The 72089-nt window shown below is 43.7% G+C and overlaps 1 protein-coding gene and 1 pseudogene across 10 annotated transcripts; both read right to left on the reverse strand.

Moving 5' to 3' along the window:
* Positions 1-18896: 18896 nt before the first annotated feature.
* Positions 18897-49509, reverse strand: TRIM26 (tripartite motif containing 26). 10 transcript variants are annotated; one of them, XM_026448875.1, is made up of 11 exons: positions 48210-49509; positions 43129-43290; positions 36875-36964; positions 35388-35491; positions 33011-33498; positions 32774-32869; positions 30858-31088; positions 24119-24141; positions 23525-23640; positions 23274-23306; positions 18897-21001 (listed from the first exon to the last, which is right to left on the reverse strand). In XM_026448875.1, the coding sequence occupies exons 5-11, from the start codon at positions 33446-33448 to the stop codon at positions 20319-20321; spliced, it is 1620 nt and encodes a 539-aa protein (XP_026304660.1). In that variant the 5' UTR covers positions 33449-33498; positions 35388-35491; positions 36875-36964; positions 43129-43290; positions 48210-49509; the 3' UTR covers positions 18897-20318. The 10 variants fall into 10 exon arrangements, with proteins under 10 accessions (XP_026304660.1, XP_026304658.1, XP_026304662.1 ...); XM_026448873.1 differs by having other exon boundaries at positions 36847-36964; XM_026448877.1 differs by lacking the exon at positions 43129-43290.
* On the reverse strand, positions 21078-23254 carry LOC111527840 (annotated as a pseudogene).
* Positions 49510-72089: the final 22580 nt, after the last annotated feature.

Genomic DNA, 72089 nt, shown 5'->3' on the forward strand with positions numbered 1-72089 from the left:
TTTTGACTTTTTAGTAATAGCCATTTTGACTGGTGTGAGATACTATCTCATTGTGGTTTTCATTTGATTTTCCCCTATAACCATCTGACACTTGACAAACTTGATGAAAACAAGCAATGGGGAAAGAATTCCCCAAGCACTAAACAAAACCTAGTTGGGAGCAGAACAATTCTCTCTTAGCTATTCTTTTTCTTATGTGTGATCAAGAAGTCTGTGGTCAAAGTCTGAAATTTGGCACAAGTATAGCCCAGCAGTCTGAGACAAAGACAACCAAGGTAGCAGAGCTCATACTCAGAATAACACACAAAGGAAGGAGTGGGGCCAAGGATGGACTCTGGTCAAGGCCAACTTTCCCTGCATCTCTAGGGCTAGGTGTCCCTAGAATACAAAGAGAAGTGCAGCTTCATTGTCCGGGGACCAGAGTAGGGAATTAAAAAAAAGAAAGGTGTATTCAAATTCACAGAGAAACAAAAAACACTAATGAAAATTGCAGGGCAGATTGCCTTTAATTTAGGATTGTGGGGCTATCACCAGTGAATATTATTTGTAAATGTCCTGCTCCCCACTACACTCTTGTGTCTAGAAGACAGGAGCTAATTATTCTTATTATGACAATAAAGCCATTGCCACCAGAATCATCTCCTCACAGAAGCCTCTTTGTGGAGGAGTTCTGAGACTGGGGGAGTGCCCCTAAGAACCATGCAGAATTAACAGTAAATGCAAACAAGTCAAGATGCCCAGCTGTGTGAATGTGAAAGCCTCTTGTAGTCTTGACTCTGCCAATGACTTTGACCTTGAGAAAATTATCTCACTTCCTCAGGGCCTAAACAGCACTGAGGATCCCTTCTAACTCTGAGATCTTGTGACTTAAACCCTAACCTCAAGGAGCTGTTCATCTAAGGGAGGGAGGGTGCTGCTTATACCCTCTAGGTATCACCTTGTTACTCATATGACTGGGGGCCAATTTTATATATTTTCTTACAGTTATCATAGGAAAGAAACGACCTCCTACCTCTTTGCCCAGTAGTGAAAGCATGGACTCTAGAAACAGGAAGTCCCTGTTTCAAATCCCAACATGTCTTAGTTGTGTGACCTTAGGGAGGTTTACTTAACTCTCTGAGCTTCCAGATTCTTGGTCTGAAAAGTGGGAACAAGTGCCTACCTGAGGACTGTTATAAGGACTAAAAGAGATAATGCATGTAAAAGCACTTGGTGCATTGCCTGGCTTGCACCAGTTAGTGAAGTTAGTGAAGATGATGTGCTGGAAAGAACCTCAAAGTTGATAAGATTCAGACTTTTGCCTTTAGGCAAACATCTAATGGTGTCCATTTTACAGAGAGGGCAATTAAAACATAGAAAGTTTAAATAATGAGGAAAATGAATTATTTCCTCCAATAAATGAGAGCGGGGAGAAAAGGCAATCTCTTTTTTTTTAAGATTATTGCAAAACTAGCAATTAAGAGTTCCCAGGTGCTAGGTGTTCCTCCAAGGCCTCCTTCTCTCATCCTAGGGCATGTCCCAGGATCACATGATCTTCCTTGTTATGAAATCCTCTGGGGCAGGTTCACAGAGCCACTGCAGAGTTGCTGCAGGGGTTTCGAGGGTTTGTATATTGAATTAAATTTACAGTTGATGAGCGTAACTCATCACAAGCTTCACCACATTGTAAGCTCACCACCATGTTGACAACTCGTTTCTGCCAGTGGTACTATGAGTTAAGTGGTTGGTTAAAATTTGTTTGCAGTTTTGCAAAAAAATATAGGTAAGTACTGGTGACATGCTCAAGGAATTAAAAATTTTTTTTTTTTTTTTAACTATACAAAAATTCTGAGTGGCTGTGAGAGTTGAGGCTGCAGTGAGCAAGTGTGATTTTTCTCTTACTCCAGACTCCATGCCTCAGGAATTAGGCTAACCGTCCTTGAACGGTCAGTGCATGAAGCCTTGGACCAATAACAGGCGTGGAGTTACAACTGAGGTTGGCATAAATTCAGGACCTTGTGAGGACTGCACAGTCAGAGAAAGGATAGGTTAGGGGAGACCACTCAGTGACAGAGAGACAGGAAGGAAAGTTTCCCTGAGAATCCTTTTGAGAAACAGGATTCCTTGCCTAGGGCATGCACAGAATTTTGGTATGTGGTGTAGAAACTCCCCAACCCCTGCCCAAGCCAAACAATAAACATAAAATTGTATTGAACTGGTAGTATTGCACCTGGGTTTGCTGGCAGGAGCACCGCATGGAATGTCCTCAGAAAGCCCTGCTGAAGGTGAGCTCAAAATAAATTATTAAAAACACATGAAGAAATGACCCCCTCTCCATCAGAAGACATAAATTTGGAGGAGTATGACCCCTAAAATCCCAACTATAGAATAGCGTAAAAGAGACTAACATTTTTTAATGATTAAATAACTGAGATGTAAAAAAAAAGAACATGAAAATCTGGTGTAAAGAATCAATAAGAACTTCTACACATAAAAACATGGCGAATGAAACAAAATCTTATTGACTTGGCTAAAGAACAAATTAAAGCAGCTGCAGAGAGAGTTTTTTGAACTCTGAAGAAATGAACCAAAATGCAGCACAGAGAAACAGGGAGAAGGAAAATAGAAGAAAAGTTAGGAGATTTGGAGAAATGGAATGTGAAGCTCCAAAATATGACTTACATGAGTTATGGGAGAAAAAAAGAAAGGAAATTGGGTGGAACAATAATTTAAGTGATTTTGCTATGGTCTGAATATTTGTGTCCCCCAAAAATTTATGTGTTGAACTAATCCTCAATGTGATGGTATTGTCAGAGGCATTTGAACCAAAGTGACTCCATCTTGAATGAGGGCTAGGAAAATGAGGCTGGGACTTGCTGTGCTGCATTTCCAGAAAGTTAGGTGTTCCTAGTCTCTAGATGTTTATGGTTAAGGGAACAGATTGATAATGTTTACTAAACAGACCCAGACTTGGGAGTGTCCTAATATCCCAATATCTTGAAAAGACAGGCATTCCTAATTTTTCTTTAGAGATAATAATATTCATTATTGCAAAACTAGCGATTAAGAAATTAATCCTTTATCACAAACCCTTGTAGCAGAGCACATCTCCCCATTCTCTTTTTTATCCTGTATATACAAGCATTGTACCTAGGGTGGACGCGTTTCTCATTTTACTTTCAGGAACACCCTACTCTGCCTGTGGAGTAGGTATTCTTTCTCCACTTTATTTGCTAAATCAGCTTGCTTATACTTTGCACTGAGGACTCACTCTGAATTCTTTCTTGTGCGAGATCCAAGCACCCTCTCTTGGGATCTGGACTCAGACCCCTTTCCTGTAACAGTATTAGGAGATGAGGCCTTTAGGAGGTGACAAGGTCCTGAGAGCAGAGCCTTCATGAATAGCATTGCTGCCCTTATAAAACAGACTGGAGGGAGCTTGTTTGCCCTTTCCACCATGTGTGGACACAGCAAGAAGGTATCGTCTATGAGGAATTGGCCCTTATCAGATATGGAATCTGCTAGTGTCTGGATCTTGGACTTCCCAGCCTCCAGAACTGTGAGAAATAAAGTTCTGTTGTTTATAAGCTATCCAGCTTGTATTGTGCTGTAGTAGCCTGAATGAACTAAGACAGTGATACTGACTGAATTTTCCAGAACTGATAAGAGATACCATCTATAGATTCAAGAAACACAAGTCCTGAATAGGATAAATAATGACAAATCTACATGCCTCCCTGACATCCCCTCACACACACAGAACTGAAGAAAACAAAGACTAAGATAAAAATCTGAAAAGCAGTCTGAGGGAGAAAATGGATTACTCCCAAGGAGCAATTAAACTTTCTTAGGCAGACTTTTGGACAGCAACAAAAGAGGTCAGGAAATAGTCTCTTCAAACTTATAAAAAACACTAATAATAATAACCATTTAACTAAACATCCATTCTTGGCAAAACTATAGCTCCAGACAGAATGGGAATGAAATGAAATTACAGAGACAAAAAGGTAGCTGACTACAAACACTTGCTGAGAGACGTGCTAACGTTTACCACTCAAGAAGAGGGAAGTAAAATTCAGGACAGGAGGGGATGCAAGAAGCAGTAATAAGCAAATAAATTGGTAATTGCGTGAGTAAAAATAAAGAAGCTTAGCTCCATAGAAGAGTAAAAACCATAGTGACAATTAGAGGTATATTAAAACAAGGTGCTGGACGCAGTGGCTCACACCTGTAATACCAGCACTTTGGGAAGCCGAGGTGGGCAGATCACCTGAGGTCAGGAGTTTGAGACTAGCCTAGTCAACATGGTGAAACCCCGTCTCTACTAAAAATACAAAAATTAGCCGGGCTTGGTGGCAGGTGACTGTAATCCCAGCTACTCGGGATGCTGAAGCAGGAGAATCTCTTGAATCGCCTCCATGGGAGGCAGAGGTTGCAGCGAGCTGAGATGGCGCCATTGCACTCCAGCCTGGGCGATAAGAGCGAACCTCCATCTCAAAAAATAATAAAAATAAAAATAAGACAAAGTGTGCTCGAGGTCATTTTAAAATAGGTTAGATATCAAAATTGGAAGGAAAAACTTTAAAACTTTTAAAAGACAATATAAGAGCTAAGAAAGGATTTCTTAAGTAAAATTTAAAAGATTACCACCAAGATATAGATGAATATCAAGTCTTACCACAAAGATATAAATGAATAAAGTCTCCAGCATTAAGGTTAAGAACTTCTGGTTATCAAGGCACCAAAGAGTGAGTGAAAAGACAAGTCACACACTCTAAGAAAAGATGTTGGCAATATATATGTAACTGACAAAAGATTCAAATCCAGAGCGTAACAAGAACTACAGATCAACATGCAAAAGACAACCTGAGAGAAAAATGAATGAAAGACTTGTGCAGGCACACCGAGAGAGAAACACAGAAACAACCCTATATAAAGATGTCCAAATCCTCCTTAGCAACCAGGGAAATGCAAATTATAACCACAGTGAGATTTTCCTACACATCAGACTGGCAGCCGTTTACAAGATGGACATTACCAACAATGAAGGGCAATAAGAAAGTTCACGCACTTCTGGTGGGATTGTGATTTGGTACAACCACTTTCAAGAACAGTTTGGCATCATCTGGTAAAGTTGAAAACATACTACCCTTTGCCCCACAATTTCATTCCTGTGTGTATTCTCCAAGAATACAAGAGAAACTCTTGTATATGCACACTTGGAGGAATGAAGAAATATTCCTAGCAGGAACAAAGATAACTGGAAACAATTCAAATGTGGAACAAAGCTGTGAATAATGTCACATCAGATGAAGAGACATTCCAAGTTAAAGCATTCTAGGGTCTTATACTGTCTGGGAAGAGGGAGATGCACTGATAAACTTTACATTTTGTTAATTCAAGAATGCATATACAATTTTTTAGGTAAACAGAGAATATATAACTTCCAAACCAGGAGAGGAGAAACAATGGAATAAAGAAAGCTCAACCAATCTCACAAGCATAAGAAAAATGGGAGTAAAAAGAAGCATAGAAAAACAATAATAAGTAGAAATCACAAAATCTGTTGGCTAAACGGAATCAGAAGCCACAGGGCAAGAGAGCCTCTACATTCCGTAGAGCTCATCTTTGTAGGCACAGAGGGGGAGAGAATCTTGTGTGGCAAACAATATCCAACACATCCCACAGCCCTCCCCATGACCTGCCACCTATTGTCCCAATCAATTAGCACTCCTTTTCATCTAAACTCTTTGAATGAGTTGTAATTGCTCTTTCTCCACTTCACCTTTCATCCTTTCCATATTGCCAGATCCATCAGTCACTTCTGCTCTTATGCCCATGATCTCTCCGCAGTATTTGGCACAGTTGACCACTTCCTCCTTTAAACGTCGCCTCTGGGGATCATCCCCTACTTTACTGGGCTTCTTCTATCTAACTGGTTGCTGCTTGTTGTCTTTTTCGGCTCCTCCTCTGCCTGGCCTGTAGATGGAGTGTCCAGGGATCAGTACGGGCCCCAGTCTAGTTTTGATCTTCACACTCACCCCATGGCTCTAAGTGGTACCTATACATTTTGTTACACCTACTTATTTTTTACTTCTGCCCTCTTACAGCCAATTATCTGCCAAACTTCTCCGCTTAGATGTCCAGTAGATATGTCAAGTTTAATGTGAGCAAAATGGAACTTTACTCTTACCACCTCTACTTTCAAACCTATTCTTCAGTCATTCTAAACTTTCATATTTTTCTCCCTGATCAAACCCCAAATCTAGCAGGTATCCATTTTTTTTCTTCTGACCATCTCCAATCTATTCATTCTAACTTGCACACTCTGTTGATTCTACCCTCAAAACCTATTCCAAATATGCTCACCTCTCTCCATCTCTCCTCCTATCACTGTAGTCAAAACCAGCATCATCTCACTTGGTTGACCACAAAAGCCTTGCCACTAAACACCTCTGAGTCCTCTCTTCCTCTGCAATAATTTCTCCAAACAAATAGATCTTTTTAAGATTTGGATTATACACTTTTATGGGGTATATGTGAAATTTTGTTACATGTATATAATACATAGTGATCAAGTTAGGGTATTTACAGATTCCACATGCATTTTTGTTTTATAGTAACTCTAATCTGCAATCGCTGAATTTATGCCTCGTATCTAACTGTATGCTTGTATCCTTTAACCTGTTTCTCTTCATCCACCCGCTCCCTCTGCCCTGCTTACCCTTCTCAGTTTCTGATTCTCTATCTTTTCACTCTGCCTCCATGTGATCAAATTTTTAAATTCCCACATATAAGTGAGAACATGTGATGTTTGTCTTTTTGTGCCTGGCTTGTTTAATTTAAGATAATGACCTTCAGTTCCATCCATGTTGCTGCAAATGACATTCTTTTCATTTTCATTTTCAATTTTTCAAAAAAAAGAAAAATTTTTCTTTTTTTTTTTTTTGAGACAGAGTCTCACTCTGTCACCCAGGCTGGAGTACAATGGTGCGATCTTGGCTCACTGCAACCTCTCCCTCCCGGGTTCAAGTGATTCTCATGCCTCAGCCTCCCAAGTAGCTGGGATTACAGGCACATGCCACCACACCCAGCTAATTTTTGTATTTTTAGTAGAAATAGGGTTTCACCACGTTGGCCAGGATGGTCTCCATCTCCTGACCTTGTGATCCACCCGCCTTGGCCTCCCAAAGCACTGGGATTACAGGCGTGAGCCACTGCACCTGGCCAATTTTATTCTTTTCAATGGCCAAATATTATTCTACTGTGTATATATAGCATATTTTCTTTATCCATTCATCCACTGATGAACACTTAGGTTAATTCCTTATCTTTGCTATTGTGAGTAGTACTGCAATAAACATGTGAGTGTAGGTATTTCTTTGATATTTTGATTTCATTTCCTTTGCATAGATACCCAGTAGTGGGGTTGCTGGATTGAACGGTAGTTCTATTTTCAGTTTTTTGAGAAATCCCCATACTATTTTCCATAGAGGCTTTACTAGTTTACATTACCACCAACAGTGTATATGAGCTCTCTTTTCTCTGTCTCCTTGCCAACATCTGTGATTTTTTGTCTTTTTTAGTAATAGCCATTCTGACTGGAGTAAGATATTATCTTGTTGTGGTTTTGATTTGTATTTATCTGGTGACTAGTCATGGTGAACATTTCTTCATACACTTCTTGGCTGTTTGTATGTCTTCTTTTGAGAAATGTCTATTCATGTCTTTTGCACACTTTTTAATGGGATAATGTGTTGTTTACCTGTTGAGTTGTTTGATTATCTTGTATATTCTGGATATTAGTCCTCTGTCACATGAATAGTTTGCAAATACTTTCTCCAGTTTTGCAGGTTGTCTGTTCACTCTGTTGATAGTTTCTTTTGCTGTGCAGAAGGTTTTAGTTTAATTAAGCACCATGTGTCTATTTTTGTTGCCTGTGCTTTTTAGGTCTTAGTCATAAATTCTTTGCCTAGCCCAACATCCAGGAGAGTTTTCTCTAGGTTTTCTTCTAGGATTTTTGTAGTTTCAGGTCTCACAGTTAAGTCTTTAATCCATTTTAACTTAATTTTGTACAAAATGTTTCTCATCATTTTGTATCTTGAGAGATAAGGGTTCAGATTCATTCTTCTGCATCTGGCTATCCAAATTTCCTAGCACCATTTATTAAAGAGGCCATCGTTTCCCCAATTTAAGTCCTTGTCAACTTTGTCAGAGATCAGTTGGCTGTAAATATGTGGCTTTATTGCTGGCATCTGTTTTCTGTTCCGTTGAGCTATGTGTTTATTTTTATACCAATATCATGATGTTTGGGTTACTACAGCCTTGTAATTTTTTTTTTGTTTGTTTTTGAGACAGGGTCTTGTTCTGTCACCCAGGCTGGAGTGCAGTGGCATGATCGCAGCTCACTGCAGTCTCCACCTCCTGGCCTCAGACTGATCTGATCCTCTGCCCTCAGCCTCCCAAGTAGCTGGGACCACAGGTGTATGCCACCATGGCTGGCTAATTTTTTGATTTGTTATAGAAATGAAGTCTTACTATGTAGCCCAGGCTGGTCTCAACTCCTGGGCTCCAGTGATCCTCCCACCTCAGCCTACCAAAACACTTACAGGCATGAGCCATGGCACCGGGCTGTAATATATTTTGAAGTCATTTAACGTAATGCTTTGTTCTTGGTGCTCAGGATTTCTTTGGCTATTTGGGCTTTTTTGGGGAACGGGGGTTGGTCCATATGAATTTTAGGATTTTTTTTCAAATTCTGTGAAGAATGATGTTGGTATTTTGTTAGGGATTGCATTGAATCTACAGATTACTTTGAACAATATGGTCATTTTAGTGATGTTGATATTCCTTCCAATCCATGAGCATAGGGTGTTTTTCCATTTGTGTCGTTTTGAATTTCTTTCAACAGTATTTTGTAGTTTTCCTTGTAAAGATCTTTCACCTCCTTGGTTAAATTTAATCCTAAATTGTTTTTGGTAGCAAAAATCTCTAAATGAGATTGCCTTCTTGATTTATTTGTTGACTAGATCATTATTGATATAAAGAAATGCTACTGATTTTTGCATATTAATTTTGTAGCCGGAAACTGTACTGAATTCATTTACAAAATCTAAGAGTTTTTTGGTGAAATCATACCTTGTGTTTCTTTCTTTTGCCTGGTTCTTATAGCTAGGATTTTTAGTACTATGTTGAATAAGAGTGTTGACAGTAGACATCCTTGCCTTGTTCCAGTGCTTAGAGGAAAAGCTTTCCGCTTTTCCTCATTCAGCATGTTAGCTATGGGTTTGTCATATATGGCTCATATGATTTTTTGAGGTATGTTCCATCTACGCCGGATGCTAAATTTTATCAAATGCTTTTTCTGCATCTATTAAGATGATCATATGGTTTTTGCTCTACATTCTATTGATAATATGTATCATGCTTATTTATTTATATTGAACCATCTTTGCATCTCTACTATAAATCCCACTTGATTGTGATGTAGTATTTTTCTATATGCTGTTGGATTTGGTTTGCTAGTATTTTGTTGAGGATTTTTGTATCTATGTTCATTACGGATATTGACCTATAATTTTCTTTGTGTTGGTGTCGTGGTGTATCTGTCTGGTTTTGGTATCAGGGTGATGCTGACCTCATATAATTAGTTAGGGAAAATTCCTTCCTCTTTGACTTGTTTGAACAGTTTCAGGAGGATCAGTATTAGTTCTTCTTTGCATGTTTAGTAGAATTCAGCTGTTAATCCCTCCAGTCGCGGGCTTTTCTTCTTTGAGAGACTTTTAATTACTGATTCAATCTTGCTATTAATTATTGGTCTGCTCAGGTTTTCTATTTCTTTCTGATTCAGTCTTGGTAGGTTGTATGTTTCCAGGAATTTATCCACTTCCTCTAGGTTTTCCAATTTTATCTAGTTATTTATAACAGTCTCTGATGATCTTTAATATATGTTGTAATACCACCTTTTTCAATTCTGATTTTGTTCATATGGGTCTTCTGTCTTCTTGGTTAGTCTAGCTAGTAGCTTATCAATTCTGTATATCTTTTCAAAGAACCAATTTTTCATCTCATTGATCCTTTGTATTTCTTTAAGTCCCTTATTTTCTGCTCTGATCTTTATTATTTCTTTTCTTCTGCTAATTTGGGGTTTGGTTTGTTCTTGCTTTTCTAGTTCCTTCAGGTCCATTGTTGGATTGTTAATTTGTAATCTTTCTACTTTTTTAACATAGGCATTTATTGCTGTAAACTTTCCTCTTAGCACTGCCTTTGCTGAATCCCACAGGTTTTTTTTGTGTTTCCATTTTCATTTGTTTTTAGATTTTTTAAAATTTCCATCTTAATTTCTTTTTTTCTTTTCTTTTCTTTTTCTTTTTCTTTTTTTTTCTTTTTTTAGATGGAGTTTTGCTTTTGTTGCCCAGGCTGGAGTGCAATGGTGTAAACTCAGCTCACTGCAACCTCCACCTCCCGGGTTTAAGTGGTTCTCCTGCCTCAGCCTCCCAAGTAGCTGGGATTACAGGCTCTCGCCAGCATGCCCAGCTAATTTTTTTGTATTTGTTTTGTTTTGTTTTGTTTTGACGGAGTCTGGCTCTGTCGCCCAGGCTGGAGTGCAGGGGCTCGATCTCAGCTCACTGCAAGCTCCGCCTCTCGGGTTCACGCCATTCTCCTGCCTCAGCCTCCTGAGTAGCTGGGACTGCCGGTACCAGCCAACACGCCCGGCTAATTTCTTTTTTCTTTTTCTTTTTTAGTAGAGACAGGTTTTCACCGTATTAGCCAGGATGGTCTCTATCTCCTGACCTCGTGATCCGTCTGCCTCAGCCTACCAAGATGCTGTGTTTACAGGCATGAGCCACTGCGCCCGGCCTATTTTTTTGTATTTTTCATAGAGATGGGGTTTCCCCATGCTGTCCAGGCTGGTCTCGAACTTCTGACCTCCGGTGATCCACCCGCCTCGGCCACCCAAAGTGCTGGGATTACAGGTGTGAGCCACGATGCCTGGCCTTCCATCTTAATTTCTTCATTGACGCAGTGGTCATTCAGGACCATGTGGTTTAACGTCTATGTATTTGTATAGTTTCCAAAGTTTTTCTTGGTATTGATTTCTCATTTTATTCTATTGCGGTCTGAGAAAATACTTGATATGATTTCAATTTTTAAAAATTTGTTGAGACTTGTTTTGTCATCTAATATATGGTCTATGTTGGAGAAGGTTCCATGTTCTGATGAAAAGAATATATATTCTGCAGTTGTTGAATAGAATGTTCCATAAACATTAGGTTCATTTGGTCGAAAGTCCAGTTTAAATCCAATGTTTCTCTGCTGATTTGCTGTCTAGATAATCTGTCTGACGCTGAGCATGAGGTGCTACAGTCCCCCACTATTATTGTATTCCAATCTGTCTCTCTCTTTAGAGCTAGTAATATTTGCTTTATGAATCTTGGTGCTCTGGTGTTTGGTGTATATATATTTAGAACTGTTGTATCTTCTTGCTGGACTGATCCCTTTATCATTATATAATGACATTTTTGGGTTTTTTTTTTTTTTCACAATTCTTGACTTAAAGTCTGTTATATCTGATATAAGTATAGCTACTCCTTCTCACTTTTTGTCTCCATTAGTATGGAATATCTTTTTCCAACCCTTTACTTTGTATTTGTCTTTACTGGTAAGAAACTTTACTGAGTTTCTTGAAGCAGCTTACAGGTGGATTATCTTTTTAAATAAATCCAGCCATTCTACATCTTTCAAGTGAAGAATTTAGTCCATTTACATTGAAGATTATTATTGATATATGAGATTTTGTTCCTGTCATATTGTTTTCTGGTTGTTTTATATATTCTTTGTTCCTTTCTTCTTCTTGTTATTGTGGTTTGGTGGATTTCTGTAGAGGCACCATTTGAGTCCTTTCTCTTCTTCCCTTATGCAATTGCTTTACTAGAGAGTTTTATACTTTTGCGTGTTTTTATGATGGTAAATGTCATCCTATCACTTCCAGGTTTAGGACTCCCTTGAGCATTTCTTGTAGGACTGATCTAGTGATTAACGAATTCCCTCAGTATTTGCCTGCCTGGGAAATACTTTATTTCTCTTTCCTTTATAGTTTAATTTGACTGGATCTAATATTCTTGGCTGGCAGTTATTTTCTTTCATCATTTTAAATATACCATCCCATTATCTTTTGGCCTGTAGGGTTTCTGCAGAGAAATTCACTGTTAATCTGATGAGTTTGGCTGGGCGTGGTGGCTCAAGCCTGTAATCCCAGCACTTTGGGAGGCCGAGACGGGCGGATCACGAGGTCAGGAGATCGAGACCATCCTGGCTAACATGATGAAACCCCGTCTCTACTAAAAAATACAAAAAACTAGCCGGGCGTGGTGGCGGGCGCCTGTAGTCCCAGCTACTCGGGAGGCTGAGGCAGGAGAATGGCGTGAACCTGGGAGGCGGAGCTTGCAGTGAGCTGAGATCCGGCCACTGCATTCCAGCCTGGGTGACAGCGAGACTCCATCTCAAAAAAACAAAAAAAAAAATCTGATGAGTTTTCCTTTTAGGTGACTAGGCACTATTCTGTTGCTGTTTTTAGAATTTGCTCTTTATTTTTGACTTTAGACAGTCTAATTATAATGTGCTATGGAGAAGACCCTTTGCATTGCATCTGCCTGGGAAACATTGAGCCTCCTATACCTGCATGTCCAAATCCCTTGCTAGGCTTTGAAAGTTTTCATCTATTATTTCATTAAACAGATTTTCTAATCCTTTCATTTCTTCTTTATCCTCAGAGATACTAACAATTCATATATTCAGTTGCTTTATGCTGTCCCAAGTATCATGAAGTCTTTGCTAATTTTTTTATCTAGGTAAAGTAAATGGAATTTTTTAAAAATTATTTTTTATTTTTGTCTGACTAGGTTATTTCAAAAGAGCTGCCTTCAAGCTCCAAGATTCTTTCTTTTCCCCAATCTAGTTCTATTGTTGAAGCTTTCAAATGTATTTTGTATTTCCTTTAATAAATTCTTCATATCCAGAATTTTTATTTGGTTCTTTTAAAAAACAATCTACTGCTTCAGTAAATTCCTCATTCATATCCTACATTATTATTTTTGTTTATTTCTATTGTTTTTCAGAATTTTATTAAATATCACTGAGTTTCTTTAAAATCAGTATTTTGAATTCTTTATCTAGAATTTCATGAATTTCTTTCTGACTGATAACTGTAGCTGGAGAGATATTGTGTTCCTTTGTTGGTGTCATATTTCTTTGTTCTTTTGTTTCCTGTGTCCTTATGTTGATATCTGCACTTCTTAGTGCAACAGTCACTTCTTCCATTTTTGAAATTGCTTTCATAGGGGAGGATTTTTTCCTGAAGATTTGACATGTTATTTGTTGAGTAGGGTGCTTTGGCTTTGCTTCTGAGTGCCTGTAGTAGTGTGATCTCTGTATGGTTTATTTGGCAGTATACAACATCAGTGGTATCTATGACTTCCTCATTGACTTAAGGTGCACTTACTAGTGAAGGCTGTAGTGAAGTTTGGCTGGGAACTAAGATGCTAGGTGGGCCAGTCTTCAGGCCCTAGTCATGGCAGCAGTGGGTTGAATGAGCCTGTGCTTGGGCCACAGAGTGGCTTAAACTGACACCAGTGTTAGTGGGTCTTGGACAGCCAATTCTTGGGCCTTCAGGTGACTTGCTTAGATGTTAGCAGTGGCAGCAGTGGGCCAGGCTTGTGGGCAACTTCTCAGGCTCCTGGGCAGCTGGTGTGAAATGGGTAATGGCAGTAGCAGTGGTGGAACAACCCACTAGGACCCAAGCAGTCTGTGCTGCTGGTGGTGGTGGCTGTGACAAGTTGGGCAGGCTAGTACCCTGACCCACTGATAGCATGTGTGTAAGCTGTGGTATTGGTAGGTTGAGTTGGGCTGACCTCAGACCCTGGCAGGAATGATTCAGATGCCAGTGGTAGTAGATTGGGCTGGGCAATTTCCAGGCCCCTGGCTGATGTGCTTCTGTACTGGAGGGATGGGATCAGGTCAGCAGACCTGTCCTCAGGCCCCCCTGCAATGCATTCAGGTGCTAGCTATGATAGGCAGAGATGGGGAGGTCCCCAGACCATGGCAGAATGCTCAGGTGTGGGCTGGCTGTAGTGGTTGCACCGTAGTCCTGCAACCAGGAAAGGCCACTCTCAGCGGGAGCATCATGAGCAAGTAGCTGTGGGGAGTGTAGTCTGCTCACACCTTTGTCCACAGCAGCCCATAGCAGTAGTGGTGGGATTTGTCCTAGGAATGTGTGGAAGTCCCTGGTCTCTACTCTCCCTCCTCAACTTAGACTTGGCTTGGTGACAGCAGCCCCAGCAAGGCCCAAGGGCAGAATGCAGACCCAGGTAGTTAAGCTCTCAGAATAATGACTATAGGTTTGCCACCAGGAGGGCAGGACCCCTCTCAGGTGGAACAGCATGGACAAGTAGCCACAGGGAGTGCTGTCTTCTCATGCCCTGGTCTCACTGCAGCCTGTAGCAGTGGCGATGGGATTTTTCCGGGGGATGTGTGGGAGTGCTCAGTCTCCCTTCTCTTTTTTGCCTGGTGGAACCAGTAGCAGCAGAAACAGCAGTGCCACATCAGTCTGGCCTCAGGGCAAGACATAGACCCCAGGCAGCGAGGTTCTCAGAATGGCACCATACTGAAACTGCTGTGGGCTCAGATGCCTGTGGGACTCTGCGTGACTTCCTTCTCTGGAGCAATGTTTCTGTTGATTTCTAGGAAGCTCCCTGTGTTAGGCTAGAAGCCCACAAGGATTGAGAAATTCTCTCATTGCTAAGACTGTAAAAGCCTGTGGTGGGAGTATGGATCCTGGAGGTTTCTCTGTTACCCTTTCTCCACATCCAGGAGCTTCTCCCAGCTCCCCGGCAATCCTGGCTGAGCAAACTGCCTTGCCTTGCTCTCCTTGCTTTCAGTGTTTCCTGTAACTTCTCTATTGAATCCTAGTGTTCTCTTAGATGACTGATGCTGTGCGAATATCTACTTGTTATTTTGGTTCCTCTCCATGGAGGAGGCACATACTAGTGTCATCTATTCAGCCATCTTGACTACTTCCTCCAAATAGGTATTTTTTAAGTAATTATATTTTTTCTTTGTCTGTTGCACTTATTTTCTAACACTTATTAATTATTTTATTAAGTGTTATTTATTGTTATTGTTATTTCTAACACTTCTGTACTTATTTTTGTCTATCTCTCCCTTCTAGAATGTAAACTCCTTGAAGAAAGGAACTTTTTAAAAACTGATGCATGCCAAGTACCCAGAACAGTGCCTAGCACATGTGTTCAATATTTGCTTACTAAATTGCATCATTACTCCTCTGTTTATAACACTTCAGTAGCTTCCCATTGCACTTAGAAAAAAAAAATCCAAACTCTTTAGCACGGTCCACAAGGCCCCCACATGATTCATCCCTGCTTACTTCTCCACTCTAATATCTATGGCTGGCCAGACACGGTGGCTCATGCCTGTAATCCCAGCACTTTGGGAGGCCAAGGCGGGTGGATCACCTGAGGTCAGGAGTTCGAGAACAGCCTGGTCAACATAGCAAAACCCCGTCTCTTCTAAAAATACAAAAAAATCAGCCAGATGTGGTGGCATGCGCCTGTAGTCCCAGCTACTCGGGAGGCTGAGGCAAGAGAATCACTTGAACCCAGGTGGTGGAGGTTACCAGTAAGCCAAGATTGCACCACTGCACTCCAGCCTGGGCAACAGAGCAAGATTCCGTCTCTATTTAAAAACAAACAAACAAACAAACAAACAAAAACAAACAAACAAAAAAACCTATGGCTCTTTCTGTTCTCCCATACCCATACTCTAAATGCAGTCTTTTTGTACCGTTTGTCCCTGCCGTAGGACTTTGCTGTTCCCTCTAGCTGATGTGATCTTAGACCTTCCCTCTCACTATTCAGATTTCAGCTCTCATGCCATCTTCTCAGGGAACTCCTCTCTGATCACACATTATAAAATAGATAATAGGTCACCATCTATCACAGACTTCTTTCAGTTTCCTGCATAGTACTAATTAATTTTTTTTTCAATTTTAATGTATTGCCTGTCACCATCTGCTGGAATATAAACTCCATGAGTGCAGAAACATTGTTAAACTTAGCACTGTTGTTACCTAGAAACATCCTGGCACATCATGGGCACTTAATAAATGAATTCAGGAGACATATGAAGCCTGGAGGGAACAGATTTGAAAGAACAGAGAAAACAGGGGGAAAAGTCGACAAGAAATAATTCAGGCTAGGCGCAGTGGCTCACGCCTGTAATCCCAGCACTTTGGGAGGCCGAGGTGGGAGGATCACTTGAGCCCGGGAGTTCAAGGCCACAGTAAGCTACGAGTGCACCACAACTAGAGTCTAGGTGACAGAGCAAGATCGTATCTCTAAAATAATAAAAATTTAGCCAGTTGTGGCTCACGCTTGTAATCCCAGCTAGTCAGGAGGCTGAGGCAGGAGGACCACTTGAGCCCAGGAGTTTCTAGGCGGCAGTGAGCTCTGACCCCAACACTGCACTCTAGCCTGGACAAAAGAGCAAGACTACATCTCGAAAAATAATAATGATAATTCAATAAAATTTCCCAGAAATTTTATTCTGAAAAGCTAAACGTTTCTAGAATGAAACTGAAAAGCTGTACGTTTCCAGAATGAAAGAGCCCACTGATTTAACCAGCACAATGGAGGGAAAAACTCATACAAAGTAACATCAAGAAATCTAAGAGTAAGGGCATGGAGTTGCATGCGTCTAATCCCAATGCACTGGGAGGCTGAGCATCACTTGAGACCAGCCTGGACAATATAGGAAGACCCCGTCTCCACAAAAAATAAACAAATTAGCCAGGTGTGGTGGCATGCTCCTGTAGCTACTCGGGAGGTTCAAGTGGGAGGAATACTGGAGCCCAGGACTTTGAGGCCACAGTGAGCTATGATTGCACCACTGCCCTCAAGCCTGGATGACAGAGTGAAACCCTCTCTCTAAAAGACGAAAGGAGGGGGACCACAGAGAGAGAAAAAGGGATGAAAGGGAGGAGGAGGAGAACAGTAAGAACAGACAAGACCCGAAGTTTCCGGTAAAAAACAAAAACAAAGAACAGACCATATACAAAGGATCAGAACTCAGGGTGTCATAAGAATTCTCAAACAAAGGATGCCAGAGGGCAGTGGAACAACGCTTTTGAAATTCTGAAGGAAAATTATTTTCAACCATGAATCCTAAACTTAACGAACCTAATTAAGTATAAAAGTGGGATAAAGATATTTCCAGATATTCAAGATTTTAAAAATTCAACTTCCATGCACCATTTCTCAGAAAGCTCCTAGAAAATGTTCCTCCAAAATGAAGTAAATTAAGAGAGAAAACATAGGATAAAGAAATAGAAGCAATCTAGGACCCCCAGTATGATGGTGAAGGAATATCCAGGAAGCCATGTACAGGTGAGGAAGCAGCTATTCCGGATGCAAGGCCAGGAGGCTTAAGAGATGCATCAAGACAAAACTGGTAAGAGCACCTGGTGAATGAGGACCTGGAGATTTTGACAACCGTGAGGAGTTTGGAGTACAGTAAGTAATAAAGACATAGGAAATGATGCAAAAAGGGAAAAGGAACTCCAGGAAGACAAAAAGTTCTGCAGGAAGGAGAAATTATCGTGGCCACACGCACAGCCCAGGTGTGAATAGCTTTTACACAGATGTAATAACAAGCACACCGAATACTTGTTTAACCAGTTAGTACCACACTGAAAGGATGGTGATGGATGGAAGAATGTCTGTGTGTGATAAATGACAGACAGCAGACGGCTACATCTTCCTGCTCCACAGTGGGAAACGAGAGGAGAAGAACCCAAACACGCGTTATTTAGAAAAAACCAAGGTCAACACAAAACGGTTTGCTAAAAGGTATGAACTGGGTCTTTGGAGGGAGGAATGGGGCAGGGAAATGTGCCTATTTGTAAGAAGCACTGTAGAAATAGTTTACCATATATGCAAGTATAGTTATAAAAAACTAAAAGCTATGAATACAAAAAATAAAAAGGGAAAACTTACGAGTCCACAAATGAGAGAACAGAGAATAAATACGCTCTTTGCCACTAGTGTAATTTTACAGGTAGTTTTGTATAATCCTCCCTTTTCCATTTTTAAGATGGCAATTTAAAAAATCACAAAGGACTGTCGGGCGTGGTGACTCACGCCTGTAATCCCAGCACTTTGGGAGGCTGAGGCGGGGGGATCACGAGGTCAGGAGATCGAGAGCATCCTGGCTAACAGGGTGAAACCCTGTCTCTACTAAAAATACAAAAAAAATTAGCTGGGCACAGTGGGGGGCGCCTGTAGTTTCAGCTACTCGGGAGACTGAGGCAGAATGCCATGAACCCAGGAGGCGGAGCTTGCAGTGAGCCAACATCGCGCCACTGCACTCCAGCCTGGGTGACAGAGCAAGACTCCATCTCAAAAAACAACAAACAAACAAACAAAAAAATCATAAACGACAAGAAAAACAGTTGACCGTGTTAGGAGGCAAGGCTGCACATTCTATTTCCTCTGGGGCAGTGCTTATTTTCCAAAGAAGAATTTTGGGTGTGCTATACTGGATGTCTCCCTTCTCAGGGAGAGTCATCACTTGCTCCAAAAGGCTGGACCTCACCTCAAGGGCACCACATAACAAGGTGGAGCCACGCAACAAATGGTCTGTGTCCCGCAGTAGGCTCTTTCTGAGGGACTTTCAGAAATGACAGCACGTATGCAAACAGAACAGAAAGCAGAAAGTTACACAGTTACAGGAGGCACAGAAGGAAAACCTTCGGCTACTGCTATCAATGGAATTTCTCTAGCCAGACTGAGGTCTGGTGGCATTTGAGATACAATATAGATCCTACAGATATACATCTCCAGGCGGTTCATTCAACATGTCTTTATTGAGCACCTACTCTGTGCCCAGCACTGCACTAGGTGCCATCAGAATACAAGAGTAGTATAAGATGTTATCCGCCCTCCAGGAGCTTACAAAACTAGAGGCAGAAATAAGATGTACATGTGACTCAGGCAGCATGTGGCACACACAAAGTGGGCAGCTCTGAGACAATGGTGGTCAAGAGACCACTGAGACCCGGAACAGTCTCTTAGAACAGGGTGGAGGACTTAAAACTTGGATGAACAGAGACTGGCAGAGCATTTGGAATGGGTAAGGTCAAGACTGGGAGATCAATTTGGCTGGAGCAGGGGAGCTTGTGTTAAACTGTGGCCATGAGGGGCGCCTGGACAGAGGCTGGGTCTGTGGGCAATGAGGAGACACATTACTCCCTCTCTTGACGTGAAGACCTGGTGGACTTGTGGCCTCCTGCTGCCTTCCTTTCCCTGTCTTCCCACCTCCACTCTCTCCTAGGAAAGTGGAACCTGGATGCTGAGTAGGGCCAGGGACAGAAGATTAACACCCTGCTGGGGAACGTGGTCAGAACTCCCCAGGCAGGGGAGGTTCTGTCCCACTGGATATTTGTCTTGGTGTTTTTGGATGTGCTAATCAAGAGCAAGATGTTCTGGATTCTTAAAACTCCCCCCACAAGGACCAATCCAGAGATAATTTATTGATCAGTGATCACAGCTGGTACCCCAAAGCCGTGTATGTCTGGATCCTTCTCTAAGACCACAGATAGCTCCAGGGAGTCCCACATCCTTGGCTATGGAAATATGCTCAGCCCTGGTTTCAGAGAAGCCTGGACTCCACTCTGGACCCCATGAGATGATATGCGCTGGTACTCCAGGCCTTAAATGGCTTGGGAAGCCTCAGTGCATTTTCATTGCTTATTTTCAGCATTGCCATATATGCTTAACTCTGAGTTGGGGTGGGGTAGGTCTGTTTAAAACGCCAGGGAAGGCGGGCAGCAGAGTGGATTTGTGCAAGAAGGAACCTGTGGGGTTTAAGGACAGCAAAATGATCTTAGGCGTAATCAACTGGTTTTTCCAAGGTCTTGCCACGGTGGGCAAGAAAATGCTGTGTCAGACCCTTACTCCACGGAGAGTGCAGAGCTGGGGCCAAGGTAGTGGTCAAAAAGGAAAGGAGCCTTCATGGACTCCAGGGTCAGAAGTTCCCTTGGGAAACCAGCTAGAGGTGGGAGAAGAGCCCCATTAGGGCAGCAGATGGAGCAACAGCACTGAGTGAGATCTCAGGGGGCCAGAGCGACGGGGAGGTGGCTGCCAGTGGATATGGGGTCCCCTGCTCCAGGTGCTCAGGCCGGGCATCCCTTCCCCGCCATTGAGAGTCCTGGAATTCCAAAGAAGTGAAGCATCTTAGGGTGTGGGGCCAGGGGCAGATGTCAGGGTTCAGGGTCTCAGCAGGAGGCGTGTTCCTGGCCACTTAAGCCACAGGAAGGGGACCAGGCGCCGGGTGAAGGTGGCAGTGAAGGTGTAGATGAGTTCCTGTGACTCTGCATTGGTGAAAGTCACAGTGCCCCCTTCATAATCCAGGGCGATGCCCACTCTCCGGGGCCGCAGTGCTGGGAAAAGCTCAGCCTCGGGGCTGGTGTTGGCCCAGATGCCAGAAGAAGAGAGGCGCAGTGCCCACACGCCATCCTCTGGCCGCAGGGAGAGGTCTCCCTTCCTCTTCATAGAGTCTCTGGCTACCCCCACCATGCAGCTTTCCAGAACTTCCTCCCCTTCCTCCTCCTCTTCTTCCTCTTCATCACCCAATGATTCCTCATCTTCATCGGTTTCCCAGTCGTCATATCCATCCCCATAGCCGGCCTCCTCTTCTTCTTCCTCCTCTTCTCCTTCTTCCTCCTCATCCCCCTCTTCTTCATCCTCAGACCAGCCCTCCCTCTCCACTTCCACTTCCCAGTAGACCTTGCCCCAGGTGAAGCCCTTGCTGCCCAGCACCCCAGGCTCACAGTCAAACTGCTGGGGGTGCAGGTAGGCACTCTTGTACAAGCTGGTGTAGGTCACGCACTTCCAGTCCTCTGACAGCTGCAGGTACCCACTGGCCGACTGTGGGTCCAGGGTGACACTCACTGTGGGGACAAGGGGAAAAAAAAAAACAAACAACATCACGTTTTGTTTTGTTTTTTAAGTTAGAGGGAATAAAATTTATTTTGGCAGACAGTGTTAAACAAAATTAAAGTTGCATATATTAGTAACATAACTTAACATCCTTAATTTGGTGTAAGTGTGACACATTTTCTGGCTTTGTATTCTGCTAAATCACCATAACTAAACTGCTTTATAAACATGATATACTGAAATTTAACTTTACTGTTTTCGCTTACGCTCTGATTCCAAACAAAACTTCGTAAGCTTCCTCTATCTCTGGATCTCTGGGTCCAACTCATCATCAATATCATCCAAGTGTGGATCACCAGCCCCTGATAAATCTGTTCTACTTTCTTCATAATCTAGAAAAAAAGTCCTCTTTTTCAAGTAACTCTTGATATGCCTCTTGGGAATCTGGATCAGCTGCAGTGAAATGAACACTATGAGATGTATAAAATGCTGGTTCATTCACATAGCAATTGGGATCTTTTTTGGGTGTTGCATTTCTGTATGATGAAGTTGCATGGACTCTACCCCAGTTACTGCACTGGAGCTCTACAAGCTTCAAGAGCATCTGCTTCATGTCTCTGCCACAGTTTGCATCTATTAACAACATTTTCAGTTTCCTAAATAATTTCTTCCATATCAGTCCCTTCTTTTTCCTCCCAAGCATCTTCCAAAACTGACCCTGTCAACTTCAGCAATTTTATTCCACAAATAAAGCTGTCATCCATGGGATTAGAAAAGAGGGCATTCAGGCATTCAGCAACTCCCAAAGACCAACCTGAAGAATATCTGCCCTTGTAACCTGTCCATTTTTTCCTCTGATCTCCAGGTTACGATAAAGCTCTCCCAAAAAAGGTACAAATGCATGAAATAGTTTTGGAGTAACTTCATCTCCTTTTGCAGCTTGATCTATAATGTCATATTCAGTCCAACATCCTTAAGTAGAAATTTGCAGAAGGTGCTACTCTATGTGCTGTCAGATGATGGGCCAGGTGAGTACACAGGCGAACTCCCATGTAAGAGAAATTTGGGGCCGTGCACAGTGGCTCACGCCTATAATCCTAGCACTTTGGGAGGCCAAGGCAGGTGGATCACAAGGTCAGGAGATCGAGACCATCCTGGCTAACACGGTGAAACCCCATCTCTACTAAAAATACAAAAATTAGCCAAGCATGGTGGCGGGCGCCTGTAGTCCCAGCTACTTGGGAGGCTGAGGCAGGAGAATGGTGTGAACCTGGGAGGCAGAGCTTGCAGTGAGTCGAGATCACGCCACTGCACTCCAGCCTGGGTGACAGAGCAAGACTCCATCTCAAAAAAAAAAAGAAAAAAAAGAAATTTGGGACAGATGTGTCCTCTGAGTTCCACAAGTTCTTGCAAAGCATCATCTGTTGTAACACAAGCATTCAGGGTCTCTGCAAACTGTTCAGTTTCAGTTTCAAAACCACCAGGCTGCTCTGTAAGATGGTTCACGAAACCCTGAACATGTACTGACAGAGTGGGATGATCCTCACCATCATCCTCATAGGATTCTCTATAATTAGAATGACCTGATGGGTAGAATTTGACGGTATTCACAGACAGCTTAGACATTAATAAAGAAGCTACAACCACCCAAGGTTTAACCACTGCTAACTCAGTTCTGCTGTGGGATTTTATCCTGTGAACTAGATGGAGCTCTCAGGGCCTCGTTTGCTCCCAGAGAGTTCGACATCCTCAGTGGTTCTCAGGAAAGCAAGTGTGAAAGTGGGCCAGGAGGAGACCACCAGTCTTCACAATCCAAGGGGCACCACTCACATCTTGGTCTATGCGGATGGTGCTCCTTGGTGGTTGGTATGCAGTGTACAAACTAACTGCAGGGCTGAGAGGAAGCACAGTAGTGGGGCCTCTGGTGGATATGGCCTCTGCCCTTAGGTTGCCCCTGCTGTTTGCTCTGAACATAGGAGCTATGCAGACAGGAAGATGAGAGAAAGCTCGGCCACAGGAAAAGGACTGGTGGTGGGACCTGTGAGGATAGGGAAAGGAAAAGCAAACACAGGGCAGAGACGGGTCAGACTAGCAAGCAGAGGCCTCACTAAAGAGTAGGCTGATTAGAAAGTGCAAGGAGGGAGGGGGGCTTCTACCCTGCAGCTGGGAAATTCTTCCTGTTGCAAAAGGGGCTACCTGGGGAAAAAGGGGGCACTCAGAATCTCTGCAGGCAGAGTTTTCTATATTTGATGTACATCTGGGAACCACCCTCTCGACACTCACCTGTCTTATATTCCAAGTCTCTCAGCAGCTTCCCTGGGGAGAAAAGAGGACAGCAATGACTCGAGTCCCGCAAATGCATGAGCCCATTTCTTGCTTGGGCGGTATCAATTTCCTGATAGGGATCCATTTCTAAGGCAGGAGGCCCTCAGAAGAGTGAGACTTGACAAGGTGATGGAAAGGAGCTGGCTGCCCTCTTTCTACGAGGTAGCCCTGCTCTGACTCCCACCTTTTGTGCGCTCCCCAACCCTTACCCTGGAATTCCCTCAGGCCTCGCTGCAGAGAGAGGAGTTTATCTGAGAATTCTCCGGTCTTTTTTTTAACCACTCGAGCGATGGGTTTCCCAACCCAGAACTTCTTCCGTGGATACCTGAGAAGATGAGAGACGTAACAACCTGTTACTCAGCTCTTCTTACTTTCCTTCATATTTATCTCTCAATCCTCATGGCAATTACGAAGCGGAGAGGAAAGGTATGATTGTCCCCATACAAGTGACAGAAAAACAGTGGCCCAAAGACACCAGCTGAGCCAGGGCTTCAGACCATCAGTAGACTCCACATCCAGGGCGCTCTGTCTCCTAAGCCATGTTTCTAACCTCTCTTCTCTGTCCCACCTCAAATAAGGCCAGTGAGCCAAGGAGCTGGGGTTACACAGGGAACTCATAAGGAGGAGAGCAAGTCTCCAGTTCTCAAGGATGTGTCCTGCTCCTCAGAAGGGCATCAGGATGAACCATGGGATGTGAGTACCTCTGGCACCACACCATTCCCCATGATTCAAATGGACCTGGTCAGAAGGGGAGGGAACATCAACAAGGGGGATGAGGTATGCTGTGGAGAGGAGACTCTTACCTGTTTAGGAAGTCTCTCGTGTCCTAGAAGGGGAAAAAAAAAGCACAAATATCAATATGAATCAAACAAGACTTCAATGCATGTGCACCCAACACTGTAGCAGAGGTGGGACATATCAGTGAACAAAACAAATGTGGTCCCTTTTTTATGGAGATGACATTCCAGTGGGGTCACTGGATAAAACAACAAGAAAACAAACAAAATCAGCACAATGACAGAAGCCACCATGGCTGGGGGATGACAGGGGCAACCTCTCTGGGAGATACCTGCGCAGAGAACTGAGGGATGAGAAGTATTGGCCAGATGGAGAGAGGTAAGGTAAAACAGGAAAGGGCTTGGTGAAAGCGGCAGGGGCCAGATTGCGCAGGGCTGGATATGCATGGTAAGGAGTTTGAATTTTTCTCCATGTACAGTGAAAAGCCACCAAGGGTATCAAGTAGGGGCATGATATGTGTGATCCGCTCTACATGTGGCTGAGACTGCTGTGTAACCTCCAGAGTCCACTCTCTCCTTCCTCCTTTTAACAACAGAACCCCTGGAGTTACTGCTGGTCAGATGGCCACCTGGGAAGACTACATTTTCCAGATCCCCTATGACAAGGTCTGGTCATGAGACTAAGTTCCAGCCAATGGAATGTGACAGAAAGCAATGACCATAATTCCGGGCACTGTCCTTTAAAAAAAGAAAATTGCTTTCTACTTCCTCTTTCCCCCAACTGAATTTTGGACATGGTGGTGGTGAGCCCAACTTTGACCACACAGCAGAGGACAACATCCCGAGAAGCTGGTAGAAGAACCACATGGAAGTAACCTAGTCCCCTGGATGAGCTTATGTACAGCTACTGTGATAGCTCTAGACCCTGCACCTCTGACCTGTTACTGAGGCAGAAATAAACTTCTCTTCTGTTTGCGTCACTGTACAGCAGCGAGCCAAAACCCTAAGTGACCACTCACTTGGCTGTCCCACAGAGAAGGGACTGAGGAGGCAACAGGAACACGGGGAGGTTGGTCCAGAGGCTTTTGCTGTGGACCAGGGGAGAGCTAAAGATGGCCTGAACTAAAGTGGTGGCAGTAGGGAGAAAAAGAGAGAAGCAATATATTCCAAGTATTTTAGACAGATTCAACTGGACATAATGGTAAAGGATAATCAAGAATAGAGCATGGTTTGTACAGGAGGGAGAACGGTGGTGCTATCTCTGTGACAGACAGGTGGTAGGACAGGGTGAGTGGGAAGAGGGTTATTCTGAGATATTCAGATTCCCTTTTGAGTGTCAAAAGCCTCCATAATACTCTGTATTGATTTTTGCCTTCCTTTCACTCATTCCACAAATATTTATTAAGTCCTTCCTAGGTACCAGGCACTGATCTAGAAGCCTCAGAACAGTTTAAAAAAAAAAAAAAGAGAGAGAGAGAGAGACAAATCCCCACTTCTGTAGAGCTGACATTCTAGCAGGGGGAAGCAGACAATAATCAATGTAGCAAATACATCACACTGTGTGAGTGATACGCACCACGGGAAAAGAGAGCAGAGTGAAGAGGGATGGGAGCAGGGGCCGGTGGGGTGCAGGCTGGCTTCCTGGAGAGAGTGAGATTCGGGAAACAAATGGAATTAACAAATTGTGGCTGCTGATGACTGCTTCAGAAAGTTTGGGAAGAGTTGTGAGTTTTACTCCAGAGGAGCAAGACAAGAAGTCAGAGGCACATCCTGACCCCCCACTATGAAGCAACTAAATGCCCACAGACTGGTAGCAAATTTCTGGCCAAGTCCTCTAACACGCCCCTCAACACAGGTAAGTCCAAGGCAGCTTACAAAGCTGCAACAAAACAGGACAGGCAACAAAACAGACAGCGTGCCCTGACAGCTCTGCTGACAAAGGTGGCATAAAAGAGCAAATGAATGGAGCAATAGCTAGAGTGGGGGCCAGGGGCCCAACTGGGCGTATTTCCTAACATGAAAGTTCCTACAACAGTAGAAAGGGAGAGAATCACACAGGAGAAAGAAGAGTCCTCTAAAGGTTAAAGGTTGTGAGCAGCCCAGAGAGGGTGGGGTCCCAAGAGCCAGGGCAGGGCTGGCCCTGCCAAGAAGAGGCTGAAAGACTGAGAGGCCCCCATCCACAGCCACATATGGGGCCTCTGGAGGGAAGTGATCAGCCCACGTCTCCTGGAGGACTCTTCTCACCCAAGACATCTGAGGCTGTCATGAAACAGGCAGAGCCGAGCAGTGAGGCCACGGCAATGAGTCATGGCAAGCTCCTGGAGGGGATGTGCCCAGTACTAACAGAGAGTATCAAGAAAGTTCTTCACGGGGGTGTACAGCAGGAGAAGCAGGGTGCAAGCGTGCCACCGGATCCTGCAGGGCCCGCCTGGGTTAACCAGGGCAGGATGCAGTGTCCCTCTAGGCCTCTTCTATCACCCCAATCCCTTTAATGTCTTCTTGATGCTCCCAGTCCATAGGTTTGTCTTTCCTTTACTATCACGTCTATCAAAAGTTCTATTTTACACATTTTGTCCTGCTGCTTCTCCCTCTCACCTGTATTTCTATTTTTTTTTTAAATTTTTTTGAGACAGGATCTTACTATGTTGCCCAGGCTGGTCTCAAACTCCTGGGTTTAAGCAATCTGTCTGCCTCAGCCTCCCAAAGTGCTGGAATTATAGGTGTGAGCCACCACACCAGCCTCACCTGTATTTCTCTATCAGACTTCTGGACCCTATTTTAGGTCTTTTGCTTACTATACTTTGACAGCCAAATAATCTCTGGGAAAATATTAATGCTAATTAAGGAGTTAGCTGTCCAGTTCCCACGCAGTACAATCAACTCAAATAAGCAAACAGACAAAATCTACCAATACCATTTTTCTGCATATGGTTGGTTACCCAGTTTTTCCAGCACCATTTATTAAAGAGACTGTCCCTTCCCCTACTGTATGTTCTTGGTGCTTTTGTTGAAAATCAGTTGGCTGTAAATATGTGAATTTATTTCTGAGTTCTCTATTCTGTTCTACTGGTCTATGTGTCGGCTTTTATATCAATACATGCTGTTTTGGTTACTACAGCTTTGTAGTGTGTGTGTGTGTACACACACACACACACACACACACACATATATATATATACATATATATATTTTTAATGGAGTCTCTATTGCCCAGGCTGGAGTGCAGTGGCACAATCTCGGCTCACTGCAACCTCTGCCTCCCAGATTCAAGCAATTCTCCTGCCTCAGCCTCCCGAGTAGCTGGGATTACAGGTGTGCACCACCACGTCTGGCTAATTTTTGTATTTTTAGTAGGGATGGGGGGTTTCACCATGTTGGTCAGGCTGGTCTCAAACTCCTGACCTCGTGATCCACCTGCCTCGGCCTCACAAAGTGCTGAGATTACAGGTGTGAGCCACCACACCTGGCTGTAGTATATTTTGAAGTAAGATAGTGTGAGGCCTCCAGTTTTGTTCTCTTTGCTTAGGATTGCTTTGGCCATTTGGGGTCTTTTGTGACTCCATATGAATTTTAGTTTTTTTCCTATTTTTGTGAAGAATATCACTGGTATTTTGATAACAGGGATTGTATTAAATCTGTAGATTGTTTTGGGTAGGATAGTCATTTTAACAATATTAATTCTAATCCAGGAGCATGGAATATTTTTCCATTTGTTTGTGTCCTCTTTAATTTCTTTCATCAGTGTTTTGTAGTTTTCATTATAGCGGTCCCTCACCTCCTTGGTTAACTTAATTCCCAGGTATTTTATTTTACTTTTTTTTTTTTTTTTTTTTTGAGACGGAGTCTTGCTCTGTCACCCAGGCTGGAGTGCAGTGGCTGGATCTCAGCTCACTGCAAGCTCCGCCTCCCGGGTTCACGCCATTCTCCTGCCTCAGCCTCCCGAGTAGCTGGGACTACAGGCGCCCGCCACCACGCCCGGCTAGTTTTTTTTATTTTTTAGTAGAGACGGGGTTTCACCGTGTTAGCCAGGATGGTCTCGATCTCCTGACCTCATGATTCGCCCGTCTCGGCCTCCCAAAGTGCTGGGATTACAGGCTTGAGCCACCACGCCCGGCCTTTATTTTACTTTTGTAGCTACTGTAAATGGGGTTGCTTTATTGATGTCTTTTTTAGCTAGTTTGTTATTGGTGTATTAAAAATGCAGTAGACTTTTTATGTTGATTTTGTATTCTGCAACTTTACTGAATTTGTTTATTAGTTCTAAGAGTTTTTTGGTGGGGCCTTTAGGTTTTTCTACATATAAGTATAGCCGTTATGGAAAACAGTATGAGAGTTTCTCAAAAAACTAAAAATAGAACTACCATATGATCCAGGATTCTCATTACTAGGTATTTGTCCAAATAAAAGAAAATCAGTATATCAAAGGGATACCTGCACACTGATGTTTATCGTGGCACTGTTCACAATAGCTGAGATGTGGACTCAATCTAAGCATCCATCAACATATAAAGAAAGAAAATGTAGTGTATATATATACAATGGAGTACTATTAATCCATAATAAATTTGAGTTCATGGAAGTAGAGAGTAGAATAATAAGGATTAGAGGCTGGGAAGGGGGCTGTGGAGAGGAGGGTAGGGAGAAACTGGTTAACGGATACAAATTATAGCTATATGGGAAGAATAAATTCTAGTGTTGTGCAGCATTATAGGGAGAATACCATTAACTATAATTTACTACACATATTCAAAAAGCTAGAAGAGAGGATTTTGAATGTTCCAACACAAAGATATGGTGTTTGAGGTGATAGGTATACTAATTACTCTGAGTTGATTATTATATATTATATACATGTATCAAAATAACACTCTAGGCCAGGCACGGTGGCTCATGCCTGTAATCCCAGCACTTTGGGAGGCTGAGATCAGGAGTTCAAGACCAGCCTGGCCAACATGATGAAACCCTGACTCTACCAAAAATACAAAAATTAGCCAGGTGTGGTGACACACACCTGTAATCCCAGTTACTTGGGAGGCTGAGGCAGGAGAATCGCTTGAACCCAGGAGGCAGAGGTTGCAGAGGCAGAAGAATTGCTTCAATCCAGGAGGTGGAGGTTGCAGTGAGCTAAGATTACACCACTGCACTCCAGCCTGGGAGACAGAGCGAGACTCTGTCTCAAAAACAAACAAACAAAAACCTCTATATCCCATAAACATATACATTACATAGCACTAAAAATAAAAGAGAAAACACAAAACAAAAAAAGAAACCAGTACCAATAACATTTCCTATACTAGTTTCAAGCAGACACCATTTTCTCTCTCTTCCCTTAACCTTACCCCACCCCAGGGAGAGCTGCAATCGGAGTGCTCTGAGTCACTGAGGGCCAGGCCTCTGCTCAGAGGGCCACTTCTCTGGTGCATTAGGAACAGGCACCCCTCTGGGCAGACACAATGGACTTCAGCCCCACCATATCCTCAGCTGTGTGCCTCTGTTCCACACACAACAGGCATCCACACATAGCAGGGCTGTGGGGAGAGGAAGAACAGGGGCAAAAGGAGACGCAGAAAATGACCCAGTCAGAGTATGACGAGAGAAATCTGAGGGAACAGAATGACATCTGGAGGAAAAGAGGGGGCCAGAGAGACATTCTGGACAAAATAAGAACAAGAGCTCAGAGCCCAGGGGTCAGGACATCTGGGCTCGAGCTGTGACCTGCCACCTGCCACATGGCCTGGGACAAACTCCTTCCACTCTCTGGACCTCAGTGACTTCATCAGTAGGGGCTGGACTGGTAGGTCTAAACTCCCTGCCCGTCCTCATTCTGTGCATCTGAATTCACAACGAGGAGCAGGCGGCCGCTTCCTTCTGCACTCTGTCCTGGTGCACACACTGGGGACTCTGCCTTGCTGTCTCTCCCTCCTGGCTGTTGGTTTGCCCTGCCATTGGCCTGGGACCCCACCTTCCTAAAATCCTGGGTGGCTCTGCTGCTGACAGACAGACCCAGCCACCCTAAACAGTGCAAGTGGGGGAATACCATCAGAGAGCCCCTCTCCTCCCAGCCTGTGAGGGCAGGAAGGTTGAGCCCTCTACCCCTCCAAAGGCTGCTGGGCCCTCTTCAGGGTAGTGTGATCCCCAGAGGCTCCCGGGGGAGGAGATGTGGTACCATTTCAGCTTCACAGCCAGTGTTTCAGCCCCAAAGCCTCCCTTTCTCACTATCAAAGCCCCTCCTCTAGGAGGCACCCCGAGGCCCCCTTGTCTGCTTTTCATCTTGTTCTCTGTGTGGTAATCCCATGGGCCCAGAGAAAACCTGGCCCTCTCTGTCTCCCTTCCCCAGTTTCCCTATCTCTTCCAGATCCTCCGGGTCTTTGAGAGGAGCTGCTGGTCAGCCCTCCCTCAGCCACCCCCAACCACAACACCATAAAAAGCTTCCACCAGCTAGGTGAGCTAAGTGTCTGCCAGTGACTTGTTAGAAGGGCTGGTGATGGCAGTGGTGAGGACGGAGGATGGTAAATGATAATAATTAATGATATTAATAATCTTTCCTTCTTCCATTTTATACTACATCATTTAGTTTTTTGAACAGTTTTGTATAGAAAGTTTATTTTTTGAAGTGACACCATGCCAGTTATTTCATTTTATGCTCATGCAATCTACAGAATAATTGGCAGGGGGAAGGATTATCATCCCCATGTTTCAGATGACAAAACTGAGCCCCCAAGTCTCCTAAGGTCCTGCAAGTGAATGGCAGGGCTGGGACTCACCGTCCTGGCCCCTGGCTCCCCGCCCAGGGATGGCCTCTCACCTGCATGAGCTCTGCAGCTGGCTGCTGTGCCTTGCCCTCCAGTTCGGAGATGACCAGGGCCAGCCGGGCGAGCTCCCCGACGCCCCGGCTCTTGAACTTCTCCCTGCCCTCTGTGAGCTCCTGCTCCAGCTTCGCCAGCTGTTCCAGCAGGTGTTCCTCCCGCTCCCTCAGGAACTGATGACCCTGCTCAAACTCAGCAACAATGTACTGCCTCTGGTCCTGGAGCTTCTTCTGCAATGGGCAGGAAGGGGAGAAGGGCTGATACCTCTGCTCAGGGTGAAGGGCCCAGCACTGGAGGTGTGCAAGGCTGGTTCGTTCACCTCGGTACCCCTGTTCAGGAATTCTACAGGATCTGGAGTGGGAGGAGCTATAGAGGGCTCCTGGTCCATACTCCTCTTCTCAAAGAAGACACCAGTCATGAATTAGTTCAGTTCACCCCACCACTATATGATCGAAACCCTGTCTCTACCTGACTGGTCAGCCACAGTCCGTCCCAGCTAAGCCAGTACACTTTGGGGCCCCTGGAGAATTCTGTGGGGCTCACTCATGAGCCGGCGTACTTTTCCCTCCTGGACAAAATCTCCGTCACCTCTTCCAGGAAGTTTTGCTTGATTAATGTCATCTAAGCCTGACCAGTCCTCTCTTCAGCATCCCACTGTTCAGTCTAAAATACCTATGTGTACACCACCCCGCCACATAAGACTGTATCCTGTTTCCTCAGCAAAACTGTGTGACATCTGTGCTTAGGGACCATGTCCTTTCCTGCCTCCAAATCTCCTCCCCAGTTGGGGTAAGGGGAGTCCTCAGTGGCCCTGTTGACTGGTGCTGGGCTGGGGGCAGCCATGCACACCGAGGGCCTGGAGGGGTCCTTGAACTTAGCCGTCTCTAGCTTACTCTCTCCCTCTCCCCAGGCCTAATGACTCACCACTGGCCCTGACCCCACAACTCCCCCAGTGCCCACTTCCTCAACATACACAGCTCCCCAGAAAATCAGAACCATTTGATCAGTTCCCCCGCAACCCCATCTCTAATCAAGCACATAACGTGCTGCCTGTTTCCCAACTACAGTTGTCCCTTGGTATCAGTGGGTTATGGGTTCCAGGATCCCCTCCCCAAGGATACCAAAATCCAAGCATGCTCAAGTTTCTTACGTAAAATGGAATAATATTTACATATAATCTACTATATACTTTAAATTACCTCTAGATTACTTACAATGCCTAATATAATGTAAATGCTATATAAATAGCTGCTACACTGCATTGTTTAGAGAATAATGACAAGAAAAAAATCTGTATATGTTCAGGAGAGATGCTTTTTCTTTTTTCTGAGTATTTCTGATCCATGGTTGGGTAAATCCACCGGTGTGGAGCCCACAGATACGGAGGGGGTCCCACTATACTGGCAACCATTATCCTGGGACTGGGCCTCACTACATACAGCGCCATCAGAACTGGCAGGCCTGCCTTAGCTGTTCTCTAGTCCTTCCCTCCCAGTTCTTACCCTGGAGCCAGCTCCCTCCTTCCAAACCCTCTCCACTCTCAGGCAACCTTGTTTCTCTCTCTCTCTCTGAAAGGAAGAATGAAGTCACACCTTCTTCAGTCTCCTGGCAGAAGAGAACCAGCAGCTGGACATAGGTCCTGTCATCAAGGTGAGAGTCACAGAAAATAGAAGGGACTCTAGCTGACATCCAGACGACCCACCTGTCTCTCAGACAAGAAAGAAACAGGCCCAAGACCACATAGCTCAGAAAGACAGCACTTGGGCTAAAACCCAGGTCTGCCACTGCCAGGCTGACGCCTGTCCTCCCTATGAACAGTGCTAGAAACACCTCCCGGCTGCCGCTTACTTGCCCAGGCTCACCCTGCCCTACACGGGTGCACCGCCTCAGGTCTTCCTGAAACAGCGTCACTTACCAGCGCGGCCAGGATATCAGCTTCTCCCTTTGCCTGGAAGCCCTGAATTTTGTCTCTGTCTCTCCTTAGGGTACTCAGGTGGTTCAAGATTTTTTCCTGTGGAAAAACAAGCAGTGGGAACAGGTGGATGCTCTGGGCTGGGCCAGGAGGGGAGAATCAGGCTGAGTCCTCTGAGGGCTGCAGGGCGGAGTGTCCAGTGAAGGTGGCAAGCCACCCTCGGGGGTGAGAAGGGCTTACCCTGTGGGGCTGGGCGGCCTTCTCCATGAGGACGGCCGTGTGGGGCCTGTGCTCCCGGGACTCCCGGCACATCACGCACAGCAGCTTCCCGTCGTCCTCGCAGTAGTAGTGCAGCTTTTCTCGGTGTCGCTCACACAACTTCGCGTCTTGCTGCTCCCGGGTCACCTCTCCCGGCTGCCTGCCCTTGTCCACCTTCAGCCGCTCAATGTTCTCCACCAGGCTGGCCAGCTGCCACACGGGTCGGATGTTCTCCTTCTTAAAAGGCTTCTTGCAGAGTGGGCAGACAGGGCGGCTCCCTGAGATGGGGCGGACGTCTGTGGTGCAGCTGCGGCAGAAGACGTGGCCACAGTCAATGGTCACAGGGTCCCGCAGGTAATCGAGACAGATGGAGCAGGTCACCTCCTCTTCCAGGCTCCGTAGTGGAGCTGATGTGGCCATGGTATACTTAGTTCAGAGAGGTCTCCGTTCACTGGTGAGGACTTCTTCTCCTTGGAGACGAGACATAGAGTCAGGCGCGAGCACAGTAAAGGGGCAGAGGTGGCAGCCTTGCACAGGGCTGCCAGCTCCAGCACTCAGTCAATCTACAGACACCACCAGCTCCCACAAGGCTCACACAATGTCAAAGGGAAGGGGACCTTACAGATCTAGTCCAACTCCCTCACTGTACAGATAAGCATATGGAAACCCAGAAAGATTAGCTTGATAGAGTGAAGAGCAGGACTGCCAATAGCCTATACCTTCCTGCTGAGAGAGCCTCAACACCCTTCCTTCTATCTGTTGGAAAATTGCTGTAATGCACCAACTGTAACAGAAAAATCACTCACTACCTGCTGAGAAACTCATAATGACACATATGACTCATAATGACTCATAATGACACGTATCTACAACGTCTACTGTGGACACAGTGCTCCTTCACTCAACTGTGCAAAGCACAAGACATACAACTGGTCACGGCGGTCCTGATACAGTCAAGAGACCCCCCCCCCCCGCTTTTTTTTTTTTTTGAGATGGAGTCTTGCTCTGTCACTCAGGCTGGAGTGCAGTGGCACGATCTTGGCTCACTGCAACCTCCGCCTCCCGGGTTCACGCCATTCTCCTGCCTCAGCCTCCCGAGTAGCTGGAACTACAGGCGCCTGCCACCACGCCCAGCTAATTTTTTGTGTTTTTAGTAGAGACAGGGTTTCACCATGTTGGCCAGGATGGTCTCGATCTCCTGATCTCGTGATCCGCCGGCCTCGGCCTCCCAAAGTGCTGAGATTACAGGCATGAGCCACCATGCCTGGCCAAGAGACCCCTTTTGTTTGCTCCTCAAGGTTTCAGGTTTCAAGAACTAAGAGAGGGCAGCATAACATGGCTCACCCTGTAAACCTAACACTTTGGGTGGCTGAGGCAGGACGATCACCTGAACCCAGAAGTTTGAAACCAGCCTCAGCAACATAGTGAGATCCTGTCTCTACTAAAAAAAATTTAAAAATTTAAAAAATACCTCAGTGTAGTAGCATACATCTGTAGTTTCAGCTACTGAGGAGGCTGTGGCAGGAGGATTACTTGAATCTGGGAGGTGGAGGCTACAGTGAGACATGACTGTGCCACTACACTCCAGATTGAGCAACAGAATAAGAGACTGTCTCAAAACAAACAAAAAAACAGAAAACATTAAAAAAAAAACCAAAAACTAAGGTTCTTTACCAAAACTCGAGAAGCATCAGGAAGCTTCAGGAGTCTGACTGTCAGCATTTCCCTTCCTAAGTGTCTCCCTGGGCTGTTCTATAGCTTGGGCTTAATTTGCTTCCCCTAGAAGGCTGGACCCTAAACTCAGCCCTCCAGAGGGGCACAGCTTAGCCTCAATGGACTTTTTCTTGGCTGTAACTGCCTCGTCTAGCTGGGAGGAATCCTCAGGTGGCTGTGGCTGCTATGTGCTGTGAGGCCTTGGCTTGTACAGGGAGTGGAGACACACAGAAAGGACTCTGCTTCTGTTTACCTTTGTAGTCCTGGCCCAGTTCCTGTCTGAGGTTATGAGCCTCAGTACGTCTACCCCAAGAGCAGCCTCCTGCCCCTGACTCTGTGTGACAATACAGAAGTCACTTAAGTACTGAGCCTCAGTGTATCCATCTATAAAATGGGAAGAGTGATACCTTCAAGGGTTTCTAAGCAAGTCATGTGAAAGAATTATGGTAAAAGTACTAAGTACAAGCCTGGTACACAGACGGAAATCTAGGAGAGAACCCAGAACCCCTGGTTTTCAAATCTAGTGAGTGTCCAAACCACAAACAAAGAGTTAAATTCAAAAGTGGCAGCAAGAGAGGAAGTGAGCAGAACCAGCCACAGTGACACATGTGCTACAGAGTTCAACAACATCGTCACAGGGCAGTACCTGGAGGACTTGCTCTCCTATAGATCCATGGAAGGCAACTAGGGCAGCGCTGGGAAGACAACCAGCAGGGCACAGAGGTGACTGCGAGGCTGGAATGAAGCAACCTGAATTACGGGCAAATCAATACTATTAATGATTATGTATGGTGAAAGTCCATCACAACAGAGTTCAGTGGCCTTGGTCAGTAGTGACATTAATGGGACAGAAATAAAACCCCCAGTCTATAAGACCCAAGAGTAAACAAAACAGGGATATAATGTCTACTCATTGAGGGTCTAGTACGATAATACATAAAAAGCGTTTTATGACGTAAAAGGACTACATAAATATAAGAGACTATTATAGTGCTGATAATAATTCCAATTGGAAGCACTAATGGATCTAGGTATGTGTGACTTTAAGAGACATAATGAGGGGAAAATCAAGCACCTGCAAAGCTCAAATGAAGGAATCAAGGAATTTAACTGTCAAGTGAAAGTAATATCAAGTTCCTAGATGTTAGTAATGCTGGTAGAAATACTAGGAATTGGCCAGGCACGGTGGCTCATGCCTGTAATCCCAACACTTTGGGAGGGTGAGGCAGGTGAATTACAACGTCAGGAGATGGAGACCATCCTGGCTAACATGGTGGAACCCCACCTCTACTAAAAATACAAAAATTACCCAGGCGTAGTAGCATGCACCTGTAGTCCCAGCTACTCAGGAGGCTGAGGCAGGAGAATCAATCACCTCAACCCAGGAGGCAGAGGTTGCAGTGAGCCTAGATTGTGCCACTGCACTCCAGCCTGGGTGACAGCGTGAGACTTCATCTCAAAAAAGAAAAAAAAAATGCTAGGAATTGCCTGGTCCAAATCCTTGGCTTTACTGTTGAGGAAATAAGCCTGGGTCAGCACTTTTTCAGTTGTAACTACTGCAAGTGCTTGGAAAGAGGAAAAAGGAATGGTACTGGGTGTGTCTGTGGGCTTTCAAGCCCTTTATCATGCGTGCCTGTTTGCCGAATGGCCTAGAATTGTAAAAGCTGAGGTTGTTTTTTTGTCGAAGGATAGCCTGTGTTATCTTTGGGTTGGGAACTTATTTTGCAATTTACTTGCAAAATAAGAAGAATCAAAGGACTATCAAGAGCTCAGCTACAGCTCTTCTTCCGTGCAAAATAAGACACCTCATCACCCAGGCTCCATGCTGGGCTTCGATGGTCTCCAAACTGAAACTGTCTAAAAATTATTGTACATGTACTAGATACCTAAAATTGTCTGGGAATTACAGAAGAATAATCTTCTGTAAGATTAATCAGCGAGTAAGTAGAAGAGGGATAACAGAATTAGAAAATCATTTTTGTGACTGCCATTATAACAGCACAAGGATCATCAATAGATGCTAAAACGATTAGGTGAAAGGTTCTGGGGGATGAGATAGTCCCCATAGTGCCAAAGCACCAAGAATGGATTACTTCCTGACATACCTTCATAAGGAAGAGATCCAGTGGTTACCTTAACTAAGTGACCAAATCCAGCGTCATCAGCAGACGGGGCAAAGTGGCAGCAGACGGGGCAAAGTGGCATGTGCTTCCCGGCATGGCACTATATGAATCACACAACATTACCTATGAAGTTTTTGTGCCAAAAATGTTTGACTTGAATGAATCTAGTCAAGTCTTTACATCTAACTTCCAGTTTATAAAAAATATAAAGGAGAGGAATACTCTGAAGTATGTTACAACTGAAAAAGTACCGATGGAGGAGTTAAACCACACCATGAGGAAAGAATCAGATAAATCCAGAATGCTGGACAGTTCACATGGCAACTGGTCTAGTCTTTTAAAAAGTCAATGTCATAAAAAAACTTCAGAGGAACTGCTCTTGATTTTTACAGACTAAAGAGAAATAATAAACAAATGTAATACATGAACCTTGATTGGATCCTGCCAAAAAAAAAAAAAAAAGGTTATAAAAATAGTCTTGGAACTATTTTGGGAAATTTGAAAATAGATTGGGTGTTGGATCATATTAAACAATTATTTCCTTTCTTTCATTTATTTATTTATTTATTTATTTGAGACAGGGTCTTACTCTGTCCTCCAGAGTGCAGTGGAACTATCTTGGCTCATTGCAACCTCTCTGCCTCCCTGGCTCAAGCAATCCTCTTACCTTAGCCTCCTGAGCTGCTGCAACAACAGGTGCATGCTACCACACTTGGCTAATTTTTAAAGGTTTCTGTAGAGAAGAGTTCCCACTACATTGCCCAGGCTGGTCTCGAACTCCTAGGCTCAAGCCATCCTCCCACCTCAGCCTCCCAAAGTGCTGGGATTATAGGCATGCGCAACTGCACCCTGTCTAAAATTATTTTCTTAATGGTATTTATTAAGGTTATGTATGAGAATGCCTATACTTATTTATTTATTTACATATTTATTTATTTTTCAGATGGAGTTTTTCTCGTTGCCCAGGCTGGAGTGCAATGGTGCAATCTGGCTCACTACAACCTTTTCTTCCCAGGTTCAAGCGACTCTCCTGCCTCAGCCTCCCTAGTAGCTGGGATTACAGGCGCCCACCCCCACGCCCGGCTAATTTTTGTATTTTTAGTAGAGATGGGGTTTCATCAGGTTGGCCAGGCTGGTCTCAAACTCCTGACCTCAGGTGATCCACCTGCCTTGGCCTCTCAAAGTGCTGGGATTACAGGTGTGAGCCACCACGCCTGGCTGAGAATACCTGTATTTCTTTTTTTTTTTTTTTTTTTTTTTTTGAGACGGAGTCTCGCTCTGCCGCCCAGGCTGGAGTGCAGTGGACGGATCTCAGCTCACTGCAAGCTCCGACTCCCGGGTTCACGCCATTCTCCTGCCTCAGCTTCCCGAGTAGCTGGGACTACAGGCGCCCGCCACGTCGCCCGGCTAGTTTTTTGTATTTTTAGTAGAGACGGGTTTTCGCCATGTTAGCCAGGATGGTCTCGATCTCCTGAGCTCGTGATCCGCCCGTCTCGGCCTCCCAAAGTGCTGGGATTACAGGTTTGAGCCACCGCGCCCGGTCTGAGAATACCTGTATTTCAAGGCAGTGGATGCTGTAGTATTTAGAGCCTCATGTCTCCCACCCAATTTGAAATGGTTCGGCAAAGCAAAATAAAAAGCTAGAAAAGTTTTCTGTGGAGAGGGAGCTATAGTTTTCTATCACATTCTTAAAGGGGTCTGTAGTAACAATCAAAAATGGTTAAATCACTGACACAGAGATCATGGTGCTTGACACCTTGTAGAAGCTCAATACACATTTACTGAACAAGTGAATGGATTCAGGGGAACTGCAGACAACGTTAATTGTATACAACCATTTGTTTTTGAGAGTCTGCCGTAACTAGATAAACGAAACACAGTACCACTTCTACGACCAATCCCTTCCCTTGCTTATACAGACTCCTTCTGAGGAAACTGAGGCTCAGCAGGGTTAAGCCACTTGCCCAAGAGCACATGGCTAGGAAGCAGTGTCTGGTGCCAAAGCCTCCGCTCAATCCACTACACTCTCTTCCCTACCCAAGCACACTGTAAAATGGGGTCTAATACCAGCTCCTTTGTTAGGAAGCTCAGATGAGGTCATCTACATGGAAGGGCTTTGTAAGCTGAGTAATGCTGACAAAAGGAAAGGGGCATATATTCTGCTGATACTGACCAAAAGCACCCTAGCCTTAGCTATGACTAACTTTCACATATGGGGTGAGCAATAAAGGGTCCCTGTTGGACAGTAGTTTTCTTTCTTAGTGATAGAGGATCTCGAGATTTCAGAATTAGGAGAAATGAGGTTGAGTATGAGAGATGTGAGCAGACCAGAATAACCGCTCCCCTTCCCCATACACAATTCTGTCAGGGCTGATGCAAAATTCACCCTCTCCAAAAACTCTTCCCCAACCTGCCACACACTGCTATGGTTCTGCCTTATTTTTCATGCCTTCAGTAGATTCTCTGTGATTACCTCAACAGGTTTCCACAATAAGAAGTAAAACCATTACCCTTTTCTCCATTCCTGGCTCCTGGACAGACAGAAACCAAAATCAGAGCCAAAAAAAAAAAACCTCAGAGATGACCCACTCCACCCCCACTCCCTTTACCCAGATGAGAATTCTGAACCTGAGGAAGTCTCTTCATGAACTGCCTTGCACCAGAGGTCACACATCTCTGCTGGGGGTAAGGGGGCATTCTTCTGTCTCTTCAATAAAACAGAAGCAGTCGGGCACAGTGGCTTCCGCCTGTAATCCCAGCACTCTGAGAGGCAGAGGCAGGTGGATCACCTGAGATCAGAAGTTTGAGACCAGCCTGACCAACATGGAGAAACCCCGTCTCTACTATAAAATACCAAATTAGCTGGGCACGGTGGCACATGCCTGTAATCCCAGCTACTCGGCAGGCTGAGGCAGGAGAATCGCTTGAACCCAGGATGCGGAGGTTGCAGTGACCTGAGATCGTGCCAACTGCACTGCAGCCTGGGCAACAAAAGCAAAACTCCGTCTCAAAAAATAAAAAATAAAAAAAAACCCAGAAGCTAGCTGCAATTCTATAGAACCAGGAAGATGCTGGCCAGGCGCAGTGGCTCACGCCTGTAATCCCAACACTTTGGGAGGCCAAGGTGGGTGGATCACGAGGTCAGGAGATCGAGACCTTCCTGGCTAATGGTGAAACCCCGTCTCTACTAAAAACACACACAAAAAATTAGCCGGGTGTCGTGGCAGGTGCCTGTAGTCCCAGCTACTTGGGAGGCTGAGGCAGGAGAATGGCCTGAACCCGGGAGGCAGAGCTTGCAGTGAGCCGAGATCTTGCCACTGCACTCCAGCCTGGGTGACAGAGCGAGACTCCGTCTCAAAAAAAAAAAAAAAAGAACCAGGAAGATGCAACAAACAAGCCCTGCAATGTCCTGGTACCCTCCTCATAGGCAGAACTAGAGACACTCGGTACCTTTCTCTAAGAGGTTCCCCTTTCCCTGAAATCCACCCCTCCCCAGTAAGTCTCTGGATCTCATACATACCTAATCTGCATACATCAACAGACTGGCCAAGGTGACGCCACATAATTTCAAGATGTGGATGCATGCATGATTACTGACTCCAAAAATAATCATTATGAGTTGCAAAAACTAGCTGAGAACCGAGCATGGGGACTTGTGACTGTAATTCCAGCACTGTGGGAGGCTAAGGCGGGAGGACTGCCTCAGCCCAGGAGTTTGAGACCAGCCTGGGTAACACAGTGAGACGCTGTCTCTAAAAAAAGAAATTAGCTGAATTAACTGGGCATGATGGCGCATGCCTATAGTTCCAGCTACTTAGGAAGTTGAGGCAGGAGGATCTCCTGAGCCTGGAAAGTTGAGGCTGCAGACAGCCATGACCGCGCCACTGCACTCCAAGGGTGAAACTCTGGCTCCCAGATGCCACCCAGAGAGGTGCCCTGGTAGACACTGAATCCCAGATGTGGACTCTGGGGTCCAAGAAAGTGAATAGAGAGGCCTGGGTTTGTACCCTGGCCTCCAGGGTACCAGTTCAGGACTCTCTTGAGTATCCCAAGCCACTTCTCAAGCATATGTCTGGACTTCCAAACAAGAGCAAAGCACCTGTAATCCCAAAGCACTTAGCCTAGAGCTCCACTCCTTGTGGGTACTCCATTTAAGGGCTCTTGGGGTCCCAGATTAATGCCCGTATTTTAATCTGAGATAAGCAAACTCTCCATGAGGTAAACTTCCGTGAGACACCTCTAACAAACCCGGAGAAGCTAGAATTCAGGGCAAAAAGCAAGTGATCTGGATGTGCATACTAGAGGAGTGACTGCACCCCTACTGGCCATGTCAAAGGCCTGGATCCCAGGCTGTCCCAGGAGATCCCAGTGACTGCATGACACGTTCCTGTGGTCACACTTGGCTGACTTTCCCCACGGAGCTGAGCATCAGTGGTGCTCTGAAGCACAGTGCAGGCCACAAAAACCACCAGGGCTCTGAATGCTAGAAATCCCAACAGGGCTCAAAGAGGGGCAGGAGGTAGCAGCCAGTTGGGAGGTGGATGAGACAAGGCTTTAAAGTGCCCTGGTCTTGCGGCTGACCCACAGGGGAAAATTGGGAGTTCCTCATATTTGTGCCTGAATATCTGTCTAATGTTGAATCAAGAACCAGGCTCTCTCGTCTAAAATACTCCAAAGTGTCACTTGGTGCTTTGCACCAAATAGAGGAAGGAATCCTTTATCATCTTGTGGGATGGTTCAAACCCTAACTACACATCAGATTTGCAGCCTTCAAACTGGTGAGTCTTCCAAACATACCCAGATCAACTGAATTAGAATCTCCAGAGGTGGCCCAGGTTCTGGCATTAAAAAAAAAACTTCCCAGGAGATTCTAAAGTCTATCCAGGACTGTGAATCACTAGAACCCCCTTATTTACAGAGGAGGAAAGTGAGTGCCAGAGCCTCGGACTAATTTGCCCAGCAGCAGAGCTGGCTGGCAGCAAGGCTAGCGCTAGCACGAGGTGCGGTGAGGTGCACCTCCCAGCTCTGGGCTCCTTCCACTCCACCATACACTGCACTTTGGTGCCTGGAAAATGAACTCTCCCCTGCCCATTTGCAGTCCTGTGGAGGGTGAGCCTCACAGGCAGAGGAAATCAACTGCCAGAGAAAGGGCAGCGGTGAGTTTGAGGAGCTGACAATTGGCCACAGGTGGAGTGCAGCGAGGAGAGCAGAGGGAGGGTGGAGAAACAGGAGGGAACAGATTATGCAAGACTCTGTGACCCAGGTTAAGAATTTTGGACTTTATCCTAACAGCCCTGGGAAGCCTTTGAGGTTTAGCAGCAAGATGTTAAAATTTATTCAACAGCTAGCAGATGTTTGTTTATTAGGTGCCTACTATGTGTCAGGCACTGAGGTTACAGCAGAGAACAAAAATGGCAAACTCCCTGTCCTACCAGAACTTATATCCAGTGACCTAACTGAGGAATCCTTTAGAAGCTGAAATCAGATCCAACTGTGGGATCATCAAATCCTCAAGGGTTTCCTGATTTACATAAATCTCTTCTCTCCTTTGCTGCCCCAGTGCTGCAGCCACTCTGGCCTTTTGTTCCTCAAACACACTCGGTCCCATGTTAAACTGCCAATCTGCCTGGGTGACCAACCTGGTTAAACCCCTCAATGGCTTTCTGGCGCTCCAGAAATAAAGTCAAAACTCCTGCCCTTCCTTTCTTCTGTGAGGAGGCTGTCTCAGGAGATCCTAGCTGGATCCCAGATAATCATGGCCCAGGCTCATTTCCTGCCACTTCCCACCTCACAGCCAAACCAAACCGCTCTCCATGCCTCAAAGTGCCATGCTCTTTCCTGGCTAAGCCCTTTGACAATGTAATTCCTTCTGCCTAGAACATCATCCCTTTCCCACTTAGCAAATGCCTTTTCTAGCTTGAAGTCTCAGCTGAAAGCCACCTCCTCTGGCAATTGTTTCCTGACCTGTCAGATTGGGTCCACATGTAGTCTAGTAAGACAGCCCCAAAACACCCCATGCTGCACCCTGTACTTCTCTGCAATTTTAAGTCCTGACTTATTAGTGTAATTACTCACTTAACACCAGCTTTTCCCACCAAACAAGGAGAGAGACTGTGTCTGTCTCATCCCCAGAATCTACATAGTACTTGGCACAAAGTAGACAACAAAAATTGAGAAAACAAAGCACAAGCACAGAGTATCTGACACAAAGAAGATGCTTCCTACATGTCTGCTGAAGGAATGTGAATAATCTTAGTCACCTACCCGTTCTCTCCAGCAAGATGGTAGTAAATTGGTAGAGAGAGAAGCAATTTCTTTGTATTCCCTGTAGCAGCAAGAACAGTGGGCTGCATGTCACCATCAAATCATCGTATTCAAGGTTTCGCTCCAGGAACTTACAGAAACCAGGAGAAGAAAAAGCTGTGTCTGAGAAAATGGTTGTTGTGGAGTAAGTTGTAATAGTGAGAATCACTCCTTCCCTTTTCTTTAGTTTTAGACCTAGGTATACACCCCATAAACGACAGAGTTTATTTTCTCAGGTTTTGAGCCTCTAATGAATGGAATTTTTTCCTTTTTTTTTTTTTGCATGTTTTTTTTTGGGGGGGGGGCTGTCAACATGTTTGTGAGGCTCATTCATGTGATTATGAGCTGATTTTATTTAATTGCTACTCTGTAGCTATACAATTTTTAATGCAGTCTACTGATAGCCATATGAGTTGTTTCCAGTTTGGGACAATGACAAACACTGCTTCTGTGAATATTTCTGCATACATGTCCTAGCACACATAGGTAAGATGTATCTTCAGTTTGACTAATCAGGTCAAACTGTTTCCAAAGTGACTGTAGTGCTGGGTAGTCTGCCCAGCAGGCTATGAGCACTCATGCTGCCCCACAGCCTCACCAACACCTGATATTATCAGCTTTAATTTTTGCCACTCTGGAGGATGGGATATAGAACGTGTGTGTGTTTGTGTGTGTGTGTGTGTATGTATGTATTTAACTCCCCAAAAGGAAACAGCATGAGAGAGGCCCAGTAACAGGCCAAGGAACCCTATAGCAGTAGACCAGATATTGTGCTCCTCGACCCAACCAGTAAATGTTGTCAATGTTTATCTTTGGGGAGAGACATTTACAAACTCTCTGGGCCCTGGGAAGGGCCCACCCAGCTTTTGTTCTTCTTTCTCTTGGTAACTTACCATCTATGAGTCAGTGAGATGGAGACATTCTAACCATTAATCCAGGGAAAGGGAGGAATCCAAGCCATCAGCTAGGGAGTTACTGCTTTTCATCAAATTTGAGACACCTGTGACATCACATTTTAGCATCGCTGAAATGTGATCAATGGCATGTCATAATTTAACTGGCAAAATATTTTTTTGATGTGGAGCATAAAATAAGGGCGCACAAAAGATTTGGTGGTGCTGTGGTTTGAACATGTCCCCCAAAAGTTCAGGTGTTGGAAACTTAATTGCCAGTGTAACAGTATTAAGAGGTGGGGTTTTAAAAACGTGACTGGGTCATGAGGGGTGAACTCCCATGAATGGATTAATGCCATTCTTGCTAGAGACCACTGGCCTCCAGAACCGTGAGCTGAATAAACAGGCTATTTACGATTTATCCAGTCTATGGTATTCTGTTATAGCAAGAGAAAATGGATTAAGACAAATAGCATCTTAGATTTGGTGAGATGTGGCATATTTCCTAAAAAGTGCTGCCAGGATCATCCTTCTAGCACATAGGATCTCATCCTGTTATTCTCCTGTTTCAAATCTCCCAGCTGAGGCTGGGTTTGGTGCTTCATGCCTGTAATCCTAGCACTTTGGGAGGCTGAGGCAGGAGGATCCCTTGAACCCAGGGGTTCAAGACCAGCCTGGGCAACATAAGGAGACCCTACCTCTAAAAAATATATAAATAAAAATGAAAATAAATTAAAAACAAACCAAAAAAACTCCTACTAGCTGAGGTCAAAACTGCACAGGTGGCCCAGGAGTGGTGGTGGCTCATGCGTGTAATCCCAGCACTTTGGGAGGCTGAGGCAGGTGGATCATGAGGTCAAGAGATCGAGACCATCCTGGCCAACATGGTGAAACCCAGCCTCTACTAAAAATATAAAAATTAGCTGGGCATGGTAGCATTCGCCTGCAGTCTCAGGTACTCGGGAGGCTCAGGCAGGAGAATTGCTTGAACCTGGGAGGCGGAGGTTGCAGTGAGCCGAGATCGTGCCACTGCACTCCAGCCTGGCGACAGAGCGAGACTCTGTCTCAAAACAAAAACAAAAACAAAACTGTACAGGCATCCTCCCCTGCCCTGCATCCGGCTGGCCCCAACTTACCCATCCAGCCCCAAATCCCTCCTCGTCCTACCTAATTCTCTGGCCATTAAGATACACTGAGCCAGGAAGACGGGCCCTTCTTCACTCCCCACTCTCCGCCCACTCCCTTGTACGGGCCAGCTCGTCCTTGAAAGCTTGAATACAATTTGTCCCCTTATCTGTGAGGAGTTTCCTGTGCCCATCCCATCTCTGAGTTGAATGTATCCCTCCTCTGGAGAGCTTCTGAAGCTTTGCATATACTGTATTTCTACGATAGCACTATCACACTGCTTCAGACAGTAGCACCCCCCCATTTGCTAAAGACCCATTCGTACAGGAGTCCCCTCAATCCTTAGGAGATGCAGTCCAAAAACCCCAGTGGATGTCTGAAACCTATGTTTCTCCTACACATATACACTTGTAATAAAGTTTATAAAGCAGGCACAGAAATAGATTAACAATAATAACACAACAAAATAACTATATATACTGTAATAAAAGTTATATGCATGTGGTCTCTCTCTCTCAAAATATCTTGTACTGTACTCACCCTTCTTGTGATGAAGGAACAGTGGGAGGGCAAGAGATTTCATCATGCTACTCAGAACAATGCACATATAAAACTCATGAATTGTTTACTTCTGGAATTTTCTGTTCACTGTCTTTGGGCTGAGGTTGACCACGGGTAACAGAAACCACGGAAAACTAAGACATGGATAAGTGGCTGTAATTGAAATTTTTATCTCTCTCCCACCAGAATGTGAACCCAAAGGTCATGCCTCACTGACCTTTTTATCTCCAATATCTGGCACAAAGCAGGCGGTCTGCAAATGTTTGTGAAATTAATGACCTCCTCTAATTCCAGAGCCCTGCCATCTCCATTCTGCCCCCTTTCACCACACACTCTCCCTTTCCCACATTAAAATTCTGCTTCAACAGCAGGCTTCCAGGGCTCTCCTTAGATTAGACATTCTTGGCCACATACATTACCTAGATCTCTGCTGGCCTCCCTCCACACATACACAATTTTGGGGGGAAGAACAAAATTCCATTTCTATCAAGCTGGCAAAATCTAATTCATCCTGATGCCAGCCAAATTATGTTTTTGTTTTCTAAAACCAACTTCCCATTCTCTGTGACTTTTCTATTCTGATCCTGGGGGGTCCAAGTCTGAAGTCCTCCCAAGAAGCCTCAATTCAGACCATGGACTCTCTTCAGGGGTTTGCAGTGTCTTCTGTGGTGGTCACACACAATCTGAGTCCAACCTGTTACTCCCCTGCAGGAAGTGATATCTAAGAAGTCACCCACTGCCTTGGGCCTTCAGTCTCCTTACCTCTTAACAAGGGGAAAATATTTTGCCAAGTTTACCAGGCTATTTGAGGTTCAGGCAAGGTCACATAAGTACAAGCATCTCATTAGCAAAAAGCTCTATAAAAATACTATGAAGGAGCACAGGAGCCAAAGGGAAAAGAGCTCCCAACAGCCAAAGCCGCAGTAATTTGAGCAACAAAATAAAGTAGTATTGGATTATAAACCAAAGTATAAAATAAAGGTCCCTGAGTCTACACTGAAATTAATCACTGAATAAATTAATAAATGGGGGAGAAGAGAGAAACAAATCTTCCATGCAGAATAACTGCAAATAATAATATGTAGGTCCTTGCCCTCAAGAAGGGGGAATATAACCCTCGGCTCCCTAGGTACGGGCTGCACTTAGTGACTTCCTTCTAAAGATGACAGTACATGCAAAGAGTGGAAAAGAGGGTAACTGTGCAGTGGAGAAACCTGAAAAACACTATCTCAGCCAAATCAACATTAAGTTATAAATCATGTTAGTACATGCCCTTGACACGATGGGACGAAAATGGCAATCCACCTGTGGTCTTCCTCCCAGTTACGCATAAGCCCAGTCTTAGGAGAAAAACATCAAATTCCAACAGAGGGGCATCCTACAACATATACGACCAGTATTCTTCAGTATTGCCAAGGTAATCAAAACAAGTCTGAGAAACTCCCACAGCCAAGAGGAGCATCAGGAGACATGACAACTAAATGTAATGTGGTAACCTGCATGGGATCATGAAATAGAAAAAGTACTGAGGTAAAAACTAAGGAAATCTGAACACATTATGGACTTTGGTCAATAATAATGTATTGATATTGGTTCATTAATTGCAACAAATGTACCACACTGAGGTAAGATGAGGGACCCAGCTTGGAGCATGTGGGAACTTTGTACTATCTTCTCAATTTTTCTGTAAATCTAAGTGTTGTAAAAAATAAAGTCCACTTAAACAATAAAATTGCAATTTTTGAAACATAAAAAGCCTATTTTTTTACGGTAATTTTTTTGAACTTGGGGAAAAACAGGGATTGTGATTTCAGCTAACAGTTAAAAACAGAAGGGTAAGGCATGCATAAACGAATGTCATTCTCCCCTCTTTTGAAGTACACACAAATCGTGGTGTCAAAATTTGAAATCTACTAGAGATTTGGAAGTGTGTCCCTACCATTTACTCCACAAAGTTAAATTTACACTTTTTTCCTAAGGCCAAATAGGGAGAAAATCAGTAAGAAAAATGCTAATGGGCTGGAAGGAGTGAAAGCACAGCTCCAAGTATTTGTGGCTAAACCGGTTTACTCCGAACAAAAAAAAAAGAAAAAGAAAAAGAAAGCAAGCATGACACTTTGGTCAGGGAGCTGGATTAGTCGCCTATCTACCAGGCTCCAAGCAACCGGACGGTCATCCAGGCCCTGCTTACTTCTGGTTCCGCAGACTAGAATGGATGGGAGTCTGAGCAGGATACCAGAAAGCGAGAAAGACCCAAGAGGAGTGGGAGAATGGAAGGACAAGCAAACAGGAGGGATCCGGCTGGCAGAGAGGACACAGCGAACTTGACCCCCTCCTGAGCCCGCCCGGGGGCCTGGCCCGGTTTTGAACAGGGGCCCGGAGGCCGCGCTGGGTCGCCCCAAACCCGGGAAGCGTGCGAGACTGTTGCTTCGCTGTATCTCTCATTTGACACCCCCTACTCACCGGTCCCGAGCTCCGGGCCGCGAATCCCGGCCCGGGCCCCTCCTCTCTCGCGGCGGTCTGTTCCGGGTCCCGCTCCTCCACGAACAACCAGCGCGACAGCTCGTCCCCGCCCCGTAATCTCCCGGCTATTCGGGGCCCTTCGCCGAGATTTCTCCCGGACCAGCCCCGGGATTGGCTCCTGCCGAACTCCGCCTTCCAATAGGAACCTTAGTTTCTTTTACGTCACTGATCACCGGGCAAATCCCCAGCCAGCCGCGGGCGGTGGGGCACCAAGGGCAGCGAAATGGAAACTGAAATCAGGCGGGACAGAGGCTGCGCCAAGAGCCGCAGCCTGAGTTTGGCGCGTAATCGGGGTGGCCTGTTACACGGTATAAGGGATCAAATCCCAAGGCTTAGGAGGCCCCTACGTAGGACTCTTGAGGGTGCAATAATCCCCTTTCCACCTCTCGAGACCCCTCACTGCCCAACTCTGGCCTTGTGCTGGATCAGGGTCCGAGGGCAATTTGAGGCAAAGGTGGCGCTCGCCAGGTGCTCAACATTAAATACGAAGTCCCTTCCCCTAACGTGGCCTAAAGTTCATCCAGGACAAAGCAGGATTTTAGCAAGCTAATACTCTGAGACTTATTTACTAAAATTATCACTTCCTAGGTAAAATAACGTTCAACCAGACAGCCATTGTCGCCATTCGACGGAAGGAAAAACTGAGGTTCCAGGAGCTTAAGGGTCTGGGCCCAGTTCAGGGGGGTTGTTTCCGCTCCTTGACGCTGAATTTAGAAACCAGAGGCTGCAAAGCGGGCCGAGACACGGGTTCCCGGGGTCCTTGGTGAGGAGGTTTCCAGGAGGCTCGGGCGCGCCCCCGCCCACGGCCCCGGAAGCTGACGCCGCCGAAGCGTACGCAGCTGCCCAGCCTGCGCTCGCTTCCTGCAGCCGCCGCGTCCAGTCCAGCTGCAGGGCCATGCCCTGTGCTGCCGTTGCTGTGTCCCAGGCACCGCTGCGTCAAGATCCCAGTCTTCCCCGGCCAGCCAGGCGGCAGCGGCGTTCAACTCGTGCGCTGGGCTGGCAGCAGGCTGGGAAGAGGCGGCGCAGGTTCTCCGGTTCAGCCAGTGCCCTGTTCCTAAGGGTGGAGATCTAGCTGAGGACACTGTTCGCCCGCCTAGGCAGTGGTGAGAGGGTGGGCTACAGTTGTTTGGGTATTCATGAATGGAGGAGCTCAGGGTCCTAGACCCTAAAACCTGCCGAATCTTCACCCCTCCTTCGCTGGGGGTAGGGAAATTTGCACCGCATTTAAGCAAAGTGTGGTGGAGTGGGTGGGACATTCAGAAGAAACCACGCCCACATTTAACATCCCGCGTCCTTCCCTTCTCCCTCAGCCCTGCATTTTGTCTTTTTCCCCTTGGTCCAGCAGTATAACTCACGCTGCCTCTGCGGGCTGGCAGTAGTGTAGACCTCACCTGCTGAGCACAATTTTGGCGGGCCTGTGCTCTGGAGGTGGTCTCAGCACATCCTACCTAGACCCTCTTGATACCTGCTTTTTTAGTTGGTGTTGTAGGAAGAAAGTGTGTTTAAGATGCTCCTTAAATAACGCTGTGCCGCCGGGTGCGGTGGCTCACGCCTGTAATCCCAGCACTTTGGGAGGCCGAGGTCGGCGGATCACGAGGTTAGGAGATCGAGACCATCCTGGCCAACATGGTGAAACCCCGTCTCTACTAAAAATACAAAAATTAGCCGATTGTGGTGGCACGCGCCTGTAGTCCCAGCTACTCAGGAGAGGCTGAGGCAGGAGAATCGCTTGAAGCCGGGAGGTGGAGGTTGCAGTGAGCCGAGATCTCCCCACTGCACTCCAGCCTGGGGACGGAGCAAGACTCCGTCTCAAAAAAAAGTAATAATAAAATTTAAAAAATTGCTGTGCCACTAAGCATTCTCTCCCTGTTCCGAGGTCTTTGGCCCATTCACAGGCCATTCTGGGCAGATTCCAGCCACAAATCCACCACCCCCCTTAAAATTCTCTATCCTCTCAGCACACTTAGAGGGGCATGGAAGACCCTTGGAGGGGCTGGAGCTCCTGACATAACAGCCCCTCTTAACTCTCTCTGACCTCCCTCAGGCCACTTCTCCCTTGGTACCTGTGCTTTCACCTTTCACCTGGTCTTGAAACTCCCTGCCCCAGCCCCTTTCATGGCTGCCTGCTTCTTGTCAGTCATGTCTCTGTTTAATTGGCATCTCAGAAAGGTCTTCCTCCCTCACCCAGTTGAAACCAGTTCCCCATCATGCATTATTCTGTTTCCCTTTCTTCATGCATTTGTTACCACTTGAAAGCACCTTGTTCATTTCTTTGTAAATGTGTTTATTTTCCATCTTCCTCCCCCTCAATGTAAGCCCCAAGAGAGCTGAGACGTCACCTGTCTTCCACTCACATGGCTTCCATGTAAATAAATGTATGTTAAATGAAATGTGGGCATTTCTAAAGCTGCCTGGCCCTGCTTGGCTGGGTATCAGTCATGCACTGAGTCCCTCTCCCACCACACTACATCATGGTTGGTGCAGCTTCTCAAGTCCAAGTAAGGGTAACAACAGTGGACACTGGGAACACAATTTCTGCTTTGTGGTGGAGGAGACAGCTTTGTAGCAGCTTCGTAGCTTTGTGCCCCTCTACAGCTTCCTGCTTCATTTAAGGTTCTGAAGCAGAGCTGAAATTCCTTCCTCTAGCTCTCCAGTTCTGTGGTCATACCAGATGGAGGCCAGGGCCGCATATGGGGCTGGGTAAGAGCGAGCTAAACTACATGGGGTTGAATTCTCCAGTCTGCCACCTTCTGTGAGGCTTTGGGGCAGTTGCTCAACTTCTGTGTGCCACAAGTTCTTCTTCTGTAACATGGAAGTGACTAGATCTGCTTCGTACGGTTGTTATGAGGCTTAAATGTAAAGCTTTGAAATAGTGAATCAGTGCTGACTAGGCCAAAGGGTATGGTATAATTATTTGCATTTGAAATAAATATCTTAAATGGAGCAAGATGATTTAGTAGTTACATTCCTTGAGCAGCTCTGGTTTAATCTAAGGAGGAACTAAAGGCTGCTTCTGAAAATGGGTTTGTATATGACAGGGTACAGGAAGTGCTACCCCAAAATATGGCACCTTGGAAATTGAGAAAACAGCAGAAACACGAAGGTTTCTCTGACCTTCTCTTGCTCCTTTCTCCCCCGAAGCAGGCCATAGAAACTAGAGTTCCCCTCGCCCCTTCTTCCCTGAAGCAGGCCACAAAATCTAGGAAGGTGACTCTCTGACCTGCTCCCTCCTCCCTCCTTAATCTGAAGGCCCTCATATGACAGGCATCCTCTCCTATGCCCTGAGGGAGGGATTGTCACACAGGTATGCCAAGAAGAAACTGAATAGACAGGCCTTGCTAACTTTTCAGTTTATCACCATTAGCTCATACACTTTTGTCCATGCAATCATACATCTGCCTGACTGTCCATACCACTACACAAATGTCCCCATTTCTTTGGGTTTTTGTTTCTGAAAGTTCCCATGTCATGTAAAACTTGAATAAAATAAATGTGCATGCTTCTCTCTTGTTAGTCTCTTCTTTTTTATTGGAGTCTCCACATAGACCTTGTGATGGGTAAGGAAAACATATTAGTTTTTTTCCCCTACATTTAACATAAATATATTGAGCTAAAATACAGCATTCAGAATCTCAGGATTTTTAAGAATACTAGAGTGCTTGGAAAGAGGCCTCCAAACAAAAAACAAGCAAACAAACAAAAAACTTGAAAACATGAAACTTCCATTGGTAAAGATGCAAAGAATCTGTTTGAATCTTTTGTGTGAAGGATACCTTGGTATTAGGGCCAGAATGAATAAATGAATATCTGTAAAGGAAAAAGTAAAAGTTACATCAATGAAACAATTTTAAGCCAACATTTCTGTTTTCTGGTAGAGGCATAAGCTAATAAATAACTTTTGTGCTGCTAAAATCTGCCTGCTTTGTGCTAAGAATTGGCTGCAGAGTAAAAAATAACAGGTTTAACTGTCTTTTTTAAAAGGAAAAAAAGGCATTTTGAATGCTAATAGCATTAACTACTGGATTTTGAACAGAAAGCGTAGGCTGAACCAATCTCTTATATGACTTGGAATGTCATTTAAAATACTTTGTATTCCAAATTTGGTGACTTTTAAATGTCTTATTAGCTCAAAAGTTAGTGAAAATATATTGTATGATATATAATGACAAATTCAACTTAAAAAAAATTTTTTTTTTTGTTTTTGAAACAGGGTCTCACTCTGTCACCCAGGTTAGAGTGTAGTGGTGCAATCATGGCTCACTGCAGCCTCTACCTCCTGAACTAATGTAATTCTCCCACCTCAGCCTCCTGAGTATTTGGGACAGGTTTGTGCCACCATGCCTGGTTAATTTTTGTATTTTTTGTAGAGACAAGTTCTGGCCATGTTGCCCAGGCTGGTCTCAAACTCCTGGACCCAAGCAATCCTCCTGCCTTGGCCTCCCAAAGTGCTGGGATTACAGGCTTGATCCACCGCGCCCGAACAACACTGTAGCATTTTCTAATAGGCCTACATAAAAATTATCTAATTCTCTAGGGTAGTTTAACTTTAATTTAGTATTTTAGGGTATTTAGAGTACTCTTTAGGGGTAGACATGAACTTGTAGAAAAGTGATATCAATGCAAATGATTCTTGATCAATAGCAATGTCAATGAATTTTGTTCAGTGGAGGTACAGAAGATGTATGTCCAGTGTATGTATATTCAATCTTCTAAATTCTCTTTGAACTAGTTCTTTTTTACTAGTCTCTTGTTAGTACATCTTTGATACATGCTCACTTTTTCTTTGTATAGGATACTGTCATTGACTCTTAAAGATTATACTTTGGCAATACATTACAATTTATTATTATGTCTCTTAATCTTGTTACAACAATCTACCCTTCCCTTATTTTCATTCCATTAATTTGCTGGAGAAGCCAGTTCATTTATCCTGTAGAATGTTCCCCATACTGGATTTAGTTGACTGCTTCCTCATGGTATCAATTAACTTGTTCCTCTATTTCCTGTGTATCTTAGATTAAGATTCATAAGATAATAAAGGATGCTATGTAGTCATCTCTCATTCTAAGCAATCAAACATTTTCAATATCTTTCACCGTGTGTCCCTAACCCAGATACTACTAGTCTCTCTCTGCTGTAGAAGTAAGCATCAATCTGCATTTTTGTGATAATCATTCCTTAGCTTTTATTTTTATTTACTTAAGAGGCTTTATCAGATTTGAGCTTTTGTGTGTGTATGTTTTTTTTTAGATGGAGTCTCGCTCTGTCACCCAGGCTGGAGTCCAGTGGCGCGATCTTGGCTCACTGCAATCTCCACCTCCTGGGTTCAAGTCATTCTCCCACTTCAGCCTCCTGAATAGCTAAGATTACAGGCGCCTGCCACTACGCCAGGCTAATTTTTGTATTTTTAGTAGAAACGGGATTTCACAACGTTGGACCAGGCTGGTCTCAAACTCCTGACCTCAAGTGACTTGCCCGTTTCGGCACCCCAAAGTGCTAGGATTACAGGTGTAAGCCACCGCTCCCGGCTGGGTTCAATTTTTTAAGGAGAATACTTCAAAAGCAGTGCTGTGTACCTATTGTATCACATTTAGAGGTATACGATCTCATCCCACTTTTAGTTATGGTAGATTTGATGGAAGATTCAGGTATTGTCAGCCTGATCCTTCCATTCCCCAGTTTGTCAGTTACGGATTTACTGCCTCTCAGCTCCAAAAATGGTCCTGAATATTTTAAATATGTTTTCTTTGCAAACTGGCCCTGAAGCTTTGTCAGTAGAGGGCACTGGAGAGTCACTGCAGGGAAAAACGATTTTGCTTCCTGGTTCTGGTGTGCTGTTTGCCAGGTTCCTGCAGTGAGTACATGGTTTCCAGCACCTGCTCCTGCAGCACCCAAAACTTACCTAGTGTCCAGTCACTTCAGTCACAGTCAGCAACACCCAGCAGCGAGCGACTTCCTTAGGCACCCCTCCTGAAGGGGTTTTATACTGGAGTGTGTCTGGTATGAACAGTTTTTGCCTGCATCCTAGAGAGTGGGTTTCCAGCAAGTTCTGCCATAGTAGAACCACCTTGATGTCTCTACTCTCCCTGATGAGGTTAGATCCCATCCTCTCTTGTTTTCTCAAAAAACTAACCATTTATAAATATCTACTCTCCTGCTTCAGCAATTTTTTTTTTTACCGTTTCACTGAATTATTCTCATGAGCATACAAACATGTTATAATATATCGTATTAAAAAACAAAACAAAACAAACTCCTTGATACCATACTTTTTTTTTTTTTAATGGAGTTTTGCTTTTGTTACCCAGGCTGGAAAGCAATGGCACCATCTCAGCTCGTTGCAACCTCCGCCTCTGGGTTTCAAGTGATTCTCCTGCCTCAGCCTTCCCAGTAGCTGGGATTGCAGGCGCCACCCGCCCCCGCCACTCCCACCCCCACCCCTGCCTCCACCACTCCCGGTTAATTTTGTATTTTTGGTAGAGACGGAGTTTCGCCATGTTGGCCAGGCTGGTCTTGAACTCCTGACCTCAGGTGATCCGCCCCGCCGCCCACCCCGGCCTCCCAAAGTGCTGGGATTACAAGCGTGAGCCACTGCGCCTGGTACTCTCCTACTTTCCTGCTCCACATTTATAGCAAAATTAGAAAATACTGTCTGTACCTGTTCTCTGTTTCCCTTTCTGTCCTTCTTTACTCAAAAACTGTGAAATATGTGTTCAAAAGTATACATATAATCCATATACACATTTTAAAATACTGAGATAATAAAGGATATTATGTAATCATCTCTCACTCTAAGCAAATATTTCCAATATCTTTTATTATGTTCCCCTAACCAATAGATCACTCTCCCTCTCTCTTTGCTAGAGCTGCATTTTTTCGTGATAATCATTCCCTAGCTTTTATTTTTATTTTTATTTTTTGAGACAGTCTCGCTCCGTCACCCAGGCTGGAGTGCAGTGGCGCTATCTTGGCTCACGGCAACCTCAGCCTCCTGGGTCCAAGCAGTTCTCTTGCCTCAGCCTCCTGAGTAGCTGGGACTACAGGCACGTGCCACCACACCCAGCTAATTTTTTGTATTTTAGTAGAGACGGGGTTTCACCGTGTTAGCAAGGATGGTCTCAATCTCCTGACTTCGTGATCTGCCCCATCGGCCTCCCAAAATGCTGGGATTACAGGCATGAGCCACTGCGCCCAGCTTTTATTTTTATTTTTAAAAGATTGGGTCTCACTTAGTCATCCAGGCTGGAGTGCAGTGGCACAATTATAGCTCACTGCAGCATGTGAACTCCCGAGCCCAAGGGATCTTCCCACCTCAGCCTCCAGAGTAGCTGGGACTACAGGGTCATACCACCATGCCTAGTGAGCTTTTCTTTTCCTTTCGTTTTCTTTCTTCTTTTCTTTTCTTTTCTTTTTTTTTTTTTTTTGAGACAGAATTTCGCTCTTGTCACCCAGGCTGGAGTGCAATGGTGCAATCTCTGTTCACTGTAACCTCCACCTCCCAGGTTCAAGCAATTCTCCTGCCTCAGCCTACCAAAGTAGCTGGGATTACAGGTGCCCGCCACCAAGCCCAGCTATTTTTTTTGTATTTTTAGTTGAGACGGAGTTTCACCATGTTGGCCAGGCTGGTGTTGAACTCCTGACCACAGGTGATCCACCTGCCTCAGCTTCCCAAAGTGCTGGGATTACAGGTATGAGCCACCACGCCTGGCCCCAGTGAGCTTTTTTTTATTGTTATTATTATTGTAGAGATGGTGTCTAGCTATGTCACCCAGGCTTGTCTCAAACTCCTGGCCTCAAGAAATCCTACTGCCTCAACCTCCCATAGTGCTAGTATTAAAGACATGAGCCACCACACCGGCCATCCTAGCTTTTCTTTATACTTCCTTGATACATGTATGTATCCCTAAACAGGATATGGTCTAGTTTTGCCTATTTTTAAACTTTGTATACATGGAATTGTAATGTACGTGTTCTTCTGTGACTTGTCTTTAATTTTGAGATTCACCATCTTGATGCATATAGCTTTGGCTTGTCATTTTCACTGCTGTGTAGTATTCCAAATTTGAAAGTCCCATGTTTTTTTCTTCTCCATTTTACTACTCTTAGAACTTGGTTTATCTTCATAGTTTTGCTGTTATAATCAAGGATGCTACGAATATTCTCCTACATGTACCCTGGCACATACCTGCAAGACTTTTTAGAATATGTAACTAGTAGTGAAATTTCTGAGTCTTAGAATGTGGTTGCAATATATATAGTGTTATTTTGTGAGGGGAGACTATTTCCCAGTGGTTGTATAATCTACATTTCCTTTACTGGCAGATGAAATTCCCATTAAATCACATCTGCAACTTCACTTGGAATCGTCAGACTTTTGCCATTTTGATGTGTGTGAAATGTTATTGCATTTAGTTTTAATGTGCATTTTCCTAATTATTAATGAAGCTGAGCATTTTTCTTTTCTTTCTTTTTCCTTTTTTTTGGCCAGTTGTATTTCTCTCTTTTTTTTTTTTTGAGACGGAGTCTCGCTCTGGCCCCCCGGGCTGGAGTGCAGTGGCCGGATCTCAGCTCACTGCAAGCTCGGCTTCCCAGGTTTACGCCGTTCTCCTGCCTCAGCCTCCCGAGTAGCTGAGACTACAGGCGCCAGCCACCTCACCCGGATAGCTTTTTGTATTTTTTAGTAGAGACGGGGTTTCACCGTGTTAGCCAGGATGGTCTCGAACTCCTGACCTCATGATCCGCCCGTCTCAGCCTCCCAAAGTGTGAGATTACAGGCTTGAGCCACTGCGCCCAGCCGTGTTTCTCTTTCTATATAATGTCTTTTATGCTTTTTATACTTTCTTCTATTGGCTATTTTTAGTTTTCTTTTGGATTTGTTACCAAAATGCCAAGGATTTGGTCTAGGTTGCTCACTGCACAGTGCTCACTGCACAGTAAGCCAATCACTGAGACAACAAGTATTGCGAGGGAAGAAGGCTTTATTTGGGTGTTGCAACTGAGGAGCTCAGAGATCACTCTTAACTCTGTCTCCTCTTATCAACTGATTAAAATTAAGGGTTTATATAGCCGAGAAGAAATGTAACTACATATGGGAAAACAGGAATTAGGGAGGGGTAAAGAAGGGGAGTTGGTCAACAGGCAGCCTGGGGTCAGTTAGGCAATCATGAAGGGTGAGGGGTCTGGTGTCTTACCAGATGGCAGTGATCTGGTAAGTTTCAGTTTCCTGATACTACCAGGGAGCCCTGATGGTCAATTTCCTGAGAAAGGAACTCAGATAAGACAAATGTGAGTTTCTCAAGTTTTAAGACTTGTAGGGTAAATTTCTATGTTTATTAAAAAAAAAAAAAAAATCAGTCCTATGGAACAAATGAGTTAGTTTCAGATTTATGGGAAGTATTGGTTTTTTATATATTTTGGACACTAATTCCTTGTTGGTTATATGTATAACAAACATCTTCTTGGAGTTTCTGGCTTGTCTTTTCTTTCTCTTTATGTCATCTTTTGAGAAGAGAGAAGCATTTTTTTTTTCACTCTAAAGTAACTAAATGTATCAATCTTTATGTTTTGGACTCTTAGTCTAGTTTAATAAGTCCTACCTTGTCTCGAGATTACAAAGGTAATCTATATTATTGACTAAACAGTTTTCAATTTAGTGCTATAGACTGAATGCTTGTGTCCCTCCCAAAATTCATATGTTAAAACCTAATCCTCAGTGTGATGGTATTTGGAGGTGGGGCCTTTGGGAGGTGATTAGATCATGAGATCAGAGCACTACTGAATGGGATTTGTGCCCTTATGAAAGAGACCCCAGAAAGCTCCCTTGTCTCTTCTACCATGTGAAGACACAATGAGAAGTTAGCAGTCTGCGACCCAGAAGAGAACCTTCATCTGAAACTGACTGTGCTGGCACCCTGAGCTCAGACTTCCCCTACCTCTAGCACTATGAGGACTAAGCGGTTGTTATTTAAGCCACCCAGTCTATGGTATTTTTGTTATAAAGGCCTGAACAACTAAGACATTTGCCTTTCATATGTAAATCTTTATAGATCTGGAATTAATTTTTGTGTTTAGAGCAAAATATATATGTTTCCCCCTTTTTCCATATGGTTGACTTATTATCTCAGTGTCATCTAATGCACAGTCTCTAATTTTCTCCACTGTTTTGCACTGCCAGCTCTGTCATATGTTATGTATTCATCCATGCCCTCACCAATACTCACTGAGCATCTACTTTATGCTAAGTGCTCTTCTGGGTGCTGGGAATAAAGCGGTGACAAAACAGACAAAAATCCCAGTGAAGCTTGTGTTCTGTTGGAGGAAGGCAAACCATGAACAAAGTAATAAAAAAATTGTAATATGCCGGACACAGTGGCTCATGCCTGTAATCCCAGCACTTTGGGAGGCCGAGGCAGGTGGATCATGAGGTCAGGAGATCAAGACCATCCTGGCTAACATGGTGAAACCCTGTCTCTACTAAAAATACAAAAAATTGGCAGGGCATGGTGGCACACACCTATAAACTCAGCTACTTGGGAGGCTGAAGCAGGAGAATCGCCTGAACCTGGGAGGCAGAGGTTGCAGTGAGCCAAGATTCTGCCACTGCACTCCAGCCTGAGCAACAGAGCAAGACTCGGTCTCAAAAAGAAAAAAAAATTGTAATATTAGATGGTGACAGGCACTATGAATTAACACAAACCAAGAAGGGGAATAGGGAGTGGGGAGAAAATGTCACAATTTTAAATAGAGAGGTTAGAGAAGTCCTTACAGAGAAAGTTATATTTCAGCAAACACCTGAAAGAGGTAAGAGAGCCAGCTTTGAGAATATCTGAGAGAAATGTGTTCTAGGCAATGGGAAGAGTCTGCACAAAGGCCTTGAGGCAGAAGCATGCCTAGCAAGTATAAGGAGCAGTAGGGATGCCAGTGTCTGGACCAGAGTGAAGGAGGGGTGAAGTGCAGGACATGAGGTCATCAGCTCAACAGAAGCGAGTGGGTCCAGACTGGGTAGGACCATGTGGACCATTCTAAGGACTTTGATTCTACTTTGAGTGAGATGGATGGCACTAAAACGACAAAGGACTGATAGGCTCTGACTATAGGCTTTAATCATGTTTTAATTTCTCTGGCTCCTCTATTGAAAATGGAACCAAGGAAACAAGAATGGAGGCAGCAACACTTCTCAGAAGGCCATTGAAATAAACTAGGCAAGTGATGATGGGGGTTGTGGGAAATAGTCAAGTTCAGAATACATTTGAAGATAGAATCAACACGATTAGGTATGGTGTGATAGGAACAATAAAGACAAGGATGATGCCCAGGTGTTTGGCTTGAGCAACTAGAAGGACGCTGAGATGGGAAAGAGTTGACAGAGGGTAGGGGCATGGGCAGGGACAGACCAGGGGAGAGGATTTGGATCTGATTTTGGATATGCTAATTTTGAGATGTCTGTTAGCCATGCAAAATGTAGACGAGACTCTCAACTCATTTAAGCTACTGTTAGTGTCTACCCTTTTATCTTACCTTCCAGATTTCTGGGCAACACTCCACTCTTCCTGATGCACACTCTTGCGTTGCAACCTGGGACTCTACATTTCAAGCGAGATATTCTTACACATAACAAAACTTGAAAAACATTGCTTTAGGCTTTCCTTTTTCTCTCCAAGTACCTCCAAATGTGCATTTAATGCTTTTATAATCAGAAAAGTGTTACAAAATCAAATACCCAATACAAATTCCCTATTTTCACAGCATACTATACAAGTACTTTATACAGAGTTTCCAACATTATGCAGTAAAATCATTGTTCACAATTTTTTTGGGTCACAGTTTTTGACAAATGAAGCATGGTATAGGATGCCTGGGACTGCGGAGTTTCCCAGGACACAGGACTTTCCATGCAAAACCAGGAAGGTTCCAGACAAACCAAGAAGAGTTCTTCACCCCAGATGTGTGAAACCAGTGGCAAAGTGCCTGGTTTAGGCACTTTAGGGAGGGCAGAATGGGACAGTGAATCAGAGTGGACACTGAACCTGGGTCCATTTGTGGAAGGTGGTCCTGTTACAGGAAAGAGGTCCCAATCCAGACCCCAAGAGAGGGTTCTTGGATCTCGTGCAAGAAATAATTCAGTGCAAGTCCGCTGGAGTGCACAGCAAAAGCAAGTTCATTAAGAAAGTAAAGTGGTGAAAGAATAGCTACTCCATAGACAGAGTAGGGCGTTCCAGAAAGTAAGAGGAGGAACGTGTTCACCCTAGGTACAATGCTTAAATATATATATTGGATAAAAGAAGATCATGGGAAGATGTGCTCTGCTACAAGAGTTTGTGATAAAGGATTGATTTCCTTAATTACTATATTTTTGCAATAATCAATATTATTATCTTTAAAGCAAAATTAGGAATGCCTTTGTTCTCCAGATATCAGGATTATCTGGACATTGCTAAATCTGGGTCAGTGTAGTAAACTTTTTTTTTTTTTTTTGAGACAGAGTCGCCCTCTGTTGCCCAGACCAGAGTGCAATAATGGCACGATCTCAGCTCACTGCAACCTCTGCCTCCTGGGTTCAGGTGATTCTTCTGCCTCAGTTTCCCCAGTAGCTGGAACAGGCATGTGCCACCACACCCAGCTAATTTTTGTATTTTTAGTAGAGACGGGTTTCACGATATTGACCAGGCTGGTCTCGAACTCCTGACCTTGTGATCCATCCACCTCGGCCTTCTGAAGTTCTGCAATTACAGGTGTGAGCCACCTTGCCTGGCCTAGTAAACATTGTTAATCTATTCCCTTAACCATAAACGTTTAGAGGCTAGGAATACCTATGTTTCTGGAAAAGCAGCCCAGCAAGTTGCAGCCTCATTTTCCTAGCCCTCACTCAAGATGGAGTCGCTCTGGTTCCAATGCCACTGACAGTCTCTATATGAATGATAAAAGAGTGTAGTCAATCATAAAGCTCTGACTCACTCCCAGTTTGCCCTTTCCTTCCTACAGAATGTCTTTCAGGCCCCTCCTCCCCTCAGAAGCTTTCAACATCCACCCCATTCCCCTAAACTGGGGACCCAGTACATTGCAGCTTCTTTGGTGCTTCTAGGGACCGGAACAGGGCTTCCTTTAGTTGTGGATTAGGTTTTTATTGCTGCTCTAACAAATTACCACAAACTTAGCTGTTTAAACAACACGAATTTATTCTCTTACACTTCTACAGTGTTGTGGGTGGGCCAGATTCAAATTCTAGGCCACACAAAAGAATTTGAGAGTGAGTCCAAAATAAGACTAGGCAAAGGAGTTTATTGCAAAGTGAAAATACACTCTGAGAGGCAGAATGGGCTGCTCAAAGCTAGCTCAAAGCTAGAGGCAGCAGTTAGTGCCTTAAGGAGAATTTCCTTTGTGGAAACTGTACATGCATATTAATAAAATACTGGTGAGGTCAAAGTAAGCAAAGGCAGACCTGTGGTTGGCACATGAGCTACATGCTCTAACACGCATCCCATGTATCATTAGCATATAAAATCCCCACCTAGTGGTGTGTTTTTTCCTATTACAATGAGGAAAAGGTCACCATAAGCTAAACCTTGAGCCTAGCTGTGTATGCAAGACCCTGGAGAAGTTCCCAGTCACGCCTCCACCCCCACAACCAAGGCAGGAATTTGTAGCTAATAGCTTCTTGGGCTTTTGGTGCTGATTGGCTGGAGATGGGTTAGCTACCTCACGAATAAAGGGCTTTTGTTCTCTTTCCCAGGCTGTATAGGGTATCAAGAACTTGTAACCACCTGGCACAATCCTGTAGGACTGCTTATCTTGTAAAACACTTAAGTGCGGATGCGGGAGGGTGCAAGTGAAAATAATTCACTGTAAAAAGGAGCCCTGGAGCTTCACACGTGGGACAAGTTAGTATGGCCTCCTAACCTTACTTATCTTGTCTCAGTCGGTCAGAAGTTGTTAGTGTGGTTGCATCCTTTTTTTTTTTTTTTTTTTTTTTTGAGACGGAGTGTCGCTCTGTCGCCCAGGCTGGAATGCAGTGGCGCGATCTCGGCTCACTGCAAGCTCCGCCTCCCGGGTTCACGCCATTCTCCTGCCTCAGCCTTTCTGAGTAGCTGGGACTACAGGCGCCGGCCAACGCGCCCGGCTAATTTTTTTTTTTTTTCTTGTATTTTTAGTAGAGACGGGGTTTCACCGTGTCCTCCATCTCCTGACCTCGTGATCCGCCCACCTCGGTGTCCCAAAGTGCTGGGATTACAAGCGTGAGCCTCCGCGCCCGGCCGGTTGCACCTCTTTTTGAAGGCTTTAGGGGAAAATCTGTTTTCTGTTCATTCTGGTTGTTTGCAGAACTCAATTCCTTGTAGTTGGAGGACTGAGGTTCGTGTCTTTTTATTGACTTTAAACAGCTCTGTTAACAGCTCAAAGGGCTGTAGAATTCCTTGGCTCATAGCCTCTTTTCTCTGTATTCAAATCCAGCAACAGCTGGTTATGTCCATTTCATGTCCTATCTCTCTGAGCTACTTTCTGCTGCTGCTTTCTTCCACGTTTATTAAAGACTGGTGTGATTAGGTTGGACCTCATAGGGCCTAATGACCTCCCTTTTTAAAAAGTCAACTGATTAGCAACCTTAATTCTCTTTTGCCATATGACATAATTTAGTCAGTTTCTAGGGATTAGGACATGGACATCTTGGGGAGAGGGACATTCTTCTGCCTTCTACAAGTTATATGGGATATATTGAACCTCTAATATGTGCCAGGTGCTATCACAGGTTCTGCGGATACAGTAATGAATCAAACAAAGGCCCCAAACTTCATGAGCTTATGTCTCAGTGAAATTCCATATGCAAAACTATATCTCTTTGTTTTTTAGTACACCTTTAAAAATAGCTTTATTGAGTCCAACTGATATTCAATAAACTTCACATATTTATGTTTTTCATGCTGTCTCAAGATGTGGAACAAAAAAATAGCACACATATTTTTGTACCTGCCTGGCAAAAATTCCCAAAGCTTTGCTTAATTCTGTTCAGGTTGTTGAACAAAATTTACATTAGCAACAAATACCAGGGAATGAAAATAATGCACTTTTGTTGATAAAGTAACAGATTTTGCCTGGTTGTCTTTGGAGCTGTCACTCTTTGTGTGTGTTTCTGCTTCCAGAATTCTTTTTTTTTTTTTTTCTGTCCAACTTTTATTGTAGGTTCAGGGGGTACATATGCAGGTTTGTTACATGAGTACGTTGTGTGTCACAGGGGTTTGTTGTACAGATTATTTCATCACCCAGGTAATAAGCATAGTACCTGATGGGTAGTTTTTTGATCCTCATCCTCCTTCCACCCTCCATCCTCAAATAGACCTCAATGTCTATTGTTCCCTTCATTGAGTCCTTGTGTACTCAATGTTTAGCTCCCACTAATAAGTGAGAACATGTGATGTTTGGTTTTCTGTTCCTACATTAATTTACTTAGGATAATGACCCTCTAGGTTCATATTGCTGCAAAGGACATGATCTTATTCTTTTTTATGGATGCATAGTATTCCATGGTGTGTATGTACTACATTTTCTTTATTCAGTCTACAGTTGATGGGCAGTTAGGTTGGTTCCATGTCTTTGCTATCGTGACTAGTAAACTGCATGTATTTAAAGTATATAATTTGATGAGTTTTGACATAGGAATCCACCTGTGAAACTATCACCACAATTAAAATAATGAATATATCTGTCACCACCCCCCCCCCACAGCTTTTCTCTGCTCCTTTGAATTCAACCCATCCTGTAACCCATCCCCAGGCAAATACCGGTCTGCTTTCTGTTACTAGAGGTTGGCTTCCTTTCTTAGAATTTTACATAAATGAACTCATAGTATGTACTCTATTTTTGTCTAGATTCTTTCATCCAGCATAATTATTTTGTGATTAATCCATGTTGTTGAGTGTATAAATAGTCCATCCCTTTTTATTGCCATATAGTGGCTTATTGTATGGATGTATGACAATATGTCTATTCATTCAAATGTTGATGGAAATTTAGATTGTTTCTAGTGTTGCCTGCTTCTTGTTGTATTTAGCAAAATATTATAAGAAAGTGCAAACTCAGGCAAGAAATGACCAGATTGCAAGCAGAGATTGAAGGAAATACAGTCCAGAGATGTGAGTCCTTACAAGATTGAGAAATGCTTTTATATGTCAGATAACAGGAAATATGGATTTAGTTGCTTGTGGTAGGCCAAATAATGACTGTCCCCCCAGCAAAATGTCCACATTCTAGTCCCCAGGATCTGTGAATACGTTACTGTACATGGCAAAAGGGACTTTGCAAACGCGATTACGGATCTTGAGATGAGGAGATCTTCCTGCATTATTCCAGTAGGCCCAATTTAATCACATGAGACCTTAAAAGCAGAAGATCTTTCCCAGCTGCAGTGAGAGACATATCATGATGGGACAAAGGGTCAGAGGAGTGTGTGATATTGCCGATTTTGAAGGTGGAGGAACAGGACCATAAGCCACAGAATGCTGACAGCCTCTAGAAGCTGAAAAAGGCAAGAACACAGATTGTCCCTGTGAGCCTCTAGAAGTAACACAGTCCTACTGATACCTTGATTTTAGCTTAGTGAGACTAGTGTTGGATTTCTGACTTACAGAACTGTAGGATCATAAATTTATATTGTTTTAAGCAACTAAGTTTGTGGTAATTTGTTAAGTCAGTGATAAAAAACTAATACCTCTAAGCTTTTCCCAAAGGCCTTGTATTAAGGCAAACAGCAGGACAGAGGCCTAAGGAAACAATTAGATTAAAGGAGTTTTCTTCCCACTCAAAGTTGTTACCATTAAATTAAGAGTGGCATGAATCATTCAAGAGAGCTTAGAACAAAAGATTTAAGATCAGTCCTAGAAAAGAACTTTGGTTGTGGTCATTGATGCATGAAACAAATAAACAAGAAGCCCTTTTAGTTTTTGAAGAAATTGTATTCCCAAGGAAGCCATAAAGCCTAAAATAAAAAAGTCTAAAAAAAAAATTAAAAAGTGGTTAAGCTTAAAATAACTCATAGGCCCCCAAATTGCAACCAGAGAAGTCAGGCTGCAAAATCTGTACAGGGCAGTCCTAAGAAATGGATACTCCTCATTTCTTCTTATATTGGCTGTGGTAGATAATGGAGAATAAAGAATCTTCCAGAAAGCAAAGCCAGTGGTCAGACAGGATGACAAACAAAGGAGTTCCTCCCACAGAGAGGGCCAGTGATAGCCAGATGGACTAACCTTGGAACTTACTCCATTGAGTGGGCAAGGATTATTTAGCATTCCCACTTAGTAACATTTAATCATTGCTATGGGCCAATGATTGTGTGTTTCTGTTTTTTAAATAAGAGTTTCTATTATCCTGTTCTCACTTCACCATTGTATATTATCTGTGTTTACGTGGTAGGGGGTAATAATTTGGATTTTATTACTTTACAGGTCACTGGGCCATGAGGACTCACGTGTGTATCCAATAGAGAACTTCATGTCACCTAAAGATCCTGGATTTTGAGCTGGATGTCATAACTGGAAGAGATATTTCCCTAGTGGGTGGGATGAGTTTTTTTTAAATGTGAAAATTAGAGTATATGTGGATTGTTGGTGACCATTGGTGGTCTGTGTAATGACTTCTAACTGACCACAAAATCCATTTTCCTTCTTTCAAACAAATGGAGTATAGCTGAGACCTGGCTGGATGACATTTCCTAGCCCTCTTTGCAGTTAGATGTAGCTATGTGACTAGGGTCTTGACAAAAGAATATAAGTTGTGGTAAATGAAACAGTCATCTCACAGATTAAAGAGACCTTGAACTTCAGCCCTTCTTGACACCCTTCATCATTGATTGAAAGCAAATTGATCTTGTAATCACATGTTGAAGATGGAAGAACTTCTAATAGCATACGTCCCTAAGTGACTTCATAGAGTACAACCACTGACCATCTTGATAAACCTACCCCAGACTGTGAAGATGGAAATAAACTATTTTGTTTGAGTCATCTCATTTTTAGTTTTCTCCATTATTATAGTTTTGTTTTCTACCTAACATACAGGATAAAATATCTATAAGAAGAAGTAAATAGTTTTCATGTATCTAAATCAACATATAGGTAGAAGATATAACAGAAGAAAAGATACTATTTACAGTATCAACAAAAAGATAAACTACTCAGGAATGAACTCACTTTGAAATGTGTGATATCTATATGTAACAAACATTTAAATAGTTTAAAAACCTAAAATAGTTATTGAATACATATAGTGATCATCATAAAGTTATCTATCATCCCTCCAGGCTAATCTTAATTTAACTTGTAAAAAATAAAATACCAGAGGTGTGTTTTTTTTTTTTTTTCTTTTTGAGACAGAGTGTTGCTCTTGTTGCCCAGGCTAGAGTGCAATGGCACAATTTCAGCTCTCTGCAACCTCTGTCTCCTGGGCTCAAGTGATTCTCATGCCTCAGCCTCCTGAGTAGCTGGGATTACAGGCATGCACCACCACCACAGCTATTTTTTTGTACTTTTACTAGAGACGGGTTTCACCGTGTTGACCAAGCTGGTCTCGAACTCATGACCTCAGGTGATCCTGCCGCCTCAGCCTCCCAAAGTGCTGGGATTACAGGCATGAGCCACCGTGCCCAGTCAGATGTTCTTTTTAACTAGATAAACTTATTCAAAGATTCATGTGAAAAATAAAGAAAGAATACCAACTAAACCTCAGGCAAGAGGAGCTTGAGAAAAACTGGCTTTGCCAGATATGAAAACATTCTAAAGCCTCAATAATGAAAATAATGTGATGTTCGTACATAAACAGATCAATGAAAAACAAAAGAAAGTCTAGAAATAGACCCAAGCATACAGTAATTTGGTGGACGATAAAAATGGGATCTCAGATCAGTGGAAAAGATAGATGACGATTCAATAAATGCTTTTGGGATAACTGGATAACTACATGGGAAATAGTATTTAAAGTTGGGCACAACTCCAACTGTATAGCATGATAAACTCCAAATGAGTCAAAGTTTTCAACGAAAAAAAAAAAGGAAATATTCCTTTATAACTTTGGAGGAGGGCTACCTAACTGTAATCACATGTTGAAGATGGAAGAACTTCTAATAGCATACGTCCCTAAGTGACTTCATAGAGTACAACCACTGACCATCTTGATAAACCTACCCCAGACTGTGAAGATGGAGTTACCTAACTGTAACTCCAAATCTGAAAAGCTATAGGACAGAAAATTAATAAATTGAACTACATAAAATAAAAAGCAGTTCTGAGTAGCAGAAAATATCATAAAAAAACCAAAAGACAAATGAAAAAATTATACAAATATTTTCATGCATATCACATCCAAAGAAATGATCTCTTTAGCAATTAAAATGCACCTTAAAACTGAGAAGAAAGAGACTAGCAATCTGCAAGAAAAAGTAAAAAGAATTTCAACAGACAATTGTTGAAATTTCAAAATTGTTGAATTTCAACAATTGTCTGTTGAAATTCTGTCTGCTGAAATCTTTTTTCCTTTGTCTAGGGAACTGTGAAAAAACTCAGAAAAGGAAACAAAAATAGTTATTAAACACATGAAAAAACACTTAACCTTCCTCTTACTAAAGAAGAAGAAAAACTACAGGAGATACCATGTCTTTCCTGTCAGATTGGCAAAAAGCTAAAAATTTGGCAACACCCTCTGTTGACAAGGATATGGAGAAACAAGCACTTTGATTTACTGGTTATAGGAGTCCAGTTTGGGACAAACCTTTTGGAGGACAATTAGGCAATCAAAACCTTTCAAAATTGTTTGTGAATACAGCCTTAAACCCTTCAATTTCATTTTTTGAAATTCATCCTACAGGTATAATTTTACACATGCAAAAATATTATGTATAAGTTTATTCAATACAGCTTGCCTTAACAAAAGATTGGAAAAATTCATGCATCTATCAATTTGACACTAACTAAACCCGCACACACACACACATGAACAATAGAATATTATGCAATGAAAAGCTAATCATTGCAGGAGGTCTCTGTGTGCTTTTGGTAAGATCTCCAAGATATATTGTGAAGTGAGAGAATAAGGTGAAAAACATTGTATAACAGGCTACTGCTGTGTTAAAAAAGAGGGGGGAATGAAGAGTCATTATTCATATTATCATGAAAAAACTGGAAGATACCCAAGCGATTTATAAAAGGGATTACCTCTTTGGGGATAAGGTGTAAACTAGACAGATCGTGGACAGGACTGGGAGTGAGATCCTTCACTGTTTAGTCTCCCTTGCATCAATAAGTGTCTCTTAACGTAAATGGACAAGTGGAGGAATGGTGTCAGCATAATGTGGAAGCTGCATTGTGTAATATACAATTTCCCCCTTATGTTAATGTTCTGCGCTGAGTAATAGCAGCTGTACCAAAATAGCAGCCAAGTCCCAAACATGATTTAAGGGAGCAAGCTATGAATACAATGCTGTGCACAATGCCATTGACTCCTCCACTTTACTCATTTTGGCTACATTCTCTATCTTGAAGTGCTTACTAAGTAGTTCCCCCAATTTTCATGCACTTTTTCTGAACTATTTTGAGCCTGGGAATATTAAGATGCTGCCACAGTTCCATAACAACTTGTTGCTGAGATACCCCTTGAGAGTGGGGAAGAAAAAATCCATTAGGCTTTAGAATAATTCCACAAGAGCTTTCTTTTTCTACTTTAGATGTGATTGACATGCATTTGTAGATGCGTTAGTGCAGATTGCACTTCATGGCACAAGGTCCTATTTGGAGCCATAACAGCAGCTTCTTAATGAAAGAAGGAAGGTGGCAATACAGACAAAAAAAAAAAAAAAAAAAAAAAATCAGGTTTTTTTTTTTTAAGCAGGTGCAAAACAAACAAGCAGAAAATAACCATCCAGAGCTACCCATCTTTGTCATCCACATTTTGTGCAAAGCTTTAACTGCTTATCCTCCTACAGCTTCTCATGGTGATGTCCCTCTACCTTTTCTCCATAAAGCAGCAGCTTCCATCTTTCCTCGTCCCCTTGTATCTTTAGTTCCCCCTTTATTTATTTTATTTTTTCATTTTTTTCTTTTTCTTTTTTTTTTTTTTTTTTTTTGAGATGGAGGCTCGCTCTGTCGCCCAGGTTGGAGTGCAGTGTGGTGCAATCTCGGCTCACTGCAACCTCCGCCTCCCAGGTTCAAGCCATCCTCCTGCCTCAGCCTCCTGGGTAGCTGGGACTACAAGCACGTGCCACCATGCCTGGCTAATTTTTTGTATTTTTAGTAGAGATGAGGTTTTACCGTGTTAGCCAGGATGGTCTTGATCTCCTGACCTCGTGATCCACCCACCTCGGCCTCCCAGTGTGCTGGGACTACAGGCGCGTGCCACCATGCCCAGGTAATTTTTGTATTTTTAGTAGAGATGGGGGTTTCACCATCTTGGCCAGTATGGTCTCTATCTTTGGACCTCGTGATCTACCCACCTTGGCCTCCCAAAGTGCTGGGATTACAGGCGTGAGCCACCACCCAGCCTAGTTCCCCCTTTAAAAAGTCTTTCATCTATTTAGAGTTTAACAAGTCTTTTTTATTTTCTTTTTAAAAACGATGCTAGTATTTTTATTCGGATTGTTATTGTTTTGTTAGTGTTAGGTGTATGAAGATGAATAGATTTTGAGTAGCCTATCAAAACCCTGTTTTTCCTACAAACACGGTTGTTTTTTGTGAACATTTCCATATGAATTCAAGGACCTGCTTTTCCATATCTGTTTAAAAGACTGTTGAAATTTTTTTAGAGATTAATTGAGTCTGTAGATCACTTTGGATATTATTGACAGTTTTAAGTCTTTCTACCCATCAACACAAGAAGTCTTTCCATTTATTTAGATCTTCAATTTCAGCAATGTTTTTTAGTTTTCAGTGTACATTCTCACTTCAGTGTACAACCTCACTTCTCCCTCTCCTTCTCAGTCTCTGGTAACCACTATTCTCCTCTTTCCTTCTATGAGATCAGCTTTTACAGTTCCACATATGAGTGAAATAATGTGCCATTTGTCCTTCAGTGCTTGGCTTATTTAATATAATGTCCTCTAGGTTCATCCATGTTGTTACAAATGACAGGATTTCATTCTTTTTATGGCTGAAAAGTATTCCATTGTGTATATAAGCCACATTTTAAAAAATTTATTCATCCTCTGATAGCCACTTAGGTTAATTTCATATCTTGGCTATCGTGAATAGCGCTGCAGTGAACATGGGAGTGCATGTATCTCTTTGATGTACCAATTTCATTTCCTTTGGATATATAACCATTAGTGAGATTGATGGATCATATAGTAGTTCTACTTTTAATTTTTCGAGAAACCTCCTTACTGTTGTCTGTAATGGCTTGGATAATGGGGTGGCTGTTGGTACCTGTTCCTGAGGAATAGGAAGAATGAGAGAGACAGTGGATTTGGATGTGTGAGTTTAAAATGCAAGTAGTACATTCAGGTGGTGGTTCATTAGGCCTTGGTAGCTCCCCAGAGTTTGCATCTGTAGGTAGAGGTCAGTGTTAGTGATAAAGTCGTGGTTTGATTTTTCAAAGTGTAGGTGATACTATCATGAAACCAATTTTGCAGGTTATAACCTGCATTTTTAAAACAGACTGCAATTTAAAAATCAGAATATATTACAAATAATAAAGAAAAAATGGTACCCAACAAAATTTGTATGTGTGTGTGCGTGCGTGTGTGTGTCTGTGTGTGCATATGCATGTATATTAGACTGCATATGCATGTATATTAGACTGTGACATGAGTGCCTTTTTTACTGTGATGTTTCAAAACATGTTTGAAAAAATTAGTTTAAACCATGATGATGAGATTTCTCAGGCAGAGTATGAATAACAGACCTGTGGATGAACCTAGTGGTTTCTAATATGTAGGTCTCATGTTTCCAGATGAGTTTTAAGATACAGACCCAAATTTTGTTAATTCTTACTCTTTACTTTTGAATTATTTACAGCAAATATATTACTGAGTTGATCTACTGAGAGGTGGGCACAAATCCTGTAGACTTTATCGAGAAATTACTTGTCCAAAATCTTCTAGGATACTCCGACTTAATTACATGTATGAGGCCAGGCGCTGCGGCTCACACCTGTAATCCCAGCACTTGGGGAGGCCAAGAGGGGTGGATCATGAGGTCAGGAGATTGAAACCATCCTGGCTAACACGGTGAAACCCCATCTCTACTAAAAACACAAAAAATTAGCCGAATATGGTGGCAGGTGCCTGTAGTCCCAGCTACTCGGGAGGCTGAGGCAGAAGAATGGCATGAACCCAGGAGGTGGAGCTTGCAGTGAGCCGAGATCGCACCACTGCACTCCAGCCTGGGCGACAGAATGAGACAGAGTATGTCTTTTATTACATTTATGTAATAAAAAATTATATATATAAGCACGGTTTGAAATGCTTACAGCAGAGTTAGCTGCCTAAAATTAACATTCATCTAACACTGCCAGCCAGAACCTGTTCTGAGTAGTGCTCTGGAAGGGACTTCGGATTTTGAGAAAAAAGTTGGGAGCAGTTTGAACATAGAAACTATTTTCTCATGGGTTCCATTTTGATGTTTATTAAACTCACAACTTCTTTGTTTTCTTCATGTCTTCTTAGAAAGTGATTTCTCACTTTGAGAGTGAACTCTTTGCAGGACTTGAGCATAGTGATCACGACTGCTGCCTCCCCTCTGAGAAATCTGGAGGATGAGATAATGTGCTCCATCTGTCTTGACAACTTGAGAGACCCAGTGACCATTGACTGGTCATGTCTTTTGCTACCACTGCATCATTAAGGTCTGTGAA

This window comes from Piliocolobus tephrosceles, chromosome 5 (genome assembly GCF_002776525.5).
Source record: "Piliocolobus tephrosceles isolate RC106 chromosome 5, ASM277652v3, whole genome shotgun sequence".
Classification (NCBI taxonomy): Eukaryota; Metazoa; Chordata; class Mammalia; order Primates; family Cercopithecidae; genus Piliocolobus; species Piliocolobus tephrosceles.

What these genes read in the sequence shown, in the direction of transcription:
- TRIM26 (XM_026448878.1), bottom strand. Translation starts at nt 33,448, where the DNA reads ATGGCCACATCAGCTCCACTACGGAGCCTGGAAGAGGAGGTGACCTGC. An exon ending in AGGCCGCCCAGCCCCACAGG is followed by an intron (nt 32,870 to 33,010) that starts GTAAGCCCTTCT and finishes GTTTTTCCACAG; the next exon opens with GAAAAAATCTTGAACCACCT. An exon ending in CTGATATCCTGGCCGCGCTG is followed by an intron (nt 31,089 to 32,773) that starts GTAAGTGACGCT and finishes TGCCCATTGCAG; the next exon opens with AAGAAGCTCCAGGACCAGAG.